Source organism: Nicotiana tomentosiformis, chromosome 8, assembly GCF_000390325.3.
Source record: "Nicotiana tomentosiformis chromosome 8, ASM39032v3, whole genome shotgun sequence".
Lineage (NCBI taxonomy): Eukaryota > Viridiplantae > Streptophyta > Magnoliopsida > Solanales > Solanaceae > Nicotiana > Nicotiana tomentosiformis.
In genome coordinates, this window is record NC_090819.1 from 115,846,061 (window position 1) to 115,918,149 (window position 72,089).

The following is a 72,089-nucleotide window of genomic DNA, read 5'->3' on the forward strand; positions in this document are numbered from 1 at the left end:
AACACAAATAAGTTCAACATCAACCGGATGACACATCCCTCAATAATAGCAGTATGGAGCCAACCATTCCGGCTCAGTATAGAATACACATCTTAATTGGGCCTACCTATGGACCCCCAAATCAACTCGGGTTACCCACAAATAGATAAAAATTCCCTCCAAAAATCCATAATGACTAAATCATAATACATACTATCATCTGGCTAGCTTCGGCCACGACCTCACAGTCCACCGCCATGAAACAGTCTGCTCCTGACAACTCTTAGTCTCCAAATTCATAGAACACACGCACCACCATTTCTGGTCCCATCTCTACCACTCGAATGTCTAACATACCTCTCATACACGATTATCCCATGAGGAATATTTCTAAAATTCTTCTGTGCCACAAGGCAAAAATTTGGACATCAGCAGTCGATCAACCAGGAAAATGTCGCAATACCTATGAAATATCCATAATTCAAGACATAGTGCGCCTTCTGAAATGTACACTCTACTCACGCAATACCAAATAGTTATAGCATTCATCTAAACATCGAAAACCGTTCATGCCCTCTCAGAATTTATGACCTCCCCTTCAAAGCCAAACCATGACCTTGCACACGCCAACCTTAATCCCACACAACACACCGCATCTATCATGCCATCATTTGAAAAATACGAGAACTGCATAATCATTCTAAGTCACAAGTAAAATACATACCTGGTTAGTTAGAAACCTTCCCATTGCTTCCTTCCAGGAGGAAATCACAATACACAATATGTTTCCCACACCAGTAGATAATATATGGTTCAATCCATGGTAGAAACCATCAAGAACACTTTGAAATCTATTTTCACGAACTAAATTCTTCTAACTCGACCAAACCACGTAGGTCACCAAACCCAAGAATATTGCCACCAAAACATCTATAGAGTATCACCACATCATAATTACCTCTATAAATACCACAACCGAAACACCCACTCTGAAAATACCTTATTTGCGTCTAAGGCCGTTTCATTCACTTTCCTGATACCGAATATAAAATCCATAATGATATACAAAAATGCCACAAGTCTCGACACCATCCAACTTAAATCTTAGATTTTAGCCATAAATAAATCCGTCAAAAATTCTCAATTGTTACATATTAATCTCGAATCCATTAGAACTTTCTCGAGAGTTACCCATTTTGTTTAAATCTACATTACACCGCCCAAATGAATCAAAAGACACGTGCCCCATTAGCACAACAACACTCAAAGAAGTAACTCCACTTTAATACCACCTATCAAATTCATACTCCATGCGCACTATATCATTCACAAATAACGACTCACTCATCCCACGATTTTCATATACCCATAAGTGCAATATAACCCGTATCCAGGAATTTCCTTATTCGAGTCATCCTTGATCTTAACTTCTGCAAGTAATAACTAACCCACCAGTAAGCTTTAGCCCAAAACTAAACCATTACATATAACCATGAAATTGAATTATCAATATCAGGCTCCCCCACTTGGCTCAAAGCCATAGATTAAAACATTTCATAACTCACAATACCAATACTTTATTACTGTCATAATACCACAGTCAGTTCAACAAAATTTCTTCTCAAACTCATGCAATGCCAAACATAAAAATACCCCAAATAATCTGCTAAGCTCACAATTATTTTCTTGACACTCAAGTCAACTTTCTCAGCCAGATTCAAATTCAAATCTCCACACATACGCCCCGTCGGCAGAAAAGAAACTCTCTACTCATATCATAAGGAATACACCTACGTAGATTACTCCGTAGGGGATAATCCACCTGCTTAGTCTCAAATTGGTATCTTGTTATACCCTTTCGCAGTCACAATTACTATGCAATCACTTAGTCTATCTGAGTCCAAACTCATTTACCAGACATGATCGTTTAATTTACCCCAATATTTAACAATGTGAAAAATCCTTCAAAACATTCATACTCGAGACTGTAAGTCACATCAAATCAAAAATCAAGCACCCAATGGCCTTCCCTTTTACATTTTAAGGAAACACTTATCGTTATGTTCAAATCGTCTTAACACATCCTGCGATCACATCATACCCATCATACCGCTATTCCACCCCTCATCGAGCCACAAATTCTACTGTAGGGTCATCACCGAACATATGAGTCCAATTGTACAAGTTACAACTGAAGCTACCGAGCTTAAGCTGCGGTCTAAACCTGGCCTCAAGTCCTCCAGACTGGTCCATCACCAAAATACATAGTACACATCTCGAACCTCGTTCATAGAATTACAAGCCGGCGATGCACAACTGATACTGAGCGCTCATGTGTGCATACAAATACGTGGAAGGGATTCAAAGAGTTATGTCTCAAGCTAAATCAATTCCGTATGATAAAGAAAGAAAGATGGGAAGTATATATCCTAAATGCCCTGTAGCCTCTCGAAGATAAGTATGGACATCATCATACCGATCCGCAAGACTCTACTAGACACTTGCTCATGACTTGTAGAACCTATGAACCTAGAGCTCTGATACCACCTTGTCACGACCCAAAATCCAACTAGGTAAGCCAACTTTCAATTATCCAATTACAATAACAATTATTTAAAAGAGCATATCTAAAACCAATACATTTCCCTAAGAACTGGTAGTACAAATCATGAGCTTCTAAGAATAGAGTATACAAAGCGAAAATGAAATAAATACATAGTCTATTTAAATAGTACATAAACAGAGCTTTTATAAATCTAAGGCTACCATGAACAAGAGGCAGCTACAACAGGAACGCATGTACATCTTCAAATCCCGCAACCATCGAGCACATCATCAACAACAACCAACATCTGCATGCAATATGCAGAAGTATAATATCAGTACAACTGACCCCATGTACTGAGCAAGTAACAAACCTAGCCGTAGGTTGAAAGTAGTGACGAGCTTCTACCAAGGTCGGAGTCTAACTTCCATAACCAATAATAGTTCATAACAATATTAAACAAGTAATACCATAAGTAACTCAAATAATAATGCTCAGCTAAATCATGATTTCTAAAAATAGTTCTGCCTTTCAAGTACATCAATGAAAACCCAAATCGTTTACCGAAGTTACCAAAAATAGGAATAAGTTTGAAAACAATAATTTTTCCAAAATACTTTCAATAATAAATAAAATATCTCATTTCCTTCCCAGATAACCAGTGTAAAACAAATGCATCGCTATGCCCATCTATCAACATGTGTGAGAAATCATGAATAATGTGATACCGTACAGCATGAGGAAAACATATCTCTATGCATATATGTCATGTGTGCATGTCAATGCAATGTATCTCAAAGATTGCACTCATGTACTCACACTCTCTCAGAGTACTCAATCTCATTGTCTCGTATTATCTCTCACTGTGCTCAGCACACTCAATCACTCAGCGCTATACAATACCTGTTGCGGCGTGCAGCCCGATCTCTGTTTATAGTCGACTGTGCTCACTGGGGGTGTGTACAGACTCAGGAGGGGCTCCTACAGCCCAAGCGCTATAAGCAGGAACAACTCACGTGTTGCACGGACAACTCACGTGCCATAATATAAATATCTGGATCCGCACGGCCAACTCACATGCTGCACGGACAATTCATGTGCCATAATATAAATATCTGGATCCGCACAGCTAACTCGCGTGCTGCACGGCCAACTCACGTGCAATATTAATATAAGGATACGCACGGCCAACTCACGTGCAATAATAAGCCAATAAGGCCTGCTGCAGGCGGCAGCCCCGATCCATATAATAGTAATAATATATATAAAGCCAATATGGCCTGCTGCGGCGTGCAGCCCGATCACAAAAATATCCTCACAATCAGGCCCTCGGCCTCCCTCAGTCATCAATCTCTCCAGTCTCTCTCTCATGGGCTCACAATGTCATGAGAATAGCCCAAAAATGCTGATATGATGTATCAATAAATAACAACGCAAACTGAGATATGATATGCAATGAAATGAATATGACTAAGTATACATTTTTAACATAACCAATAATTCACAGCAATATGACCTCTGTGGGTCCCAATAATATTGGCACATAGCCTCAACATGATTTTTAATATGCTTTTGAGCTCAATTTCTTTAACTCATAAAACCGCATGGAAAATGCCAAGATTATTTAACTACAAAATTCCACAGAAACAATTATGTCACAATTTATAGTGCACGCCCACATGCCTGTCACCTAGCATCTGCGTCACCTCCCAACAATTCACGAAATACATATATTCAGGGTTCATACCCTCAACTCAGAGATTAGAAGCGTTACTTACCTCGAACAAGCCAAATCTAATGTCGAGCAAGCTAAGCAATGCTCCAGAAATTCCATTCTACGCGTATCAACTTCCAAACAGCTTGAATCTAGTCACAATTAATTTGATTCAGTCTACACAATTTATAGGAATTAATTCCATATCAAAATGCTAATATTTTCCATAAAATCCGAAATTACGCCCCAAAATTCACCCGTGGGCCCCACATCTCTAAATCTGACGAAACTCACAAAATACGACAACCCATCCAATTACAAGGTCAACCATACTAATTTCACTCAAATCCGACTCCAAATCGGTATTCAAACTTGAAAAATTCATTTTGTGACATTATAGAAATTTCCTTCTATTTCTCTTGAAGATTCAATAATCTTATACAAAAAATAAAGATTAATTCATGGAATATAATCACAAGGGAGTTAAGAACACTTACCCCAATTTGTGTGAAACATTTCCTCTCCAAAATCGCCCAAGCCGAGCTCCAAAATGTCCAAAATGAGAAAAAAATGTGTGAACCCTCGTTTTAAACACTGCCCAGGCATTTCCGCACCTGCGGTGCCTGGGCTCGCACTTGCGCATCCGCATTTATGGAACAAATTGTGCGCCTGCGGACAATGCCAACCTTTCAAAACCTCGCATCTGCGGCGCCCTTCTCGTATCTGCGGGCTCGCAGATGCGCAAACCCTTCGTACCTGCGTTCTCCCCAGGCCAACCCCAGTCCGCATCTGCGCCAATACCTTCGCACCTGCGGCCTCGCAGATACGGAAAATTTCTCGCACTTGTGAACACTGCCGAGTCCCACTCTTTGCCACTTCTGCGGCTTATTTTACGCACATGCGGCTTCGCACCTGCGATCAAAATCTTCGCAGTGCGATCACACCAATAGGCAGTAGTTCCAGCATTTTCTTTAGTCCAAAAATCAATCTGTTAACCATCCGAAACTCACCCGAGGCCCCCGGGACCTCAACCAATTATATCAACAAGTCCAATAATATAACACGGACCTACTCGAGGCCTCAAAGCATACCTAACAACCTCAAAAATACGAACTACACACGGATTCAAGCCTAATAAATTTTCAAATTCTACAAACGACGCCGAAACCTATCAAATCACGTGCGATTGACCTCAAATTTTGCACACAAGTCACATTTCATATTATGGACATATTCAAATTTCCAGAATCAGATTTCGACCTTGATATCAAAAGTCAACCCCCCGGTCAAACTTCCTAAAAATTTATCTTTCGGTATTTCAAGCCTAATTCCACTGCGGACCTTCAAATAATTTTCCGGACACGCTCTTAAGTCCAAAATCACCATACGAAGCTATTGGAATCATCAGAATTAAATTCTGAGGTTGTTTACACATAAGTCAATATCCGATCACTATTTTAACTTAAGCTTTAAACCTTGGAACTAAGTGTTCCAATTCATTCCAAAACCTCAGCGCACCCGAACCAATTTCCCCGGTAATTCACACAACAATTGTAAAGTATAAGTTGAGCAGTAAATGGAAAAACAGGGTTGTAATACTCAAAACGATCGGCCGGGTCGTTACAGTCTCCTGGAGGGCTGGTGTAGAAACAGGTACATCGGGTATCTGACCTCCAACCGGAGCTACTGGGGCTCCTCTGTAGCAGCTCGTGCGGGTGTTCTGGCTTCACCACATGTCCTCGGCCTCTACCCCGGGCCAGACCTCTCGCGGATCTAGTAGGGGGCACGAGTGCATGGTCATCAGATCCGCTTGTACGTGTCCTCACCATCTGTGAGAGAATAAAATACATAACTTTAGAATTTTTGAAGTCAACAATTTTCGCACGACAAGGAATCAAAGTAGTGAAAATTTTCTAATAGTTCCATAGACGCCCGAAGATAAGTATAAACGTCTCTGTACCGATCCGCGAGACTCTAATAAACCGGTTTATGACTCACGACACCTACGAACCTAGAGCTCTGATACCAACTTGTCACGACCCAAATTTCCCCTCCGTATGACGTCGCGACGACACCTAATCTCTATGACTAGGTAAGCCTAACATTTGCGGAATAATAAAATAAAAACATAAATTTAACAACTAACTATTCAAAAATACACAACAATCCCAAAATCCGAAACATTGTAAATCACAATCTACAGAAGAAAAACCTAGTGTCTCTATATATTAGAGTCTAACAAAAGAAAATACAGAAGATAATGGACATGTGGCATAGTAGAAGGGGACTTCGAGGTATGTGGACGCGACATATATACCTTGAAGTCTCCAAAGCTGTTCCGGCTCACTGATAGTGCGGCTGATAAGGAGTACATGGATCTGCACACGAAAAACATGTGCAGAAGAGTAGCATCAATACACCACAATCGGTACCTAGTAAGTACCAAGCCTAACCTCGGTCGAGTAGTGACGAGGTTAGGTCAGGGCTCTACTGGTGTGTGTGTGTGTATATATATATATATATATATATATATATATAATAAAACAAGATAGAGTGTAATGCCGCCGTAAAATAAAGACTAAAATTTAACAAGAATGAAATCATAGAAGGTAACAACTTAGTACACAGAAACACAACAGAGGATCTCCCGGAATACCGTTCCGTAGTCCCAAAGTAAATATGCAGTACAAGAGGATCTCACGGAATACCATTCTATAGTCCCAAAGTAAATATGCAGTATAAGGGGATCTCCAGCAATACCGTTCCGTAGTCCCAAAGTAAATATGCAGTACAAGGGGATCTCCCAGAATACCGTTCCGTAGTCCCAAAGTAAATATGCAGTATATGGGGATCTCCCGGAATACCGTTCCGTATATGCAACTAAACAATAGAATTCAACAGTTACGGCACGAAATTCTACAGTTCAACCTAAGTACCAGTTAAGGAAAGACAGGTAAATTCACTAAACATACTGCATGTAGTTCAAGTAAACCGTTATGGCAAGTAGGCATGCTATTCTAATCTAGCAGGATACTACACACGCTAATGAAACTCAAATAAGAAAGAAATCAGGTCATTACTTAGTAGAAAAATTGGGTTTTTACACAATTAGCCCGTGTACGTACTCGTCACCTCAAGTACACGGCGCTCATATATCAAAATAGTTCCAAATTCTAAGAGGATTTTTCCCACACAAAGTTAGGCAACCCACTTACCTCGAACCAAGCTCAATCAATCGGTAATAATGCCTTTTCCACGAATATCCGACTCCGAATGGCCCAAATCTAGCCCAAAATAATTACATATCATAAATACAACTATAATAAAATAATCTAATTAATGAAATTAAAATTTTAATAAAAAATCCGAAATCCGTCCTAAAAAGTCGACCTGGGCCTACGTTTTGGAATCAGGTAAAAGTCATAAAATATGAACACTCATTCACTCACGAGTCTAACCATATCAAATTTACTAAAATCTGACACCAAATGGTCCTTCAAATCCATAAATCAAACTTTCCAAATCCCTAGTCTCAAATTCCCAAATTTTACCTTAAATACACACTAACTAGCTGAAAAAATAAATGGGGAAACAATATTATTGATCAAAAATAAGTACAAGGGACTTACCTCAAGAAATATCTCGAAAATGCTCTCAAAAATCGCTCTAAACCGAGTTTGCAAAGTCGAAAATGACAAAACTCACTTGCCCCCCTGCCTCCGCACCTGCAATGAAAGGACCGCACCTGCGGAAATCCCGTCTGCTTTTGCGGTCTAACTTCACACCTGCGGACAGCCCTGCGCATTTGCGGGCATCGCAGATGCGGCCTTTTCCACGCACCTGCGACCCTTGACCAATCCACCAAACTACGTTTCTGCGCCAATTTGCTCGCACTTGCGGGCAGCCTTGCGCATGTGCAATTATAGCAGAACCAGCCCAGTACCAGAAAATATTTCAAGTCCAAAAATGTTGTGATAACCATCTGAAACTCACCCGAGGCCCCCCAGGACCTCGACCAAACATACCAACCAATCCTAAAACACCATACGAACTTAGTCGAGCTCTCAAACCGCATCAAACAATGCTAAAATCACGAATTACACTTTAATTCAAACTTAATGAACTTGAAACTTTAAATTTCCACAACCGATGCCGAAACCTATCAAATCACGTCCGACTGACCCCAAATTTTGCACAAAAGTTATATTCAACATTTCAAACCTACTCCAACTTTCAGAATCAGATTCCGACCCCGATATAAAAAATTCCACTACCGGTCCAAAACTCTAAAAATTCGACTTTCGCCAATTCAAGCCTAAATAAGCTACGAACTTCCAAAACACAATCCGGATACGTTCCTAAGTCCAAAATCACTTAACGGAGCTAACACAACCAACGTAACTCCATTCCAGAGTCGTCTTCACACAGTTCTGACTACGGTCAAAATCCTAAGACTTATGCTCCCGCTTTAGAGATTAAGTGTCACAAAATACTCTGAAACCCAAAACAAAACCTCCCGGCAAGTCACATAAGCAGAAAAAGGTATGGGGGAAACGAAAAATAGGGAATCGGGGCTATTACTCTCAAAATCACCGATCGGGTCGTTACTTGATCATAGTTGGAAAGGTAAGATTGGAGGGAATCGTACCTTGTCACCACTTGCTAGTGATGGTGTACGTGGTCAGAGTGTAGAATTAGTAAATTCTAAAACCACCTTAAATTTAGTACATAAGGAGTGTGAGGAGAATCAGTGGAACCTCTACATGGTCTACCACATCCCTATATGTTCTAAGAGTCCCAGAAAAAGTAAACATTCTAAAGAAAAAACAATTCTTATCAATAATTATAACTGCAGAATAATCTTTCTAACGCAAGTGAGAGGTACCTTTGTAAATTTTACCTTTTTTATAAAATAAAAATTCACTCATATATAAGTAGTATATAAAATGTAGCGAACCTAGTAATTTTTTTTAGTTTAGTAGTTAAGATTATGCATGCAAAGACACAAATGACCATTGATTTAGTGAGTTTTTAAGGGCTTATAGCTTCTAAAGACAAAGAAAAGTTAACAGTTTCTTCGTCCAGTTTTCTCATTCAAGGGACGCAACTGATGTTTAGTAAAGCTGGTCTAAGGTTAATATAGGTGCAAATTACCACTTATTCACTCTTGCAACCCTAAGTCATGTATTCATTCTAACGTCTTGCAAGTTGCAACCCTAAATTTGAAACACTTCCTAGTGTCGAAAGTGTTATGAACTTCTCAAACAACACAATTACAAATAGGAATTATGAATTGATCTTTCATTAATGGACATAGAATTAGAGAATCAAAAGATAGACATTAACATAATAAGGATAGAAGTTTGTTGTAGAGGTTTGTTATATGCTGTATATATTTATGGCATTACTCATGTATGAGCAAAGAATATTTGATTCTTCAAGATCCCCAAATGCATTTTGGACCTGTGAGAGTAATTTCAATACTCAGACGCATTGAAACAAAACGTACAATATATGAATTTAATCATAAGATGTGGAACATACAAATCAACTGCAAAGCCTAGCTAGTTGCAAATTTATTTTATGGAATGCCAAAACGACATTGATAAAAGAAAGACTAACTACAACTTGCTCTAGTGTAAAAGAATGTGAAAACTTAAAAAGGTACAAAAACAACAAACTTAAGTAAGGAGCTTAAGCAGTTTGGGCGTAGTTAAACTTAGATTTGTCACAGTAATCATATTGTCCGAAAGAAGGAAAGGATGTGGAGTACTTCAATTCCAGATCACGTGAGCCGTATCCATCCAATATATCTAACTTCCTCCTCCTATATAGACTTTCACGAATAAACCCAAACCAACTGCGTCTTAAGCCAAAAAGTGCTGGAAATGTTATGCTGTTGGGATTTTAAGCTTGTGTAGCTTAAAGAGGGTGAATGAGAAATGAAGGAAAAATAAAATATTTGAGTTTTTCTCCTTGGTAAAGGGACATTGTCCCATATTGGAGGAAGAAAAGGCTTTTGATGGGTATATATATTATTGCTCTTCTTCTAGCTCTTAAAGAGTTAAGAAGAAGGCAAGCCTTGCGCCGTCGTCGTCGTCGCTCGTTCAGTTTCGGTCAAAGATTGATTGATTAATCTTTTTGGACAAAATTTCTTTCAATTATTTAATTAATTAATTAAATAATTAACGAAAAATTCAACCGAAATATTCCATGACCCGCGACCCGGTCCGATCAGGCCCGTTTTCTTTTCCGGATTTGCAAACCTTTTCAGATACAATGTCAGCCACTCCATAAATAGAGTTTGAATCCCAGAATCTTTCCTTACGAAATTTTCTGAGCTTCTTCTTCTTCTTCTTCTTCTGCACAAAAATTCCAGTGTGTTTTATAGCCCTCGAGTGGCTCGCTGTTCATCGGCGTTTTTTGGTACCAACACTCCGGTGAGTTAAATCGTTCTATCCTGGGAGGATATATTCCAGCACCTCGGATACTTGAGGGGAATAATTTCCTTAAGGACACACTGTGTATTCAGTGGGCTCGATTTATTCCTATACTGTTTTTTCCAGAATTTATTTTGTTAAACAAGTATTACTAACTTTCTGTTTTGTTTATATATTTCAGGAAGTTTAATGATTTAATTGTTTATTACAACAATACAGATTTATAACAACTCAACCAAACATGGGTGAAAAGTATACATAGAGAGTTTTTCACCGGGGATACGTTTTCATTATAAAGGCCTTCCAAATGCTATTTTTTAGAAAATTCGAAGTAATTACATAATAGTGAGCTCAATAAAACCCCTTCCCAATAAAACATTACGTAACAGTAACCTCAATAAAGTAAAACCCCTTCCCAGCAAAACAATTATTTAGTAGCAATAAGCTATTGCCACTAATTTATTCGCTAAGCAGAAACATTATCGGCAAACATATATACTTTGGCCAGGAAAGGTTCATTTTTGTCGGCACAATTAATGGACATGGTAAGTGAATGAGCCAATTTTCATTTTTAACTTCCCTCCAAAAGTTAACCCTATATGTTCTCATTCCCCTCACTCATTTTTAGCTAATCTTGCCCTATAGTTTTCGTAATATGGTCGAAACTAATTTCGGCATTCGCACGATTGATCGAGATGGGAACATAATGGACCAGAGAAAGTCTTCGTAATATCGAAATGGGATCCGAAGAAGGCACAAACGAGCTTCAAATTTCGAGGACAAGTCAAATACCGAGCTCGAATACAGGTCATTATCAAGCTCGGGTTCAAACCAAATGATGATGAGATGGAATTGAGCTTAAGGGCTAGAGGCCAACCGATACCGAGCCCTAGTCATTACAGGACCCCGACTAGGCATCGGCCTCAAACCAGCATCGAGCTCCAAAACTTAAAACCAACTGATACCGACCAATACCGAGTCCGATCAAGATCAAGCTCACAGACAAGAGTCGTTGCAGCCGCACTAAGGGAAAGAATCTCGACGGGAATTAGGAAAAAACTGATTTATCATGGGTTCCCCACTATGTATTTTTTATTATATCTAAAGTAGGATCCCCTACTATAAAAAGGATGGCTATATTCCTGTAAGAAGCAAGTTTCGCACATTGTAACTAAGATATCATTCATTCCTATATCGAAGAGTTATCTCTTTTTAGCTTCATATATTGATCCATCTCGCTTATTCCATAAATCATCTTCTTTCCGACTTGGCTTATTTTTCATTCTCTACAGTCAACACTCGATATTTCTATTTATTCTTATGATTTGTGTCAAGTTATACCATATTCCCTTAGAAATACGTACAAATTCAACTATATCCATTTTTTGGATAAACAGTTTAGCGCCCACCGCGGGGCTAAGGATAATAGTGATTATTTGATACGAATCTTCAAAAATACACCATTTTACATTTATTTTTAGAAGTGCCTTTGATTTCGGATTAGCAATGACGAACTCTCAAATTAAATGGCATTACCTATCGACAACAAAGCTGGCCTTTAAGGTGAGAACAATAACTTAATGCCCAGGGTCGGAATGCCGCTTGTCGACGCCGTTGGAGCTCGAGTTGAAGTGCCATTAGACGTTAATTCGCATGTGGCCATTGAGACAAACCTACATTCTGAACCTGAAAACAACATTCATGGTGGCACTCGATCTGCAGCTCGAGATACCCATAACATCGAGGAAAACGGCGTCAACTTGCGTATGATTTTCGAAATGGTGCAAGCTCAGCTGGCAGCAATAGCTCAGTTGCAGAGTCAAACCCAGATACCGAGCAGGCCGGAACCCAGTCTATCCCGAGAAATCACCCACATAATAGAACCAGCTATAGTAAGGTCAAATGAGCAGGAGTCGGGGACTAATCCCGAAATTGCTAAGATGTTCGAAGAACTGACCAAACGAATAGAATCAGAAAAAAGGAGGATCGAAGCAAACCACAAAAAGATGGAAACATATAACTCCAGGGTTGATCAGATCCCGGGGGAACTACCGATATTGAAGGGCTTAGATTCCAAAGAATTCATACAAAAGCCTTTTCCCCCAAGCGCGGCTCCTAAACCGATCCCAAAGAAATTCCGTATGCCTGAGATTCCTAAATATAACAGAACTACCGACCCCAACGAACATGTCATCTCTTACACATGTTCCATTAAAGGGAACGACCTAGAAGACGATTAAATCGAATCCGTATTACTGAAGAAATTCAGTGAAACCCTGTCAAAGGGAGCAATGATATGGTATCATAACTTACCATCTAATTCTATCGATTCTTTTGCTATGCTCGCAGATTCCTTCGTAAAAGCGAACGTTGGGGCCATAAAGGTCGAGACCAGAAAGTCGGACCTGTTCAAGGTAAGACAAAAGGATAACGAGATGCTAAGGGAGTTCGTATTTCGTTTTCAAATGGAACGAATGGATCTGCCACCAGTCACAGACGATTGGACTGTTTAGGATTTCACTCAAGATTTGAACGAACGAAGTTCGATGGCTTCACAACGATTGAAGCATAACCTGATCGAGTATCCAGCTATTACTTTGGCCGACATACATAATCAGTACCAGTCAAAAATTAGAGTCGAAGACGATCAGTTGGGTTCTGAACCCGCTGCTAGAAGGGACATCAATTGAGAAAAAGGTCTGAAGGGACCGATACCGACCATATAGTGGAAACCACATGATCAATGAATCAAGACGTAACCCCGGACAAGGCAATAAAAGGAGTGATCGAGGTCAAGGGTCTCGGGGGATGATGAGCACAAATGGGTTCGATAGGTCTACCGCACCTAAGGAAGCACTACTGTTATCAGAGTATAACATCAGCATCGATGCATCCGCCATCGTATCGGCTATGGGAAACATCAAAGACACTAAATGGCTTCGACCCATGCAGAACAATCATGGCACCCATGACCACAGAATGGGCGATTGCAGGCAACTAAGAGAGGAGGTAGCCCGATTATTCAACAAAGGGCACCTTCGAGAATTTTTAAGCGACATGGCCAAAAACCATTTCAAAAATAGGGATTTCGGTAAACAAAACGAACAGGAAGAACCGCAGCACATCATCCACATGATCATCGGTGGCGTCGATACCCCTCAATGGCCGGTGCTTAAACTCACTAAGACATCGGTTATACGAGAAAAGCGACCTCGAACTCAGGACTACGCACCTATAAGAACCTTGTCCTTTTATAATGAAGATGCAGAAGGAATTATGCAACCTCACAACGATGCACTAGTAATATCCGTACTTATGAATAACACTAAAGTTAAGTGTGTATTAATTTATCCAGGTAGCTCGGCCAACATTATTATATTGAAGGTTGTAGAACAACTCGGTCTACAGGACCAGTTCATACCCGCAACCATGGTTCTAAACGGATTCAACATGGCATGTGAAACCACCAAAGACGAGATAATTTTGCCGATAAACGTGGCCGGGACCATCCAAGAAACGAAGTTCTACGTAATCGAAGGGGACATGAGGTACAACACCCTTTTTGGAAGGCCATGGAACCACAATATGAGAGCTGTACCTTTGACCCTCCACCAGGTTCTTAAATTACCAACATCGGAGGGAGTCAAAACTGTGTATGGAGAGCAACCGACTGCAAGAGATATGTTTACCGTCGAAGAAGCAATCCCGATATCCTCACCTTCGTCAACAAAGGTAACAAACTCAAAAGGGGAACGAGATGCCAACTAGAAATCACAGACGTCAGCTTTAACCCAACTAGAAAATCAGAAGATTGATGAAGATGATGATCAAATGATCCCTCGATCCTTCGTGGTCCTCGATGATTCCGACGCTACCCAATCAACGATTGAAGAACTGGAGCAAGTCATACTAATCGAGCATTTGCCCGAACGAAAGGTATACCTAGGAACGGGATTAACCCCCGAACTTAGGAAAAGGCTTATTCAATTTCTTATCGATAATATAGATTGTTTTGCTTGGTCCTATTTAGATATAACATGGATCCCACAGGATATAACGATACATCGGCTAAGCCTGGACCCTAGGTTCAAATCGGTGAAGCAAAAGAAAAGACCCCAGTCCGAGGTAAAACACGCATTCATAAAGGATGAGGTAACTAAACTTCTCAAAATAGGGTCCATTCGGGAGGTAAAATACCTCGAATGGTTAGCCAATGTAGTTGTTGTCCCTAAAAAAGGGAACAAACTTAGAATGTGTGTAGATTATAAGGATTTAAACAAGGCGTGCCCCAAATATTCTTTTTCGCTCCCCAACATCGATCGCATGATCGATGACACGGCCGTCCATGAGATCCTTACTTTTCTCGATGCCTATTCCGGGTATAATCAAATCCAAATGAATCCGGAAGACCAGGAAAAAACTTCATTTATCACAAAATATGGAACATATTGTTATAATGTGATGCCCTTCGGGCTAAAAAATACAGGAGCTACTTACCAAAGCCTAGTAAATAAAATGTTCGAAGAACAAATAGGTAAATCAATGAAAGTTTATATTGATGACATGCTAGTTAAGTCCCTGCGCGCAGAGGACTATTTGGCTCATTTGCAGGAAATATTCGATATTTTAAGAAAATACAACATGAAGCTCAACCTCGAGAAATGTGCTTTCGGGGTCGGTTCGGGCAGGTTCCTTGGCTTCATGGTATCGAATCGGGGGATCGAGATCAACCCCGATAAAATCAAGGCTGTCGAAGACATCGCCGTTGTGGACAGTGTAAAAGCCGTGCAAAGGCTAACAAGATGAATTGCTACCTTAGGCTGATTCATTTCAAGGTCATCAGATCGAAGTTACATATTTTTCTCTCTACTAAAAAAAAGAACGATTTCGCCTGGACCCCGAAATGACAACATATATTAGAGGAATTGAAGTAATACCTATCGAGCCCACCGCTGCTTCACACTCCGAAGGCAGATGAGAAACTTTACTTGTACTTGGCGGTATCGAAAATAGCGGTAAGTGGTGTTCTAGTTCGAGAAAAGCAAGGTACGCAATTTCCCGTTTATTATGTAAGTCGAACCTTAGGGGAAGCAGAAACTAAATATACACACTTAGAGAAATTGGCACTAGCACAGATAAGCGCCTCTAGAAAGTTAAGACCATACTTTCAATGTCACCCTATATGCGTATTAACCACTTGCCCACTTCGTAATATTTTGCACAAGCCCGAACTATCAGGCCGATTAGCCAAATGGTCCGTCGAACTCAGTGGGTACGATATCGAATATCAACTCCGGACGGCCATCATGTCTCAAATTTTAGCGGACTTCGTGGCCGATTGCACGCCAACTCTCGTACCCGAAGTCGAAAAAGAACTCTTGTTGAAATCGGGTACATCATCGGGGGGTATGGACCCTTTTCACAGACGGGGCTTCGAACGTAAAGGGATCCGGGCTAGACATCGTTTTAAAGCCGCCTATGGGTAGCACTATTAGGCAATCTATCAAAAATACTAGGTTGATTAACAACGAGGCCGAGTGTGAGGCCATGATTGCAGGTCTCGAGCTAGCTAAAAGCTTGGGAGCAGAAGTCATTGTAACTAAGATATCATTCATTCCTATATTGAAGAGTTATCCCTTTTTAGCTTCATATATTGATTCATCTCGCTTATTCCATAAATCATCTTCTTTCCGACTTGGCTTATTTTTTATTCTCTACAGTCAACACTCGATATTTCTATTTATTCTTACGATTTGTGTCAAGTTATACCACATTCCCTTAGAACTACGTACAAATTCAACTCTATCCGTTTTTTTTTTGGTAAATACAGCGAATGAGCCAATTTTCATTTTTAACTTCCCTCCAAAAGTTAACCCTATATGTTTTCATTCCCCTCACTCTTTTTTAGCTAATCTTGCCCTATAGTTTTTTTTTAATTTTCTATTCATCTTTCTTTTGTTTTCTAATCACCCTATCAAACTTCCATGATTAAGAAGATTAAGGTACCTGCAGAAATTGCAGTAAAGGTAATGGTAGACTGGCCATCAATTTACGGTAAATGTTCGCGTACATATTTTAAATTTTTCTTATGGGTGAATAGGTTTCTGATTTCGTCATGCTTTTTCTTGTCGATGGTTGCTTCGACCTGCATCCATCTCTATGTCAATCGTCACATTGGAGTAAGTAGGCTCTCTATTTTCTTTCTTTTTCAATTTTACGATAATATATGTTAGTAGTTTAGTTTTTTTTAGGTTGGCACTTCTTTGTACTCATTTTGTAATCATAGGAGACCAAGATAATTCATTTATTTTCTCTATATTACTTATGATTTGATCTAGTTCTAATTCATCTGTTAATATTGTATTAGTACTTGAAGTATTTTGTTCTAGAGGACAAAGCCATGTAGAATTTCTTTCAACGCTCCCTGCTCCTTCAGGAACATCTCCACATGAAATTTTGGCCCTTGACTGCGAGATGGTAACTTAACAGCAATTTAACTTTATCTGTTCATCATAATCTTATGGTTTAGTATTTCGAACTTACTTATATTGCATAAGGATGCTGTCTGCTTCTCTTCATTTCCTTACTCGATGAAGATAAATATTTGAGAAGATGGTAGGGATTTTAATTATGACTAGTAGTCATGTTTTTGGATGAGATATGATTTACAGTAGCAGCTTAACTATTACTGCATCTAGATATCTTTGACAAGTTTGGTGATGGGAGGAGACTTCGATTTATCAGTTTATGTGATTCAAAAGTGATGTATATAATATAAAACATCAGTTCTGAGGTGATGGTGATAAAAGTTGTGTTCAGATTAGTTGGACCTAATAGTTCTGAAGATGGTACAAGAAGTATAACCTACTTTCCTATCAGTGTATTCCGCTGCAAATAGCCTTTGCTTTGAACCTCATATGTAGTTTGTCTCATCAACGTTATTCAATGATAGAAAGGCTCTTCCACTGCTTGCGACCGCATATACATTTTATCAAGAAGCTTCTTTGTGTTGCACGTGAAGCTAAAACAATAACTTTTGATGTATCTTCTGTAGGCAGACTGACAGATATGTTATGCTTGCTGTTCTTAATTTTTTCTTTTCTTAACTAGTTACCTTTTTGGGCTGGAGCAGGGGAAATGCTTGTTTATCATTGATTCATTGTTCTTTAAATTGGATGCCTTCCAAACAAAGCTCATTTCGTTTTACTAAGAATATATGTCTTTGTAGTGTATTGCAAGGGAAAGCTTTGAGCTTACCAGAGTGACACTAGTGTATGTTAAAGGACAGGTACTTCATCTTATTTCTTTTCTTGCTCAACTTTTCGTCCCTCGCTTGCATGACAATTAGGTGATCTATTTATTACTTTAATCGTTCCATTCTATTTAAAGTTGTTTCCTCATCATGTAGTTTGGTCCATAATGAGTTGTTTTCTATGTAGAAATGCCATTTATCCTGATCTTTTGACGTTTTATTGGTCTTTTTGCCTGTCTGAGAGGTGGTCCGTAATTAGTTTATGTGAACCAGCGTTGTCAGGAAGCTTTTATTTTAATATGTACCAGATGACATATATGTCCGGATTATTTATTTTTGTAGTTGACCACTGTCGTGATCCAGGCACCTTTTTTCATTAAAAATATAACAACTCAGCAGGTATATATTTCCCCTTATCAATCAATCAACAATCAACTACACCCAAAAAAAAATATGAATAGTCTAGTTGGGATCACCTATATGAATCGTCTATATCCTTTCAGCACTATTTGGGCCTTTCTACATTACTTTAATATGAATCAGACTCGGGGCGGATTTAGAGCATTGGCTACGTATTTTCGGGAATCTAGTAATTTTTATGTAGACCCTGTATTTATATTAAGAAATTCGTTAAATATTTATAAATATCTAATTGTAAACCCAAATATTATTATATATTAATTTGAAATTACGGTAGGAACTCATAAGTTTCAAATCCTTGATCCGCCCCTGATTCAGACTGCATATATGTTGGGATTGTTGATTTGTATAACTGAAACCTGTAGAGTGTAGTGATCCAGGCTTCTTTTTGAACGGATGTAACAAGTTAACACATTTATATTGCCCAATGGTCCATGCATCATGTGTTAATGGATATTATTCCGTTGGATGTGTTTTACGCGAATTGGATGTCTAAGAATGTACGAAAAAAAAATCGGTTTATTAACAATGATACAATGGGCCCTATATACATTACATATTCTACTCTTACTATATATGGGACCAGTGTTGCGAAGAGCGTGAAACGAAGAAAAGCGACAAGCCCCTTTTCGCTTAAGGCGAGAAGCGAGAAGCGAAACACTCGTTTTTTTGAAGTGAAGCGGAATTTAAAAAATAAAAATAAAATAAATACTGCATAGACAACACATGTAACTGTAACCAAATGTTCAATATTTCAATGTAAAAACTAAAGAGTAGCATCAATTAAAACACAAAGTGATCATCCTATTCTTCTACAATATTAAATGAAATGAAAAAAATGGCAGTAAGTATACGAAAAAAATGGCAGTAACTGAAACGAAAAAAATTGGGCAGCATTTTGCTGCAATTTATCACTGAAACGGTGAAAAAAAAAAAGAGAATGAGAAAAAGAACTGAAGGAAAAAAAAAATTGCCAGCATTTCGCTACTATTTTGGGACTGAAACAGTGAAAGAAAAAGAAGAAGAAGAAGGAGGAGGAAGAAATCACATACTTAGGCTTGAACTTGATAAACTTTTTAAATTTTTAACATTGGCAGCCCTTATATGTAGAAGCGCTCACTTCTGTCGCTTTTACGCTTCTCGCTTTTTTTTTTTGCAGAAGCGCGCAGAAGCGCTCGCTTTATTCAACATGCTACGCTTCACATCACAGAAGTGCCCGAGGTCTCGCTTCGCACTTTAAGCGCTGAAGCGAGCACTTTGCACAACACCGTATGAGACTAGGATATATTCTACTCCTACTACATATGAGACTAGGAGTATTTACACATAACTATCTAACACTCCCCTCAAACTGGTGCATACAAATCATATGTATCGAGCTTGTTACATATGTAACTAATACGAGGATAGGTGAGGGACTTGGTGAAAATATCTGCAAGTTGATCGTTCGACATATAAAGCCACTAGACTCCCCCTGAGCAACAAAACCAGGTGCTGATAAATAGAAGTTGGCCTAAAGGTCGTCGAAAAAATTTAAAAAAGTGAGACTAAGTCGAATTCTACACGACAAAATAGGTTTTAAAACACCAGCAGAAAACATAAACTTTTCTGAAAATTACTGTTCACGCCGGAAAAAATAAAAGTTGTCAGAATTTGATGTAATTTATATGGGTAAGATCGGAATCACTGGACAAGTAAGTTGTCTTGAAGAAGTTTTGTGAAAAAGTGGCCAGAATGGCTTACACGCGCCAGAAAAGTTGTTGTAGAGTTCCGACGGTGTGTGGAGGTGTGTGAGGGACTTTCTTCTGGAGCGATTGACTGGGATATTATCGTCTGACTTTTTCGAACAAAATAGTAGTGTTAGTTTTCGCACAACACTTACCAATGCGGAGATAACACAAATCAATCTTGAGTTGTCAACCGAAAAGACGCATGGTGACTAGTTTTTTTGTTCCGATGGGACTGAAATTTCTGGGGTTTAGTCGCACAAAAGTTTCGAATCTAATGTTGGTACTGGTATATGCACAATACCACTGTAGTAGTAATAAACCATGGGAACAAGACGAAATTGCCGGAAAATTATACGGCGATGAGATCTTTCTTCCCAGATGTCGCTGGAATAACGCACAACGATAATTTTCTCACTAAAGATCTGATACCATGTGAGAATGCACTGAAGAAAAATCTATTTATTAACAATGATACAATGAGCCCTACATATAATATATATTCTACTCTTACTACATATGGGACTAGGACTATTTACACATTACTATGTAACACGATAGTCTGCCAAGTTCTTTTTGCATATTTTATCCTCCTGTATGGTCATCAAAAGTCTCAACTTGATGTCAAGTATACCTCCCTGGCCTGTTTCGAGAGATTTTGATCTGTGATTGTCTGATGGTCTTTCAGATGATATCAATAGGACTACTGCTTTTTCTGTTGCTAATATCATTAACCATTTGCAGGTTCTGCTGGGTAAATTGGTCAAACCATCAAATGACATTGTTGACTACAATACTAGGTGCTTATGTCTGCTAACTTCTAAATTTTCAGTTGATCACACATACTATAATATATACTTAGTAGATTCGAGAATTAGCCACCATATTATTGTTGAAGTCTGTGTTTTGTATCAACTTCCAAATGATTTTTATTGTGTTTCTTTTCTTTTTTTTTTTATGGAATTTTCTTTTCAGTGGTATTCAAATTATACTTGTTAATCGGGCCGGGCTGACCCGCTTACAGCCCGCTTCAGCCCGGTACTGTAGCGTGGGGGGCGGGCTGGGACGGGTTGAACGGGGAGCGGGTTTCAAATGAACAGTTTTTTGTTAACGGGCTACAACCCGGTTCAGTCCGATTTTTAATGTTTTTTTTTTAAATTTTTTTTTTTAATGGACCAACTGAAACTCCTGATATTGACACTTGTATTTATGATCTACACAAACATTTAGAAACATTATATAATTATTATGCTAATATTGTTGATGCTTCTTCTGCTGTAGATGCAAATATTCATTCAAATTCAATTTCTACATCTGGGACCAGTGCTTTGGGCGATAATGATGGTGTTGAAGATTATTTGATTTGGTCTACACTAGGTGAGCATCAACAAACCAGTAGCAGGAATATTGATGAACTTCAATTCTACTTGCAAAAGTCAGCAGAGCCCCGCACAAAGGAATTTCTACCACTGGGTTGGTGGAGGAGCAACTCAAATAAATTTTCTGTTCTTTCGTCCATGGCTCGAGACGTGCTAAATGTGCCGATTTCAACAGTCACATCAGAGAGCGCATTTAGCCAAGCAAGGCAGCAACTAGGAGATATTCGTTATTCATTGGGTAGCAACGCTTTGGAAATTCTAGTGTGCTTCAGAGATTGGATAAGATCATAACGACGAAATCAAGGGCGTGACGAGGTAGATGAAGCGGAGGACCAAGAAATTGGAGATATAATGGTTTATGGTGCTGATTCAACCAATGCCGGAAACCAAGAACCTCATGTTGATATGGATGAACTTACAAAAATGATGCAAAGCATCTGATGTACTATTTGTTTTTTATTTTTTTTATAATTGTTGTAAACTTTTAATTTGCAAGTTCAAAAATAACAAAATCAAAAAAGAACTTGCAACTTAATTTGAAGTATTATACATTATTCAATAAAAATATCAAATGAAAGTCTTCGGAGCTTGATCCTTACATATTGCCTATTGGCCTTATTAAATAATTTTTTGTAGCCACTTACTTTCAAATTTTAATTTTAAAATTATAAAATTCAAATTTAAAACTTTAAACTTCAAAGTTTAATTCTAAGCCTTAAAAGTTTTCAAACACTTAAGTATCAATAACATTGAATAAGAAAAATAAAATTTACTTTTAAAAAAAATAAAATTCCACGGCCCACTAACAGCCCGCTAAGCCCGAACCCGGACGGACAAAAAAAAACCCGAAAAAATACAGCCCGCTAACAGCCCGCAACGTTAAACGGACTGACTGTTTTTTTTTGTGTCCAGCCAGCCCATTAAACACCCATAATTCAAATGGTATATCCATGTTAATAGGCCTCCATTAGGGCTGCTTATCGGGCAGATTAGACGGTTATTTACTCTTAGTGGTTTGGCTTATCGGTTATCGGCTTTTAAATATATTAATCCGCTAGCCACCCGATAAGATATCGGGCGGATTGGTATCGGTTTAGCTCTTATCGGGCGGTTATCGGGCGGTTTATCGGATTGTTTGCTGACCGCTGTGACTCAAAAATAAAATTCCTATGCTCAGCAAACTACATTCCAGTCTATAGAATATGGAACCTAAGAAAAGAGCTAAATAGAAGAAATATAGAGGTACATTCCAGCGTATTTCCCAGTAGAATCATCTCTGGGGATGAGCCTATTAACAACTTATAACTATCAGAAGAAATAGAAGAAAATACTGGGTATAACACATAACATCAAAATTATCTAATAGTAACTAACTGGAATAGTAAATTATAACTAAATGTCTAATAGTAAATTAGTAATAGATAGAGTACTGGAAGTGGAAGAAGGGTTTTTGATTATCTAATATATATATGGATAAAAATAAATTTTATACACACACACACACACACACACACACACACACATATATATATATATATATATATATATATATATATATATATATATATATATATATATACACACTTAACGGGTTAACGGATTATCCGTTAAGAAAATTGAATAATCCGCCCCCAAACCGACAAGCCGTTAATAAAAAAAATTCAATCCGTTCCTCGTCCGTTAAACCGTTAAACCGATTCCAATAAGTTATTAAGCTTCGGTTTCCATTCGATTTTCGGTTTCGGTTCGGTTTTGAACACCCCTAGCCTCCATGTATTACTGTCGGAGCTTGATTTTGTTTTTCTTTGACTTTTTTTTTTTTAATCTTAATCAATCAAAAGATTGTCTCACATGTCAAAGTTTTCATGCCTGGTTTAGTAAGAGTTGACTACTGTTACCATTTTGATCTTTGGGCTGCCTTGATTAAATCGATGAACTTATTGTGTATTTAGTATTTTTTTGAGCGCAAAAATTTGGAGTTTCGGGTAATAATAAAAACTACCTAGTATAGTTCATGGAAAAGAGGACTGGGACGTTATATCTTTTTTATTCTAAAGGAACCAAGCCAAGATAAATCTGAGAATAAATTAATGTTTTGCTTCTTTCTCTCTTTTTAAAATTATTACGATGATGTCCGGCCAATTTGTGTTCACCTCGACTATTCCACCGAGTAACTGTTACATCCCACTAGTACATGTGTCGATAGCTCTGCTTATCAAGATTTATGCATATGGAAAAGATTACCAAGTGTCAGTTGTCTCCGTCGGAATTTGTACCCTGTCTACGATTTGCACCCATTTTAATGATCACTGCACCATGCCCTTGTCTCTTATTTCTCTGTCTATTATCTTTTAAGTCTTCCTCATTTTCCAGTCTCTCATTGCCATAAGTAAAAGAAAAGTGCTCTCTAAGACGAAAGGAAACTTGGAGGGGGAAAAGACACAGAAGGAAAAAGAATAAGAAAATGGAACCAAGAAAAAGTTATTACTGAAGGCTCGAGCTTCACAGCCAGGACCTAATCTCCCTCCGCAGCTTCCCCTTTTCAGTTTCGTTTGTTCTTTTAATCTTAAGGATAAAACCTTTTCCTGTTAACCATAAACAAAAAGTTTCTTAGTATTTCCTATAAAATCATTCTATTTCTCTCTCTCTTTCTCTTTCTATTGTCTCTCACCTTTTTATCTTAATATTTCCACCAACCTTATCTCCTATGGTAAATATTCTCGAAATTCTAGACCTCCATTAAAACCAACTCATCCCGCCTCAAACCACACTTTCCCATCAAGGCATCGCAAAAATGGCAGAAGGGCTATGTGGGTGGTAATTCAGGGTGCATTTTTTTTTTGGTTTTTTTAGAAGGTAACAAAATTGGTGTGAAGTTTGTAGGGCTATAATTTATTTATTATGTTTTTTTAGAAAACTATTCTCTGTAGCCTCTCAAAATTTTAATAGCCCATGTTTTTTTTTACTTACACGAAATGGCCCATCGGTCCAAACATATTACATCTAATAGCCCGAAATATCTATTTTATATATTTTTTTGTATAGTGACAGTCTATTTTGTATATTTTTTGTATAGTGACAGTCTATTTTGTATATTTTTTGTATAGTGACAGTCTATTTTGTATATATGTTGTATATTAAAGTCTATTTAGTATATATTTTGTATAGTGATAGTCTATTTTGTATTTTTTTGTACAGTGACAGTCTATTATATATAAATTGTACAGTGACAGTCTATTTTATATATTTTTTGTATAGTGACAGTTTATTTTGTATATATGTTGTATAGTGACAGTCTATTTATTATATTTTTTGTATAGTAAGAGTCTATTTTCCATACTTCTATGCTAAGTATTGACTTTAAACACTGTTCAAACTTAAACGTGTCTCTTTCTTTTTTTACTCTTCAAAAATCTAACTCAATCACAGAAATACCCAAATAATCTCCATAACAGTGGACCTTCAAGAACCGATCAACAACCAAACATGCGTATTCTTAAACGCAAAACACAAGAAGCCACAAGAAGTCACAATCAAACTCAACGCAAAACACAAGAGGCCACATCGTCTATTCCACTATGCACTATAAATCCTCTTTTTTCTTTTGGGTAAAGTGAGATTGGAGAATGCTCTTCGACTAATAATGAAGAATCACAGTACACCTCCGGCAAAATTCCAATGTTAACTAAAGGGAACAACAACATGGTCTTTTCCCTTTGTTGATCCAGTAGTGTTGGGTCTAATTGCAGCGGGATCAAATGGTCTGACCCGTGACCAGTTGCTCGTTTTCCTCAAATCCAAATCTACCGATGAACTCAACTCTCTTTCTTCTCAGCTTGTTGATGTTGTGGCTAGCCACTATAATTACTTTTGGGGTATAAAATGTATATTGTAATTTTGGGCTACTGGGCGATATATGTTTGGGCCGATGGGCTATAAATAAATTTTGCTCTAATTTTTATCCTTCTTTTTTTGGTTCTCTGGGTTTTTCCATTTTATATTGTTATGGGGTAGAGCGAGTGTATGATAAATTAATATACTTTTGTGTTGAGCTATACTAGCCCAAAGACAATCTTAACATGGTGTGATATTGTTCGCTTTGGCTAAGCCTGCACGATGTTCCCTAAAAGACCTCACACAATTAAGAGATCCATACACCTTTAAATGCCAATCATTAGGAAATCATACGATGTTAAACTTGGAATGGTTCAAGGCCTCGTAGTATGCTTGATTTCATTTGCATAGAAGAACGAAGTTGTACATAAGTGCGTCAGGAATGACGAGATTAATAAAAGCTTGTGATTATAGTGGTCCGAGATTCTATAGTCCATTTTACAAGCGCAACTAATACAACTGCTCTGAAGCATTAAGACTTTCATCTAATTAATTACTGGTGCTTTCTCACCATGATATTCTTGTTTATAATTACTTAGTCGATCACCTATAGATCAACATCTCAATATTTCAAAGCCACAATTATATCAAATACTATTATGTTTCGACTCACTCCAACCAGGATTACGTAGGAGTTAGGACTAACGTGAGAATAATAGTCTCCCACAATCAAAGTCAGCAACTCTTGGGATTACATATGAATCTGGTTGTTGTAAGTGCACATATAGCAATTGAATTTTTTTATGATACAGCTAATTTTATAGTTCAACAAACAACTTTTTTTGCTGATAATTTCCTAGAAACCTGGCATGACTCTAAGGTGGCCTTCTCGCGGGTTCACCGCTCATGTTGACTGGCTCAAATGCAATATAGATGCTGCATTGTTTCAAGAGGAAGAGCTGACGATGTTTTCTGCAATTTTGAGGGATGATCGAGGTCGAGGCTGCTTTATTAAAGGTCTTTCAGGTCATCTTTCTTGTTGTTTGGATGCCTATAATACTGAAGCTTTCTCTCTTCCTGAAGCACTTTCATGGCTTAAAGGCTTAAGTATTTGATAAGGTGATGATTGAATTCCATTGTCAAGAGGTGCTTACTGCTCTTGATTCAATGACGCCTAATAGGGGATTTTGTTTGTTTTTGAAAAATCAATTCCATGAATTATCCTTCTATTAGACTAGGCAGGATGCTAATAAACCGGCTCACTCTCTTGCTCGGGTAGCACTATTCATCATGTTTAGCTTCTGTTCTTTATTCTGATGCTTCTCATTTGATGTAACTCTGATTTGGCTTTAAAACTAAATTTAGGAAAGAAGCGTTTGCTTTTCTCGCCTACCTTTTTTGCCCAGCCCTCCCCCGTCTAAATATCCTCTGACACACACAAAACGATTTGGATTTTGGATTTTGGACTTTGTGATTGTCTCTGCCTTGACTGCGGTCAAGTTTCAACATTGTTTGGATTTGATCAACATTGTTGAACACTAAAGATTGAAGATGAAGACACAACCAAAATTTGTTATTGAGAGAAAATTGAAGATGTGGAATTTTGCCAAGGTGGAGATTTGTTGAAATTGGCAAAAGTACCACATCGGTGGATGACAATTTTGAATGAGAATTTCACCCTATAAAAGGAGGCCTAATGTTTAGGATTTAAATACACCTCTCATTTGCCTTTTATCTTCTTAAGGCATTTGTATCTTCTCTCTTTAGTATTATTTCACTTGTAATTTTGGAGTGGAATAAAATATTGATTGTGTCCGAGGAAGTAGGCAAAATTGGCCGAACCTCGTAAATTCTGGTGTTCTTTTATTGTTGTCTTATTGTCTTGTTTATTATTTAGTGGTTGTCATAATTTTTGGTATAGTAGTTGTGACTCATTCACACTATATACATTTGGCTTCCGCAACAATTGGTATCAGAGCCAAGGTACTGTCTAAGTATGCTCTGTGGTTGCAGCATAGTCTGATCTTCCACATCAGAAAAGATCTATCTTGGTAACTGAGTCAAGGTTCTGTCTGAGTATGCTCTGTGGTTGCAGCTTAGTCTGATCTTCCACACCAGAAAGGAAATAATCTTGATTTGTGTCGTCAGCTACTAAATAATATTTGTGTCAAAATGGGAGACAGTAAACAAGAAGAATCTACATCAAGTGTCAATAATACGTCATCGTTGGCATCTTCGCTTATGACAAGAATTGTGTCAAATGCGAAATTTGCGGTAGAAATTTTTGACGGGTCAGGACATTTTGGGATGTGGCAAGGCGAGGTTCTAGATGTTCTTTTTCAACAAGGGCTAGATCTTGCCATTGAAGAAAAGAAGCCAGATGTTATTGGAGAAGAAGATTGGAAAATTATCAATCGTGTTGCTTGCGGTACCATTCGATCCTACCTTGCTAGAGAGCAGAAATATCCATACACAAAGGAAACTTCTGCAAGTAAATTATGGAAAGCACTGGAGGATAAATTTTTGAAGAAAAACAGTCAAAATAAATTGTACATGAAGAAGAGACTGTTTCGCTTCACCTATGTTCCTGGTACCACAATGAATGAACATATCACCAGTTTCAATAAGTTGGTCACAAATTTATAAAATATGGATGCAACTTTTGATGATGGTGACTTGGCCTTGATGTTGTTGGGGTCACTTCCTGATGAGTACGAGCACCTTGAAACTACTCTACTCCATGGAAATGATGAAATTTCTCTTAGAGAAGTTTGTTCGGCTTTGTACAGCTATGAACAAAGAAAAGGAGAAAAACAGAAGGTCGGAGAAGGAGAAGCACTAATTGTGAGGGGTCGTCCTCAAAATCAAACGAGGACTAAGAAGGGAAGATCCAAGTCGAGATCTAGACCCAGTTGGGCAAAATCATTCTCTGACCGAGAGACACTAAGTGGGTAACGTAGAGTTGAGCTATAACACACCGCAATCAACAAAATAAGCATTAACGTCTTTATCCCATTAGGCAAACACCTAGATTATTGTCACAGCCCTAGGACTTTTACCCATTTGGAAAATCCTTAAAAATATTTATCTCTAGTCTATTTTCATTATCTTGCAATCATTAGATTAACAATAGAAATAGAAAACCAAAACCTTGTTGTAGAAGTGCAATCTAGATAATGTAATTGCTCATTTTAAATATATACCCCTAACTCCCATCCTAACTCCTAGTGGATTCGACCCCGACTCCTAGTTGGGTATTTATTATTGCATACGACCGTTTCATATCTCTATTGAGGTATGTTGTGGACGTGATCACATAACAAAATATGACGGGACTTCGGATCCGCTGGAGCACATAACAACCTACACCACGGTTGGTAAAGGCAACGATTTGTCTTAACATAAGATCGAATCGGTTTTACCGAAGAAAGTTTGGTGAAACCCTCACAAAGGGGGCCTTGACATGGTATTCACTCTTACCCGAGCATTCAGATGACTCTTTTGAGATGTCATTCATTAAGGCCCATGCCGGGGCAAGGAAGTTCTAAGCCAGGAAGGCGAACATATTAAGGATTACACAAGGCGAGTCCAAATTGCTGCGAGAATTTGTGACCCGGTTCCAGAAAGAGGATATGCTGCTACCGGCTGTACCAATTGAGTGTGCAGTGGAGGCGTTCATAAAGGGTTTGAATATACGGAGCTCTAGCGCCTCCCGAAAGTTGAAGGAAAGATTGCTCGAATTCCAAGAAACTTCATGGGCGAAACTATCTGCTGCTATTGATGGCAAGACACCATTTGAAAAATGGTATGGAAAATCTGCTGTAGATTATGACTCTTTGCACGTGTTTGGCTCAATTGCATACTATCATGTGAAAGAGTCAAAATTGGATCCGAGAGCAAAGAAGGCTATATTTATGGGGATTACTTCTGGAGTCAAAGGATACCGCTTATGGTTTCTAGAGACAAGGAATATTATATTCAGCAGAGATGTTACCTTTGATGAATCTACCATAACAGATAATGTGACAGTTGAAGATGTTAAACAAACTGGTGGTGCATCAAAGCAGGTGGAGTTTGAGGGAAAATTTATTTTTCCTACATAAGAAGCAGAGGAGGAAACTCATGAAGATTACCCTCTGGAAGAAGAGCCAGTAGAGAGGGAGATTCCAACTCAGGAACCTCGACAACAACTTGAATCAATAGCAATCAGCAGGCCAAAAAGGACAATAACGAAACCTGTTCGTCTCATAGAGACGGTTGCTTGTGCAACCTCAATTGTAGCTGATGGTGTTCCTACCACTTATAAAGACGCAATCCAAAGTTCAGAAGAAGATAAGTGGAGGATTGCCATGAATGAAGAAATGCAGTCCCTTCATCAGAATCATACATGGAAATTGGCCAATCTCCCGAAGGGAAAGAAAGCAATTGGGTGCAAATGGGTATTTGCAAAGAAAGAAGGATTTCCTAACCAAGAAGATGTTCGCTACAAAGCAAGATTGGTGGCCAAAGGATATGCTCAAAAGGAGGGAATTGATTACAATGAAGTATTTTCTCCAGTTGTAAAACATTCCTCCATTAGAATTATGTTGGCTTTGGTAGCACAGTTGGATTTGGAACTAGTTCAGATGGATGTAAAAATTGCGTTTTTACATGGAAACTTGGAGGAGGAAATCTACATGACTCAGCCAGAAGGATTCAAAGTTGCTGGAAAATAAAATATGGTATGCAAACTTGAAAAATCATTGTACGGATTGAAACAATCTTCTAGACAATGGTACAAGCGATTTGACAAGTTTATATTACGGCAAGGGTACAAGAGAAGCAAATACGATCATTGTGTGTATTTGCGCAAACTTAATGATGGTTCCTTTGTATATTTTCTCCTATATGTTGATGATATGTTGATAACTTCCAAGAATTCGGAAGAAATTGATAAGTTGAAGATTCAACTGAAGGAGGAGTTCGAGATGAAGGATCTGGGTGAGGCAAAGAAAATTCTTGGCATGGAGATAATAAGAGATAGACGTTCAAAGAAACTCTGTTTATCTCAGAAAGAATATTTGAAGAGAGTACTACAGCGTTTTGGCATAGATAAGAAGACTAAGCCAATTAGTACGCCACTTGCTCCCCATTTTAAGCTAAGTACTACTATGTCGCCAAAGGATGAAACTGAACAGGAGTATATGTCAAGGGTACCATACGCAAATGCTGTTGGTAGCTTGATGTATGCAATGGTTTGTACGAGACCTGACATTTCACAAGCCGTTGGAGTTATTAGCAGATATATGCATAATCCAGGAAAGGAGCATTGGCAAGCTGTGAAATGGATTCTACGGTATATTCACAAAACTGTAGATGTTGGGTTAGTTTTTGAGCAGGAAGGCAATCGGTTTGTAGTTGGATATTGTGACTCAGATTTTGCAGGTGATCTGGACAAACAAAGGTCAACTACTGGTTATGTGTTTACTTTTGCAAAGGCACAAGTTAGTTGGAAGTCTACTTTGTAGTCAACAGTTGCTTTGTCTACAACAGAGGCAGAGTACATGGCTATTACAGAGGCTGTGAATGAGGCAATTTGGCTTCAGGGGTTGCTAAAGGAGCTTGGTATTGAACAAAAAAATGTTATAATTTTTTGTGATAGTCAAAGTGCTATTCAATTAGCGAAGAACCAAGTTTATCATGCAAGGACGAAGCACATTGATGTTCGGTATCATTTCGTACGAGAAATCATAGAAGAAGGTAGAGTCACGGTGAAGAAAATTCATACTACGGAGAACCCTGCTGATATACTGACAAAAGTGGTGACTGCGGTCAAGTTTCAACATTGTTTGGATTTGATCAACATTGTTGAACACTAAAGATTGAAGATGAAGACACAACCAAAATTTGTTATTGAGAGAAAATTGAAGATGTTGAATTTTGCCAAGGTGGAGATTTGTTGAAATTGTCAAAAGTCCCACATCGGTAGATGACAATTTTGAATGAGAATTTCACCCTATAAAAGGAGGCCTAATGTTTAGGATTGAAATACACCTCTTATTTGCCTTTTTTTTTTTAATATCTTTTTAAGGCATTTGTATCTTCTCTCTTTAGTATTATTTCACTTGTAATTTTGGAGTGGAATAAAATATTGATTGTGTCCGAGGAAGTAGGCATAATTGGCCGAACCTCGTAAATTCTGGTGTTCTTTTATTGTTGTCTTATTGTCTTATTTATTATTTAGTGGTTGTTATAATTTTTGGTATAGTAGTTGTGACTGATTCACACTATATACATTTGGCTTCCGCAACAGAAACAGCCTCTCTACCCCAGGGTAGAGGTAAGGTCTGCATACACACTAACCTCCCCAGACCCCACTAGTGGAATTATACTGGGTTGTTGTTGTTGTTCTGCTTAAAGTATGTTTCTGGCTTCCCCGCTTGCCTTCTTCTGCTTTTTCTATACTTAAATATGTGTAATGTCGCTGAGTGAATTTTGATTGCGTCTTGCTGCGGATTTTGTTGATGTTTTGGTTTTTCAGTATTTTAATTGAATTTATGAGGTTAGAATTGCAAATTGGCTATTGAGACCATAGAGTTGAACGGGTGAAGCTTCAATTATGATTTCTTTGTGTGCTTTGACTTGAAATTAGGTCCGTGTTTGCAGTTCTGGCCAAAACCCTAACTTCAAGTCACAAATGTTTAAGCTTCTTATATATGCTTTTAGGATTTAAGAATTGTGGGGACCTTCTTTTATTTTAATAGATTTGAGACTGTGAGTCTTTCCAATTGGTAATATATATGTGGTTGAGTAGGAACGGTTAAATTGATAAAATGTCTAAGCACACCACTGCCTATGAACACAAGAACTCTAAAATTGTTTTTGCTTGATGAGAACTGTCTGCCCATATCGCCAATTGGCTGGAACGATGTTTAGGACAGAGATTGCCCATTGAGATAAGCAGTGGATTGAAAATTGGCTCCCCAGTTGTTAGACATTGTCATCCAGTTTGTTCTTGAGCCTTTGATTTCGACAGATCGAACAGATCCAGCCCCTCCTACATTGCTCTCAAAATAGTCCCTTCCATTGATTGTAAATCTGACTCCACCATGCTTCTTCGAAGGAACCCTGCTCCAAAAAAACTGTCTACTTCCTTAATCACTTTATATTAACTGCCAAGAATCTTTTCCATAGTCGACCTAATAAGTTACTTATTTATTAGGTCATTGAATGATACATAATTTAACTTGTATACGTAGAAAAAGAATTTTAATTGTAGCTGCCTGATTTTCTCAGTTACTATTCTACTTTTATGGATAGTTACATGAATCAGGGGTGGCTCAAACATACGTGTGACCTAATTTTTTTATAATCGGTTTCCTCTAATAATTTATTTTCAATTGATAATATAGCCAACAAATATAATCTATCTCGAGACATTGTTAATCTTAGGTAAGATTTTATCAACTATAATCTTGAAATTTTCTTTTCTTCGAGGCAACTGCTATAGAAAAACTTTATTTTTATACGAAAAGTGCTTAATATTTTTTTTTAAATACCTATAAATCTATTATTTTTAAAAAATGGAGCCCCCAAATTTTGGGAGCGCAAAAGCCTTACTTGGATGTACACATGAATATGTGATTTGATAGTGTAAAAATTCTTTTAGCTGTCCGTGTATAGATGTTAGACTCATTTTAGTACTGTTATTGTTCAAGCAAGAACCTTAAACCAAGCAAAACTATTCATTTAATGAAAACTTCACTCTACCTTTTGTAGATTACAGGAACAATGCCACCTCTGTAAATGGCAATCTTTTCCCAAGCAGGTTGAGCCATATCAAAATGTTGACGACCAGCCTCCATTGTTGCTAGGAAGGGCATAATTTGGTGGGCAAAAGTTTGTAGCAGTGATGGTAACAGATACTCCCTTCTTGCACCATCGCAATTCTGCGTAGAAATCACAGATGATCTTGTAGCATTGCCCACAAGATCTTCCACTGTTGAACAGTGCAGTGCTCAATGCTGCACTTCTAGTTCCATACCCTGTCGAATACAAGTCAAACTACATTCATATAGTCGACCTGAACTAGTTTGGTTCAATGCACGTAGTTGATATAACATGATAAAAGTTCAGTAGTTTGTTTGGAAAATATTGGTACTTACCCATTGTGCCAGAAGCATCAGCCCAACCATAAAAGGTGGCATGAGCTTTCATCCATCCAGAAGCCGTGAAAGCATTTGCATTGAAGAAGAGGCTAAAGAAGCCAATTATGAAATGCAGTGCAAGAATGCCACATTTGGCCATTTATTTTGTAGATGCAAAGTAGCAAAAGAAAACAAGATTGAGGAAATGGAATTGGGATGAGTTCTATTAATTTGATGGGTGAGATGCAATTACATCTATGCAATCACTGCACGTGGGGGTGAGATAGATTAGAGAAAAACAATTTGTTTTTTATATTGAAAATGAATTCTCTCTGCAGAATTAAATCAATTATTCCCATGTTCGTCACCATTCCCTCAAAGTCCACATTATGTACCCAACAGATAAGCCGTGAATGGTTCAATATGTCATCTCAATTCTATTATGAAACATAAGACTAACATCTCACTTGCCACATAAACTATACTTTTTCCCTTGTATTTGTAATTTTGTATGCAAATTCACATGCCTTTGCTTTGACCTTACATTCTTTAGTCCCACCATTCTTATATTAACGCACATGCATGTTGGTGAAGTCCTTTTTATTTGTCTTACAACTCTAATAATACTATGTGGCTATGTGCCCATTCTTTTCTCTATCAGATATGACTTATACTTTAGCAACGAACATTACCAAAGACGTGACTCGTTTTTTCAGAGTTTCCGGAGAAAGCTAAGTGTACGGTATTGATCTCACACGTTGTTACTATTCATGTGTGCACTTTGGCTTGAATGGGCGAAAAAGTAAATTTATTCGCATTTAATGCCTTTCTTGTTCCGGCCTTTGTTTTATTGGGGTCCGTTTTTGTGCCTTATCTTTGTATTGCTTTAGTTTCTTAGTTTTCCTTAATCCACTGTACTGTGAGCCCGTTTTGGTTAAATCCTCCCACAACACGTACTACAGTGCCACATGCACCGCCAACTCATGCTTGTCCTGTTTTGATTAGTTAATCTACTACCCACTCTGTTTTACTTTATGTGACGGTTTGAATTGGGATGGAGTTTAAGAAAAATATGAAATTATCGAAATCATAGATTTAAAATTTGAGATTTATGGCCCTAAACATGTGATTATTATAGCTTTTCATTAAGAGAGACAAGAAATGCTAAGTTACTTGTTTCTAAATGTAGAACTGTGTTATTCTTTTTGAATATTTCCATCGGGATCTCTGCTCTAAGGCTGGACATATATCGGATAAAATCGATAGTCCGAAATTGATAAAAGTTTATTGGATTATTAATATCGGGTTATTGAGCTAATGATTAGGTAACAATTTTGTGTTATTTGACAATTAGATTATCAGTTCGGGTCTCGGTTTGCCTAATTTTATTAACGATTTAGCCGATAATTTAATAACTTTATCAAAATTATAATTGTACCCTTAGGTATATCAATCCACCTTAGGGCTTCATTTTCCATTAGTACTATGTTTGGACTTCTTAATATTTTTATGGTGTAATTGCTAGTTGTTCCAACTGTGTTTTGACAATTGTTGATTTAGTGCATTTTACGGTATCAATATGTTTAATGTTTCTTTTAAACAATTGAACATTGTTAGATTTGATGAAAAAACAAATAATGAGTTCTTGAGTCATTGTCTTGGTAGGATACAAATAAATACGGGAAAGTCATCATTTTTCATTTCATAATCTCATTGATGTTGAGGACTCAAGTTCAATGTTAGTGGAGGCAAAAATACTAGATAATTTCCTCACATTTGTCCGAGCTTTGGTGGAGAATTACTCTGTACTTGTGCTAAAAAAAAGTTTTTAGTGGCAATACATTTCCTCTTTAGCGGCACTAAATATTGCCGCTAAAACCTTTACCGACAATTGTTAATTTGCCGTTGAGTGCAGGATCGCTAAAGGCTTTAGCAGCAATTCTACAGAGTGCTGGTAAAGATATCAATTATGGCCGCTAAAAGTCCTTACCTTTTTAGTGGCAATTAAAATGGCCATTAAAACTCCGTAAGAAACGTGCTACCTTGTACATTCAACAGCCTTTATTATTGTCAGTAAAGACCAATTATATGCTGGTAAATGGGACTTGTTTTAGCGGCAAATGTAATGGCTAATAAAACCACTCTTATATTAGCCTTTATTTATGTCTTCTCTGGCTTTTGTTATAGCCGAAAAATTTAATAAATATACAATAAATTGTAATAAAACATGCTAGTATTCTTCCTTAAAATCATAATGTACTTCATTAAATCCACAATAAACATATACAAATTCTAATCCATCGTTACAAAGTGTCAACAACCTAAGAAGAAATTAAACCATTTGAATCAAATGTCATTTCAAGTCTAACAAAAATCTCTCTTCAAACTCTTATATCATATAGAATTCTTCCACATGAAATTTCAGTTTTATGATTCAATTGCGCGCCAAAAAGATAGTCTAAGTTGCACCAAATCAAGTTGCATTCAAGAACTCATCCAACTTACAGCTCAAATCTTCATTGATATATTGTAGCTTTCAACTAATCTTTGAAGTGTCTCACGAGACTATAATTATACTTCAGAAGCAGTCAAAAAGAGCTTCAGATAATGAACACAGCCACTCTCAGCGTAAATTACCAGTTATTCGCATTGGACAACCATGTTTGAAGCTAAAATAATCCAGAAGCAGCCATAGCCCAAAAGAAAGCAACGTCCATGATTCTTGTTAAAGGAATAGATGCACCGGATTCTTCTATAGAAACGAAGGTAGGCATATATGCATCTTGTATAGTTTAAGTATTTCCTTCACATAATGAAAAATAAACTTCTCTAAGTAACTCAAATAACATTAAACAAGCAGAGTTATAGAACACGACAATGACTGGCTACTATACATATGTAAAGTACATTCGAAGAAACTTTTTATAATGACGAAAAGCCAAGAGATAGTCTTGGTGTTTTTGTGTGACTTAATATATACTTGAAAACTAGCACAGCGAGGAAGAAATAGTAACCATAATGTTTGTGTACAAACTTAGAGAAATCGAAATAAACTATCAGATCAAGTCATTTAGTTAATGTAGCATGTTGAGCCTATGGTGATCAAGCTGACCTTTAGTGCTATTACATAGCCAAATTCTGTATGATAGATATCATGATTTGCACTTAAAAAATTAATTTGAAGGATGTATATAATAGATATTGTAGTAGAATGTAAGAATTACTTGACTCTATTCAGCATCTGCACGTTTCAAATCCAGTTTAATTTTTTATCCAAAAGCCGCATTCAACACTGTGAGAAGGCACGGGAGAAAATATGTTATTGATATTGGATGATAAATACAATACAAGAGGTCCCTATTTATAGCTGTACACTGCAAGGAGATATTACTCATCTTCCAATGTGGGACAAGACTACACTATACATATCTGTAAACTAGCACTCCCCCTCAAGCCGGTGCATACACATCATATGTACCGAACTTGTTACACATGTAACTAATACGAGAACCAATAAGAGACTTAGTGAAAATATCTGCTAGTTGATCATTCGACTTTACAAACTTTGTAACAATATCTCCTGAAAGTACTTTTTCTCTGACAAAGTGACAGTCGATCTCAATGTGTTTAGTCCTCTCATGGAACACCGGATTTGTCGCAATATGAAGAGCAACTTAGTTATCACACACTAGTTCCATCTTGCTGATTTCTCCGAACTTTAACTCCTTGAGCAACTGCTTGACCCAAACTAACTCACACGTCACCATAGCCATAGCCCGATATTCGGCTTCGGCGCTAGATCGAGCAACTACATTCTGTTTCTTGCTCTTCCACGAGACCAAGTTACCTCCTACTAGAACACAATATCCAGACGTAGAACGTCTATCAAAAGGTGATCCTGCCCAATCAGCATCTGTGTACCCCAACAATCTGCTCGTTGCCTCGATTCTCGAATAGTAATCCTTTGCCTGGAGCTGACTTTATATACCGAAGAATGCGAACAATTTCATCCCAGTGATTATCATAGGGAGAATCCATAAACTGACTTACAACACTCACCGGAAAAGAAATGTCAGGTCTAGTCACTGTGAGGTAATTCAATTTGCCAACCAACCTCCTATATCTCGTAGGGTCTCTAAGAGGATCCCCCTGTCCAGGTAGAAGCTTAGCATTCGGATCCATAGGAGAGTCAATAGGTCTGCAACCCATCATTCCAGTCTCCTCAAGAATGTCTAAGGCATACTTTCGCTGTGAAATAACAATACCCGAACTAGACTGAGCGACCTCAATACCTAAAAAATACTTCAATCTGCCCAGATCCTTAGTCTGGAAGTGCAGAAAGATATGTTGCTTCAGATTAGTAATACCATCCTGATCATTACCAGTAGTAATAATAATATCATCAACATAAACCACTAGATAAATACACAGATTAGGAGCAGAATGCCGATAAAACACAGAGTGATCAGCCTCACTACGTGTCATGCCGAACTCCTGAATAATTGTGCTGAACTTACCAAACCAAGCTCGAGGGGACTGTTTCAAACCATATAGTGACCTGCGCAATCTGCAGACACAACCATTAAACTTCCCCTGAGCAACAAAACCAGGTGGTTGCTCCATATAAACTTCTTCCTCAAGATCACCGTGGAGAAAAGCATTCTTAATGTCTAACTGATAAAGAGGCCAATGACGTACAACAACCATGGACAAAAGAGACGAATAGATGCTACTTTAGCCACGGGAGAGAAAGTATCACTATAATCAAGCCCAAAAATCTGAGTATATCCTTTTGCAATAAGACGAGCCTTAAGCCGATCAATCTGGCCATCCGGGCCGACTTTGACTGCATAAACCCAACGACAACCAACAGTAGACTTACCAGCAGGAAGAGGAACAAGCTCCCAAGTGCCACTCGCATGTAAAGCAGACATCTCATCAATCATAGCATGTCGCCATCCTGGATGAGATAGTGCCTCACCTGTAGACTTAGGGATATAAACAGTGGACAAAGAAGATATAAAAGCATAATGAGGTGACGACAGACGATGATAACTTAAACCGACATAGTGGGGATTAGGATTAAGTGAGAATCATACACCTTTGTGGAGTGCAATTGGTTGACTAAGAGGAGACAAGTCCGCAGTAGGTGCAGAATCTGATGCAGGGCGTGAATCACCTGGGCCTGATGCTGAATGTGGATGACGGTGATAAGTCAAGAGTGGTGGAGCTGCAGAAGGTTGAACTGGATTATATGGAGGAACTGGAGCTATAGGTGGTGGAGCTACAACCGGAGCTGTAGGTGGTGGAGCTACAACCGGAGCTGTAGGTGGTGGAACTACAACTGGAGTTGTAGGTGGTGGAGTTGGAGTGACTGAATCTCCAAAAAATAAAATTGGTAGTACCTCAGAAATATCTAAGTTATGACCTGAACCTGTGAAGTATGATTGGGTTTCAAAGAAGGTAACATCAGCGGACATAAGGTACCGCTGGAGGTCAGGAGAGTAGCATCGATACCCCTTTTGTGTTCTCGAAAAACCCAGAAATACGCACTTAAGAGCACGAGGAGCTAACTTATCTGTTCCTGGAGTAAGGTTATGGACAATACAAGCGCTTCCAAAGATACGGGGTGGAAGAGAGAACAAAGGTAAGTGGGAAAACATGAGAGAGAATGGAACTAGGTTCTGGATAGCTGAAGATGGCATACGATTAATAAGATAACAAGATGTAATAACTGCATCCCCCCAAAAACGCAACGGAGCATGAGATTGTATGAGTATGGTACGAGCAATTTCAATAAGATGTCTATTCTTTCTTTCAGCTACCCTATTTTGTTGAGATGTGTACGGACAAGATGTTTGATGAATAATCCCATGAGATTTCATAAACTACTGAAATGGGGAAGACAAATACTCTCGGGCATTATCACTACGAAATGTGCAAATAGAAACCCCAAATTGATTTTGAATTTCAGCGTGGAAGGTCTGGAAAATAGAAAACAACTTAGATCGATTTTTTATCAAAAATATCCAAGTACACCTGGAATAATCATCAATGAAACTGACAAAGTAGCGGAATCCCAAGATGGAACTGACCCGACTAGGACCCCAAACATCTGAATGGACTAAAGTAAAATGTGACTCTGCTCGATTATCAAGACGCCGAGGAAAATGGGAGTGGGTATGCTTACCGAGCTGACATGACTCACACTCTAGAGCTGACAAGTGAGATAAACCAGATACCATTTTCTAAAGTTTTGACAAACTGGGATGTCCCAACCGTTTATGTAATAAATCTGGTAAATCAGTAACAAGACAAGTTGTAGAAGGAAGACAAGATGTGAGTCCATGTGATTTAGCAAGGATAAGGTAATAAAGTCCGTTTGATTCACGCCCAGTACCAATGATCCACCCCGTACTGCGTTCCTGTATAAAAAAATGGTCATCAAGAAATAAAACAACGCATTTAAGTAATTTGGCTAAGAGACTAACAGCTATGAGATTAAAAGGACTATTGGGAACATAAAGGACTGAATCTAAAGGTAAGGAAGGAAGTGGGGATGCTTGACCTATTGCAGTTGCCATAGTTTGAGACCCATTGGCCATTGTGACTTTTGGAAGAGATTGAGAATACGAAATAGTAGTAAAAAGAGATTTGTTACCAGAAATATGATCTGATACACCTGAATCAATGACCCAAGACTCAAAGGATGAAGATTGGGAGAAACAAGTCACGCTATTACCTGTTTGAACAACAGAAGCTATCTCAGAAGATGTTTGTTTACATGCTTTATACTGAACGACCTCAATATACTCTGCTAAAGAAACCATCCAACTATTCAAAGCATTGATTCCCATGTCGCTACAATTTGTAGTAGTAGGGTTAACTTGAAATAGTGGAAATAAGTAACTCCTGTGAGAAAACTGGAGAAATAACTTGAAAAACACTGTTTACAGCAGGAAAACAGAACACTGTTCTATGCCGGAAACACTGTTCACTGATAATAGGCTATAATTACATATTTTAGTCGCTTATTACACTCCAATTTACTGTACTTTAATTGAGTTTGATCTTTAATCGCTAGTGTTTTGTACTAATTGTGTGTTTTATGCCTTGTAGGAGTGATTCCGAGCTATGTAGATGTTATGGAATGAATTCAAGTGATTTGGAGCTTTGAAATTTGAGTAAAAGCCCAAGAAATTAAGTCGGGATCGTGTTCGGGGATCAACGGATGACAGTTAAGAACGAACGAAGAATCGAGTAGGCATATTGCGCACTATCTAGTAACATGCTCATAACTTTTCGCTAAGAACTCTATTTGAGCTCCACAATATATGGTTGGAAAGCTAATTCAAAGGGCTACAACTTTCATGTAAATTCCAAACAGAACAGGGTGAAAGATGTACGACAAGTGCGCGACCGCGGATGTGAGGCAGAAACTAGCCAAAATCCGCGGTTGAATCCGCGGCCGCGAATGTCCTGACCTGGAAGGAGAGGGTATAATTGTTTGGGCCTGACCCTACTTAGCATATATACATGGAAAAATGGTATTTTGAGGACTTTTGACATATTTTTGACACAATTTAGACCCAAGGAGGCTAAGGAGACTGGGAATTCGACCTAAGGAGGCAAGAACACACTAGGAGCAAGGCGGAGAGTTCTTCTACGAGTTTCTCACTTCCTTCTTCCTATTTCTATTATTGGTTATGAATTCTAATATTGTAGTTATGCATACTACTATGAATAGCTAATTTGTTATCTAGGGTTTTAATGGAACCTTTTGTAGGATAAATTCTTGTTATGTTTTAATATAATTTAGCCTTTGAATTTATCTATTTGTTCAACTACGTGTTTATTTCAGTTGATTGAATGACCATCGATTGACTGTGCCTATTTATTATGTGTTGCTTGAGAAAGGATACATATTTAGGTGGTTGTTGAACAACGTCACTCCTAACGTATGTGAGAAATCAATACAGTGGGTTTAAAGGTAGGTTTAGAAATAACAAAGCCTTGACATGGTCATAGTGAGCGGTTCGATGAAGCCAACTAGCGTAGTTCGAGAGAATATGCCTAGTAAATTATTGTAATTGCTCGAGAGAGAATTACGACACCTAAAGTGCTCATGATCGGTAGAGAATACATAGGCGAAATTGCAGGGAACATAGAGGGAAGGATTCCGACAATTGGGAAAATCATAACTCTAGACCTCCTTAATTTAGTCTCCAACCCTTTGTCTCGTTAGTTGATAATTTTACCACTTTCTAGTATTTTCTTGTTAATTAGTTAGAAATATAAATCTCAATCTTTATAATTTAGAAAATTGTTCAAACTTGTCTTCTTAGTGATATTAAACAGCTATAGCTAAGCCTTAGTTCTCTGTAGGATTCGACTCCGGACTTTTAGACTGGATTATATTTGCAGCGACAACTGATCCTTTTTAGGACTAGAGTTGGGCGTGATCAAATTTTGGCACCATTGACGGGGAACTAACTGTGTAGCTGTAGGTGTACATATCTCTAGGTTGCAAGTTTGAACTTTTATTTTTGTTTTCTTGTATTTGATTATCTTATTTTTTTAATTTTTTGTTTTTGACTTGAGAGACATGGTATATTGGAATTATGAGAGTTTTGATGTTGGTAATTCTACTTTTGATCCTCCTTATGCATATTGTAGAGGAAACCGCCCATTGCAAAATTATCAAAATATTTTCGAGAGTGAGTTATGTGTACCAACTCAATCTTATGTGTGGAATGTGTGTGATATGTGTGGTGGTCAAGATGGTCACTTTTATGGTTGTGCTTATTCTTCTTATCTTCGCCCAACCCCTTACTATGATGGTTCTTCTTTTTCTTGTGAAGTTAATAGGAACAAAGAACCCAGTGATGATGACCTGAAAGAGATCAAGGATATGCTAAAGTGCTTTGTGGAACAAAATAATGAGAAACAACTTCACATACAAAGGCAAGATGCTGCTATTCGCAACCTGGAGGCACAAGTGCGTCAATTAGTTGAAGCATTTAATGCTCAACCAGCTGATATTGTGGATAGTAGCCAAAATGAGCTTGTATTAGATGCAAAAATTGAGGTGCTAAGGGAGGAGGATAGAGTAGAACACCAACAATCAATTGAACTAGATTTTGAGGATGTCGATGTTGTAGAAGAGATACTAGAGTCATCCAAGGAAGTTGAGGATATAAATTTAGTTGACTCAAGCGTGATTGGTATTGAGGATGTCGAAAATCTTGAAGTACATGTATTTGAGCGTGTTGGACCTCATTCCAAACACTTCTCTACATTATGTTCAGACGGTGAAATGGTAATGGATTTTTACGAGCATAAAAAGTAGTCCAGGGAAGAGGTAGATGAGCCTTATATTTTAAAATTTTCAAGGCCGTCTAGGCAAGGTGAGACTCCTCGGTGGAGAGCCAAAAAGTGGATGAGAATTCATTTAATTTTTGGCTTGCAACAATTTGTATCGCCTCAAGAGCATGATCATAGAGCAGAATCAAAACTTGGAGTCCAATTCATAAGTTCAAGGTGGAGACAAAAAGTAGTTTTCATCGTGCCGTGACGTTAAATCAAGCGCTTGTTGGGAGGAAACCCAGCTTTATTTTTTAAATTTTTTTTTTATTTTTTTATTATTATAGTATTATTTTTGTAGTGTCGATTTTTGATTTTTTAAGAGCATGGAACGCAAAGCCATTGAAAGAATGCAACAGCAAACCAGATAATTGGAACTAAGTGTGAGGTACCCGCACAAAGGACTATGCCTGGGAGAAGTCTGAGTACCCCATGAGATGCTAGTGCGTTGGCCTTCCAGGGAGTTTCTTTTACCTTCTTGTATGTATGGGTGTGCATTGGGGACAATGCACAATTTTAAGTGTGGGGTGAGGAGATTGTTTGGGTGACTTTCCATGCTATTTTAGTTGTGTTAGTTTAATTGAATAATTTTTTTTATTTTTACAAAAATAGAAAAGATTGGGCTTTTTCCGACGATGGATCTATTAGATATTTTTCTTGAGGGATTTAAGTCGAAAGGAAAAAGATAAAAAGATTTTTTTTGTAGGTAGTGTAGTAATTTCCCCTTGGTTTTTCTTTGTGCCGCGGTTCTTTTCTAAGGGTTTTGTTTGAACCGGATGTAGCTAGTTTTATTTTTTTAGAAATATGAGCTATTGTGTTGTGTTTTGAATTGAAGCAATATCTCTTGACTTTATTATGCCTTGATAATAGTGAGTACTTTGGTTGTGACACTTAGGCTCAGTTGTTTACTTTTGTATAATTACCTTAAATTGTATGATTTTAAATTTGCTTAACTGCTTTGACTAGAGTGTCTTGATGAATCCAAGCCTGAGTGAGTTATGTGCCATGTGTGTGAGGTTTGGGTGTTATTCTGTGCATTACATTTGATGCTTAGAACTTGTCCCGTATGTTTACAAAGCGAAATAGTGGTTTTGTTCAGTCTTGGAAGTGATATAGGCATTTCTTTGTAGCCATATATATATTTTACCCGCCTAATTGTTATGTATCATAGTTAACCCATTTGAGCCTGTAATCCTGTTTCTTTGGCAACAACATTACAAGCCTTACCCATTTGTTTGAATTAATCATCTATTTGAACCTTCTAACCTCTTATGAGCACTTGAATTATTATGAACTATGTAAAAGTTAAAGTGTGGTGCGGATAGTTTGGCTTTTGAATGAAACTAATGAAATAAGGAGAAAGGTGCACTGTTTTGAAAAAGTAAGAGCCACTTGAATTGAAAAAGAAAGAAAAGAAAAAAAAATAGTTGTATTGCTGTGGAAAAAAAAAATTCTTGATAAGTGGTAATTCTTGATGTAATTGTGCTTGAAGAAGTATGGGGTAATATACATTGATGTGAAGGTGGAGTTTGGTTTGACATAAGTATGGGGTTTGAATGTTAAAGTATATGTATTAGAGTGCTTAGGGAGGTGTAGTCACTCTCATATCTAAATATATCCTACCCGTCCCGCAGCCTACATTACAACCAAATAAAGTCCTACTTGATCCTAGACTGAATGAGTTCGATTAGTAGAGTAGTACACTACGGACAAGCCTATGGTGCATCTTTTGTGGCATATGAATGTTATTTCTGAGAGTGAGCGAATTCTTTCTATCTTGAGTTCCTAAGTGTTCTTAAATTTTATTGTGTGGAACTACTCTCTTTTGTTGTGTGAGGGCACTTGATTCATGAAGGAAAGGTAATGTCAATGACCTCTATGTTAGAGTAAGTGGGTGAGTTGTGAATAATGCGTGGTACTTGTAAGTCAAATCTTGAGGTGAAGATGTTACGCTTTTGTGCTTAGTCTATTTTAAGTATTCTTGGTGTGATGAGTTAGGAGAATTGTTTCAAAAGGTCGTGTCTATATAAAATATAGTTTGATTACTCGAAGACGAGCAATGGTTTAAGTGTGGGGTATTGATAATAGGCTATAATTACGTATTTTAGTCGCTTATTACACTCCAATTTACTGCACTTTAATTGAGTTTGAGCTTTAATCACTTGTGTTTTGCACTAATTGTGTATTTTATGCTTTGTAGGAGTGATTCCGAGCTATGTAGATGTTATGGAATGAATTCAAGTGATTTGGAGCTTTGAACTCTGAGTAAAAGCCCAAGGAATTAAGTCGGGATCGTGTTCAGGGATAAACGGATGACAGTTAAGAACGAACGAAGAATCGAGTAGGCATATTGCGCACTATCTAGTAACATGCACATAACTTTTCGCTCAGAACTCTATTTGAGCTCCACAATATATGGTTGGAAAGCTAATTCAAAGGGCTACAACTTTCATGTAAATTCCAAATAGAACAGGGTGAAAAATGCATGACAAGTGTGCGGCCGCGGATGTGAGGCAGAAACTGGCCAAAATCCGCGGCCAAATCCGCGGTTGAATCCGCGGCCGCGGACGTCCTGACCTGGAAAAGTGTCCTTTTTCGCGTAGGAGATGGTATAATTGTTTGGGCCCGACCCTACTTGGTATATATATATATATATATATATATATATATATATATATGGAAAAATAGTATTTTGAGGACGTTTGACATATTTTTGACACAATTTAGACCTAAGGAGGCTAAGGAGACTGGGATTCGACCTAAGGAGGCAAGAACACACTAGGAGCAAGGCGGAGAGTTCTTCTACGAGTTTCTCACTTCCTTCTTCCTATTTCTATTATTGGTTATGAATTCTAATATTGTAGTTATGCATACTACTATGAATAGCTAATTTGTTATCTAGGGTTTTGATGGAACCTTTTGTAGGATAAATTCTTGTTATGTTTTAATATAATTTAGCCTTTGAATTTATCTATTTGTTCAACTACGTATTTATTTCAGTTGACTGAATGGCCATCGATTGATTGTGCCTATTTATTATGTGTTGCTTGAGAAAGGATACATATTTAGGTGGTTGTTGAACAACGTCACTCCTAACGTATGTGAGAAATCAATACAGTGGGTTTAAAGGTAGGTTTAGTAATAACAAAGCCTTGACGTGGTCATAGTGAGCGGTTCGATGAAGCCAACTAGTGTAGTTCGAGAGAATATGCCTAGTAAATTGTTGTAGTTGCTCGAGAAAGAATTACGGCACCTAAAGTGCTCATAATCAATAGAGAATACATAGGCGAAGTTGCAGGGAACATAGCGAAAAAGATTCCGACAATTGGGGAAATCATAACTCTAGACCTCCTTAATTTAGTCTCCAACCCTTTGTCTCGTTAGTTGATAATTTTACCACTTTCTAATATTTTCTAGTTAATTAGTTAGAAATATAAATCTAAATCTTTATAATTTAGAAAATTGTTCAAACTTGTCTTCTTAGTGATATTAAACAGCTATAGCTAAGCCTTAGTTCTCTGTGGGATTCGACTCCGGACTTTTAGACCGAATTATATTTGCAGCGACCGCTTATCCTTTTTAGGACTAGAGTTAGGCGTGATCATTCACGCCGAAAATACTGTAGCTCGCTGGAAAATTCCAAAGTTATCGAAATTTGTTGTAACCAGGATGGATAGACTCGGAATTCCTTTGCGAGCAAGCTGTCCTGAAGAAATGTTTTCAAAAAAATGGCCGGGAAGGTCACTATTCACGTCAGAAAAATATAAAAGTGGTCAAAATTTGATTTGAATTAGATGGGTAGGCTCAGAATTTTGAGGAGAGCACAATGTCCTGAAGAAGTTTCGCGAAAAAATGGCCGAAAAGTGGACGGAACCCTCGCCGGAAAAGTTGTTGTTGCCGGCGCGTGGAGGAGCGTGGCGACTTTTCTGCAAGATAAAATTTCAGGGGTTGGTCGTCGGAGGGTGATCTACCTCGTGGTGGTATTGGTTATAGTACAACACCGACAGAAAGTGACTTTCACTTAGACAAGCCTTAGGTCACCGGAAAAATTGCACGATGACTAAGTTCTTTCTTCTCGGTTAACGCTAAAATGACGGACATCGATCTTTTCTTACTAATGCTATGATACCATGTGAGAAGGCACGAGAGAAAATATGTTATTGATATTAGATGATAAATACAATACAAGAGGTCCCTATTTATAGCTATACACTACAAGGAGATATTACTCCTCTTCCAATGTGAGACAAGACTACACTATTCATATCTATAAACTAACAAACACATAAGAACGTATAAGCTGCAAAACACCAACAAGAAGCAATTTTTTCACCACAAGAACATAACATAACCAAGTAATTGAAAACAACAAATCAGGTTCAACGTCAAGTAAAGAGTGCTTCTCATAAATGACTCAAAGAAAGAAACTTACTACAAGAGATTTGGAAGGCAACAACGGAGAGCAAGGCTTTGTTAGCTTTTCTTTCGAATAGAATTTGACTAAAGTGCTTAAATAATATGAAAGACTCAAGCACAATAATAAAATAAGAATAGAAGTAGAATGTATTGGTATAAATTAAAAGTCAGTATAAAACGAGAAGATGTAAACATCATTGGAATGTCATGTTACTAGCTGCTGAATTAGTAACATATAGTAGCTTATAGCACTTGTATGCAGCTAATTCTACCAATTAATGCACCAACAAGGAAATCAAATACACGGGTCAGAAATATTAGGTCGATAAAAGGAGAACGAGAAGGCACCGGGACAGAACTAAATCTTGATATGGCAAATGTCTTCCTTCAAACATCCATCGCAAATATCCCAATAGAAAATCTTGACCTCATAGATTCATGGCTAAGGAACAAAGAGATAACAGGTGCTGCAGGAACAAAAATAATCATTTACCATGTGAATGTAATCACTACAAATTATACGCATTCTTAGTGTTTGCATGAATACAAGGCATAATAGATAAAAATCTAAATAAAAGTATACTTTGAATTAGTCATCCCAGCCACACGATAATAGCACGGTACATCCCAGACATTGAGTTCTTTATTTAGGCAATAAAATCTTCATGTTTAATAGAGGTGAAAATAAAAAATAAAAGCTTATTAATTGTGAAAAAATATCTAGAACTGTAAGGTAGCACGAAACTTAATAGGAACAAACAGTTGTATGTCGATCTAACTTGACTCTAGTGATTCCAAAACTGTATCCACCTCACTCTAAAAGCTCTTAAGTTATCACCTTTGTCAAACACCTAAATACAAAAAAAGAAAAATCACAACAACATAGAAGTCAGAACCTAAGACAAGAAAATATAAGCAAAAGTACTATTTAATAAGCTAAAATATAAAGAAAATGTTTGTACCTTTATTGTACCAATTAATTTCCTATCTTTGTCTCATTTTCTCCAATTTTCACCTCTAAACGAAGAAGTTCATCCTATCTCCGCTTATGCTATAGACGTTACAGCTCCTTTGTCTCATTATACATATATTCTTAGAAACCGCATGATTTGCTGATATAATTTCTCATTACAGATTTCATTCGACCTTTATTTCTCTGTTTGGGATAATAGATTCATGTTCAAATGAAAATATTGATGAAGAATAACAACATAACTTAACAGCCTAATTAAACTCAGAGGTAATTCTATTGTTCTTCAAAATTTAACATGTAAAGCGAGTCTAACCTAACTCATAAACAAAGGAATTAAAACTAATACGAATGTGTCAAAATGATATCTCATCTTTTAAAGATTTAAAGACTACTTATAAATAATCACTACAAGAAAGTAATGATACGACGACATTTATTAGTGACATTTAAAATAAATGTCGGAAAAAATTGAAGTTCTTGACATTTACGACAAAATATCATAAAAATAACAACATTTTTGACAAAATGTAGTAAAAATAACGACATTTGAATCAAAGTGTTGTAAAAATAATGACATTTGATACAAAATATCGTAAAAACAATGACATTTTGTATCAAATGTCATAAAAACAATAACATTTGATACAAAATATAAAAAAGATTGTGACTTTTATTTTAAATGTCATATTATTAGTCGTTAATTGCCAACGTTTACATTAATGTTGGAAATTTCCCTATATTTTCTATTTGTAAATCATTCTTTGTCTAGAAGCAAAAAAATTATTATTTTTATTTAATACTATAATTTTTTAGTATTGTGATAAGTACACACAGAATAGATGAGTTCTCTTATTGTTAATCAATATTTTAAAAGGCTTTTCGGGACTCGCCGGCCTTTGGGTGTGGCACTTGTAAAATGGCATGAGGTTCATGTGTAGAATTTAGTTTTGTGAGGCTTACACTCCACGTGCCTAATTCAAATTGTGCCCTATTGTTCAATGCTTGGATGACCAAATAGTTCCTATGCAAATTATGCGTTAAATTTCGTAATTATTAGCATTATTGACCCTCAAGAATACTTTAACAAATGAATGATAAAGTTCTATTGATATTTTTTAACAAGATGAAGATTGGGATTAACTCAAATAACAAAGTCATGAGTATTCCATATTTTCTAAGTGGGAACATCATAGTGAATATTATTTGAACATTTCTTCTGAAAATATACATATATACAAAATATATATCTTCACTTACAATTGGTCTCTATTTCTTAGTTTTGTGTCTCTAAAAATATTAGAATTTTATTATTTTATAATTTGAAAGTAATTATGTATTTATTTATGAAGGAGTAAAATTTTAAATTACTATAATATAATTTATTGATTATTATTTACTTTTATAAAGGTAATTGTGTATAGTTGATAATATTCTTAAAAAAATTATTATTTATTTAAAAGTTAAGATATTATATTTGATTTGTATTTCACAATAATTTTAACACCATTGCATTATTTATACTTGCAAAAACATGTTAGATATTTTATTTTCTATGAGTTTTTTTTAATCTTTTTAAACTTTTAATGTACTTTCTATTGTTCTCATTATTATACTATTTTGTAAATTTAAAAAATTAAAATATTACATTTAGTCAATAATATTACTAGTACTTGTTAAAAGTTGAATTTAAAAATAAAGTAAATAAAATAAAAACAATCTATAAACGGAGACCAAAAGTCAGCGAATTGGTAAAGCCCCGCAAACGGCCAAAGACCTAAGATGTTGGGGATTCTTAAATTGGCTCAATATTTTAGCAAACCCATTCTAATTTTAGTCAAATTTGATTTCTATCTATTGGAAGAACATTGATATAGGGTTCAGACTCTTGGTGAGGCTTTTGCAGGTTCTTATCTATCTTCTGTTTAACTTAATACTATGTAAATCTAATTCTTTGTACTGTGTTAGTTAAAAGAAAGTATTTTTGTGTTTTGAAGTGCTTACTAGATTTTCTACTTTTCTAGTTATTTAGGCTCTTTTAAGTTTGTTTGCAGAGTATATTTGAACTTTCTGTAAAAACTCTTTACACTGTCGTAAATCTTATCTGAAGTTCTAAGTGTATCTATTGATGGTGTAAAACATATTCACACTAGATTAAGTTCAAGGAGAATTACTGAAGTTGATTCTTTGATGCTATATGTATAGGTTATATTCTTAATGGATAAGAGTTGGATAAACGTATTGAATAGGAACAATCCTTTTTATGAGATCGGAGCCAAAGAGTTTATTCATTTTGCGTCATTGGATAGGCCTAATGTATCTGAAATCTTGTGTCCATGTCGAAAGTGTCGTAATATGAAATTTGTGTCAAAAGATTTGATTGTCGAACACATAGGGGTTGATGGGTTTCTAATTAGTTACACTACTTGAATTTTTCATGGTGAGATGTCATATTCATCAATGTCTACTAATCAGTCAGATAAAGGTGATGAAATACAAGCCTTGGTACATGATGCTTTTGGAGTTCCTCCTACTAGTGACTTTGTTGATATGGACATTAGTGGTAATGGATTTGGTGGGTCAAATCAACATGGGAAGGGGTTTGATAAGAAGACTGAAACATTTTTTAACTTATTAAAAGAAGCTTGAGTGTGAATTATACCCTGGAAGCAAATATTCACTGCTTTCTTTTCTTGTTTGTTTATTGCATCTAAAGTTTCTCAATGGGTGGAGTAACAATTTATTTTCCATGTTGCTAGAGTTGCTAAAAGATGTGTTTCCTGACCCAAGTCCTTTAATGATGCCAAGAAAATTATTAAAGATTTAGGACTTGAATATAAAAAAATACATGCATGTCCAAATGGTCGTATGATCTACTGGAATGGGATAAAAGATAGAACGGATTGTAAGTTTTGCAAAACTCCAAGGTACAACCTCAAAAATTCCAGCAAAGGTGTTTAGATACTTTCCATTGATACCAAGGCTTCAAAGGTTATTCATGTCATCTAAAACATCTACTCAAATGAGATGGCACGTTGAAGGTCGCACTAGAGATGGGGTAATGCGACACCCTGCTGATAGTATTGCTTGGAAATTTTTTGATGAATTGCATCCAAGTTTTTCTCAAGATCCTAGGAATGCTAGACTTGGGCTGGCTTCAGATGGCTTTAATCCTTTCAAGTTTATGGCTATCTCACATAGCACATGGCCAGTTATCTTGGTTCCATATAACTTGCCACCATATTATAGCCATTATATATAATTTTCTCAAGTGATATTATCTCTATCGTGGCATTTTATCAAACACCAAATAGGGTAATGAAATACCATGGTAAACTGTCAATAATCTTAATGAAATAATTCAATAAATTTCAAGTTCTTGGAATGCACGTCACCTGGTTGGTCCTAACAGTATCCATTTTCTTCTAGTTCCTTATCTGTAAGTGTGTAATAATTGAAGGGAAATGGTATATCCTTTTTGAGGTCAACAAAAGATAGACGCTCTGTAGTGAGAGTCTCAGCACCTGCATGAATAAGGGGATGATTAAGGTGTGCTTGGATACTTGGGTATTATCAAAACACAACATAAGAGAGTAGAAGGGGGAAAAGAAGTTCCATTTTGATTTATGACTGCTCCTGCGTGCATATCATTTGTGGCAGTGCCACCACTCAACCTCCCCTTAAAACGATCCACTTTTCAAACAAAGACCTATTTTTGAAAATCTCCATGATTTATAATTCTAAATATCTGCAATAGAACTCAATGAAATATAATAGTTCTAAATGTTATCTTCTTGTTACTTGTCAGATCTTTGGAGATAGTCTATCTTCAGTATATAAAAACCAGGCACACCATTATTAAGTTCATATATTGCAAAAAGGGTTGCATTTTTTATTTTTCATGGAAGAGACAAGGATTCAACAACATTTTACTGATATTTACAACTGCTACTAAAGTAATTCTATCCTTCATGCTTTGACCTTTAAACATAGCTGAAGATGGGGAAAGGAAAAGTCATTATTTTCAACTCCTGCTCTTGAGTTTGCATATCTGGAAAAGGTTTGCTGCGGCTCCAAACAGGATGTTTGCTCAAATCAGTCACTATGAGCATTTTTTTCAATCACTAGACACTAGGGTTGCTAATAAGAATCAATGTGGTAACAAGTGAATGGTGTATTAGACAATATGCTTTACGACAAACCCACTATGTCACAAGAGACGAGAAACTATAGGCAAGTATCAGACAATAACCACTAACCAGAGCACAAAGAGCTCAATTGAGAACTGTTCAGAAGAATCTTTAACTGTTAAATTCAGCTTTTGGGTTTGTCAGCAGTGCTCGATGTCTGAATTAAAACAGGCGAAAGAGGCAGAGAGCAGTTAAGCAAATCCAAATAAAATAAAATCAAGCAACTTGTCTATTTCTGAAAAGTCTTGGTAGAATATTCACCCAGTTCTCTAATTTAACAGCCAGCAGAAAATCTAACCATTCTAGCAGGAACCATCCATGAAGCTTCTCTAAAACTTACAGGGGGCAAAAAGTGTTACATAAACAGATCCTAGAAAGGTGCAGACAAGGTTATAAATTACAACATAGAACAGAGCAGTCCCGTTGATATAAAGTTGGAAGAGACTGTGCCTGCTTTACCAGGCATGTCGTTTCTAGACCTCCTTCCCACAAGCAAATGAACCTCTACCATCTTAAAACTAACCAGAAGTATAACCACAATAGTGAAATGTGCTCAGCTTCTTTCCTTTTCCTCTTTGATTTGTACGTAAGGAGTGCATCTATTGTCTGATTTCCATCTGATACACAGCTACCATAACAACAGCCAATAATAATAAGAAAACCATAATTTCCATTGACAGAAGAGTAGCAAAAAGTTTAAAGACAAGTACACAATAGTTATAAGATATTGATTATTCGAACATTAATGTATAAGCAACCTGAGAGCTAAAACTGGCCTCGGAATACCACAGCATTTTTTGAAACCTTTGAGCATTTTAGACTGATAAACATAGAGCGGCATCAAGGCCAGGAACATACAGCATAACCGCTTTAGGGATCAAAGGCTTGTTCTGCATGCAAAAAGAAAGAGGGAAAGAATTATCTAAATATATAGTAGTATATTATTTATATAATTATTTCTTATTATTGATAAATTTATTTTTTTATTGTCATTTAATTTTTAATAACTCGATTTCTTCCTCTAATTAATATAACTAAAATAGTTTTCTCTCAATCTTATTTTACTTTATTACTTAATTATATTTCTCTATTCATTAGTTAGTCACGTAACTATATCTAATAATCTAACTTATTGTTTATTTTCCTTACATAAATTATACTCTCTCCGTCCCAATTTATATGAAAGTGTTTGACTGGACATGGAGTTTATGAAATAAAGGAAGACTTTTGAAACTTTTAATCTTAAATAAATCATAGAAAATTGTGGTCTAGAAATCATCTCATTAATGATAAAAAGAAAAATCTAAAGTTGAATTGTTACCAAATATATAAAGTGACTTACTTAAAAAAAAGAAGTCACTTAAGTTGGGACGGAGGAAGTATGTTTTCTGGGTTCTCCCATTTCAGTTGTGATGCAATCAACGTTAAATTCATTTAATTTTCTGTACTTTATAAAACTAAGTTCTCATTTTTTTTAATTCCACATCCTCACTTGTCTAATTTTTAAAAAAACATGTTCATTATATATATATATATATATATATTAAGGCGATGTTGGGCCGCCCCTGAATATAAGCCAAATGTATTCACATTCATAATATATGACAGTAGAACCTTTGTAATTATATACGCATATATATATATATATATATATATATATATATATATATATATATATATATATATATATATATATATATATATAACATGAAAAGTTCCAAACCTGAGGGCCGTAAACGTCAAAGAAGGGTTTGTGTTTAGGGTCTTTGCTGGTCTTGTGTTGTTCGTCGGGCGTTTCTTCTGTTTTACTGTTCTGGCAACTCATTCTTCACTTTCACTTGTCAAACATTTCTGCTTTGCTAGAGAGTAACCTGGAGAGATTTGATTGACTAGTTGGAGGAAATGACTCTTAGCTTTTAGAACACATACTGTTACTTGGAGAATATCAGGAAACTCGTGGGTGAAATAATACAATCCCGGATTAATTATCCGGGATTAGTACGATCGTGCAATAACTAATTATGAGATTAATTATAGTATAATTTTCTCCCAACAAAACGTAAAATAAAATCTTCTTAAATTTAATCACTAATTATTCCTTATCCCTAGTAATAAACAAGCCCCAAGTGAGGTGATAGTGTACTCGAAGCAGGGGTGAACTTCAACAAAAGGTCTCGAGTTGTTTTTAGAGATACTTGTACCGGAACCAAAATGTGTGAAAAAAAACTTGGTGACCATTTTATATATAACACCCTTTTAAAGGGTGCTATATCTTAACGATCGTTTGCCCAGTTAAGTATAGCGCCCTTTTAAAAGACGTTATATATATATATAAAGCCCTTCTTTACCGCGCTATACATATTATGTGAGCCCACCAATAATTCTTCCGGGCTTAACTGGCATAACAATAATTCAAATGGGTATAACGCTCTTATTTAAGGGTGCTATACCTCAAAAAATTCGACCCCCCGGATTGGTTTTTGCCTTATTTAAAGACGTTAAGGATTTTGTAAAAATCCATTCAGAAATATTCTCAAGTTTTGTAAAATATTTCTTCGTTAAGTTGTTTTGTATTTTGTCATAATGTCTGAAGAGCGAAGAATTAGGGCTTCATTATATTTTGGGGGGAGGGGGGGGGGGGGAGGTTGTGATGGCGAATAACTCAGTAAGCTATAGTCTATCTCCACAACGTCATGTTAAGTTGCCACTTAAAATGAAGTACGATACATTGATATCGTTGTTATGTAAAAAAATAAGTGTGAGCAAATGTTCGGTGAATATTAAAGTAACCGGAGGATATCCGTATTCTGTGACTCCGCAAGGGGTTGCTTGTTATGCTGAGTTTAACATCGAAGACGATGAAACTCTGAGAGATTTTTTGAGGACTCCGGATGAATACCGGGAATTTATTGTGATAAAATTGTTAGAAATGTACGTCAAGGTTGAAGACGTTCGCAATAATGAGGTTGCGCATTGTAGGGATATCCCTCAATTATCGGGTGGTTATTTTGGAGTAGTTTTAGCCGAACAGGTTCCAGCTGAAAGAGTTTGTCCTGATCTAAACTTATCTCCACGGGCGAATAAGGAGCGAGGAAATAATTTCTCCCCTAGTTTACATAATCCACAAGCCGAGTGGTAAACTTCAATTTTTCTTTGTGTTACGATGTATATTTTTATGTATTGAATTTGTATTAACACTCATATATTTCACAGGGGGTACCGACCAGATATAAATTTTACAAGTTATGAACCAACGACCAGCTGGAATATGCCTAGTTTTGGTGTGTTGGATCATGATGGTCCATCCGGGAGTCATCATCAACAGGATAATGTGCATCATGGGATATCAACACATTATGATTTGTAAGTGAAAAAAGTTATATGTAAAGTTTGGACCAATTTGAGTAACTCATTATTTTATTAGTTGTGCAGTGAAAACGAGCAACATGATGGTCCTGTCCTTACCCAATTGCCTGAAGACGATATATTTAATCGGGATATGGCAGATGCGCAGAGTCAGGAAGAGAATCGTGATTATGACAACAATGCTGATGAGTCTGAAGATGACACACCCTTCCATGACGAGTGTGATGATGAGGAGGAAGAGAATGCTGAACCTGATTTGACTAGGGAGCATGCTCTACCTCCAGTTAGACCAAGATTGTACGAGTCCCACGTGTCATTTCATTCAAGGGAGATTCCCTACCTTGATCATTTGCCAAGTATGCCGGATGCGGATGCCCTCACAAGGGATATTGACGAAATTCGGACAGCAATGTGGGATGAATCTAGAACAATGGTGCTGTCAAAGGGCATGCTTTTTCCTGATAAAATGCACCTAAGCAGGGCGGTGAAAATGTACAGTGTAAAAGAGTGTCGTGAGATGATGGTGTGGGAGTCATCTCCGGATACAAGGTTATTTTCCGTAGATGGTTTACGGGTTGTAATTGGATTCTACGTGCGAGGAAGAAGAAAACAAATATGTGGGTTGTGGGTAAATACATTGGCACCCACAATTGTGAAATGGACACATTCGGTGGGAATCACTTTAATTTGGATGTTGACTTGATTTTTCTTGTCTTGATTCCACACATTGAAGTGTCCATAAGGTACAAGATCAAAAAGTGTATTACATCTGTCCACCAGGAATATGGGTGTACCATTACCAAAAGAAGAAAATTTCTCGGGCGCAAACGTGCATTTGAAATTGTTTATGGTAACTGGGATAAGTCATTTGCATCTCTACCTAGGTACATGGCCGCATTGCAACACTTTAACCCCGGTACTGTTGTTGAATGAAAGCTTGAGAGGATTTCGGGAATACCAGAACATATATTCAGATATGTGTTCTGGGCATTTAAGCCAACAATTGATGGTTTTGTGCATTGCCGGCCGGTAATATCCATCTACGGCACTCATGTCTATGAAAAGTATGATATTAAGTTGTTGATCGCCGTTGTAGTAGATGATAATGGAAGTATATTTCCCCTAACTTTTGCTATTTGTGCAAAAATGAAAGCCAAGAGACGTGGATGCTATTTTTGAACCACTTGAAGGAGCACGTTGTCAGACAACGTTTAGGTATTTGTCTAATATCTGATCGGCATGGCGGTATTTTAAGTTATGTACAACATTTGTTTGCATGGCAGGAACCGTATGCATACCACCGTTTATGTGTGAGGCACCTGAAGGCCAATTTCCAGAAGGCATATCCCAACAAGGACTTTCATGATTTAATGTGGATGGCTGCAACAGATCAACAAGAGTGTAAATTCAGGAGGCGCATGGAATAGATTAGGCAAGAAAATGAAGGAGCCTATCGTTGGTTGATGCGACATGAGCTTGACAAGTTGACATTACATGCGGATGGAGGCAGACGGTGGGGAATTCTGACTACTAATGTGTCAGAGTCTTTCAACGGGTTATTGAAGTCTACATGTGGATTTCCTGTCACTGTCATGGTGCGGATGTCATTCAAGCAGATGGCGGAGAGGTTTGTTGAAAGGGCTAGAGGTGCATCGTCATTGATGGAGAGGGGTGTTGAATTTATGCCAATACCAATGAAAAGATTTGTGAAATACAGGAGGCGAGCACATTGGCATTCATATTTACAGTATTGTAACGAGCAAAATATTTTTGAAGTTCGCACCGCTATCCATCAAAACCGGGGGAATAATACACACACCGTAAATGAAGCCAGAAGGTTATGCTCTTATGGGAAATGGTCCATCTACCACATGCCGTGCTCACATGCCATGAAGTGCTTTCAATATATAGGTTTCGCGGCAACCAGCTATGTTGACAAGGAATATAATGTTGCTGCATACTTAAACACCTATAGTGGATAGTTGCAGCCAATGGATGCTGAGCATTATTGACCGCCAGAACTATTTAAAATGGTGTGTAACAAGGAGTATTTGTGTCAGCGACAAGTGCAAAAAAGAACGCGTATACGGAACTAAATGGATGTTGGTGATACTGTTTTTGCGCTAAATATGACATATGCTCGCAAACAGGACACGACTGTCGTAAATGTCCTTCAGCTGGATTGGATAGCGGTGGTAATTCAGCTCCCAGTGGAAGTTCATCCAATGTGCCCAATTATCAAGGATACCCGTAGTGTTTTTTCCCAGTAATTTGTTGTAATGAGTGTATGTACATGTTGATCTTGCAGAATGTATGAAATAAAATTATGTTTTCATTGGTGTTAAGTCTTATTGATATTTAGCATTAATACTTTAGTACTACAATTTAACATACACCCCAAATTCTTGTGTCATTGTTTGGAAGGCCGCAGACAGTGCTTGTGGCACAACAAGCCCATGCCAGCGACACAGTACTTCGTAATCACACCGTTTTGAGTAAAAGGGAACCCATTGTAGTTTTTCTCCCCAAATTCGCATACCTTCAGGCTTTGTAGAATGCGCTTCGCCCTCAATAATATGCCCTGCAACTTTGATATCTGTGTGTATATTGATAGGCTGATTTTCCAATGTACGCAGAACACTATACCACTTGTCATCACTCAAGTCAGTGTATCAACCTAGCATATTGTTTTCAAGGTAGGGATCTATAGTGTTAAAACGTGATCCATGGGGATCTGTTGAACTGCCTTCACCTTTTTGCCTCTTTTTGAACTACTTGTTAAATATTAGTGACATTTTTTTAATGGATGTTGTAATGTTTATTCAAAAAGTCTTTGAAATACATATGACTTGGTTCAGTTTAAGAAGATTTCTTATACCCGAAAGAATCATTATCACGCGAAGCATAGCGCAGTGAAATACCACGTTATGTGTATTGTCTTGTCGACCTGAAAAAGCTGTCGTTCTGGAAAAGCTGTATTGTACCCTAAATGATCATTGTCACGCGAAGCATAGCACGGTGAAATACCACGTTATGTGTTTTTTTTCTTGCCTATAAAAGCCTAGCGAATTTAGTTATTATTTGCATCAAGTAGAAAAAACTTTCCACTAATTTTGCATTTGTCTTGCATTAAGAAATGTCTGGACGCAATGACGTACTTATTTGTTATTGTGGCAGACTTGCGATTTTTAAGCCATGTTGGTCAAATGGTAATGTGGGGCGCAGACGCTGGATATGTCAACAACCTGTAAGTTATTGTTTTGCAAAACATATTTGTTAATATTTTTTATATAACATGTTAATTAATAATGTTGTGTTATAGTCCCTATTTGTAGGACGGAAATCAATGTAGGTTTGAAGAATGGTATAATGAACCCATTTATCAGGAATACTACAAACATTGTTTGCAATATGTTTGGAATATAACCGGTGAATACGAACTCCAGATCTTTAAGATGCAACGACAACTTGCGGTAGTGGAAGAGAAACTAAAAGAGGCGAAAGAGGAACAAAATAGGTTGGAAGAAAAATTTAAGTAGTTGAAGCAGAGAATAATGGGCGATAGTGACTAAACAAACACATGTATGTGTTGAGTGTAGTATTTTTTCTTTATGTTTTCCGTGTCATGTATTTTCATTAGTTGTACCGAATTTAAATTATGTTAAGTTGCTATATTTGTTTTTGTGTTGTAGTATTAAAATAACAAAGAGCCTGAGAAATAAAAACATAAAATGCATATAATGTAAACCATAAATAATGTTGCTATTATTTACCGAATGTCATATGTACATAAAATAAAATAAAAACAATGTGTCCCACAACCTTTATGCTTTAAAGCAGCTGCTGGCCTGAGGCACATCCCATCCCGCCCGGCTACACTATTAGGATCATCCTCATCACGCCGCCTCTTTATCGGAGGATACGCTGCAACATGATCGTCAGTAAGGCTGGCAGGCTCGGTAGAAGGGGCCGTCGGTCCAATAGTAACCTATAGAATAATAAGATATTTTAGTATATGAAATATATATTAGTAATGTACGTGTTAGCTAAAAAAAATTAAAATGTCTTACCATGGTCTCAGCGGGCTCCTAAATATAATCATCCGCCTTAGGCATGTCAGTGTCCCACAAAGTGGCCTCCGTGACGGGCGAGGATGATGACTTCAAAAAAAATAGGCTTTAGATATTTATGACTAATCAATGAGATAAACACAAATATAAATAATAGTAATACAAACTAACCAAATCCTGTGAAAGATCCTCAACATTCTTCGGTGATGAGCCATAACGCAGTCGGCACCCACTATCCACATCTCGTACCGGACGATCATCAACAACCATCGATGCCTCTGGAGGGTCAGGAAAATACTCATTCCAGTCATGTGAGGTAATGGCCATGCCCGCGATCAACAATGGAGCTGACGGGGTCACGTGCGAAGTCCCTGGAGTAAGCCCCAGGCTAAATGAGGGCATATCACTAGGACCATGGTCTGGCTCAGGGTGGTCACCCGACTGATCAACTTCAACATCCTCAACATGTGCCTCAACGCTCCCTTGATGGGGACCACCTCCTCGCCGACCCCCACGACCTCGTGGGACACCCCTACCTCTCTGGGAACGCCTGCCACGTCGACCATGTTCAGGCTGCACTGCTGGCCCACGATGGTACTGCTCTGGCGCCACATAATCAGCCTTGTATCCTAAGCGCTCATCATCTTGGGCTCGATGCAAAGTTCGTGCATCCAGATCTGTAACCTACCGGCCATACTCGTGCATAGCGGCCGCTCCCTCGCCGGTATGCTGTTGCGTCTGCAGTCCCAACTGGTAGAATAGATGTAGGCCAATAGCCTGCACAACATGTAAAATATTAATTACAGAACTCTAGGTTAACGTTATAACTAAATATACCAAATAACATACCGGCGCCTTATGCCTCCCGGCGTATGGAACAAACTGACCGCTAGCGTGATGAACAAGATTCCCAACAAAAAGTCGGGTAATGCTGCTGTACCAGCCCATATACTCATGCTTACCATCCATATGCTCGGGTGGGGGGGTGGCAGAATCAGGTCATGCCGCTGGTCCCAATTCTCGATCTGCAACTCTAGCCATGCCTCATATGTTTGGTCAACCCTCGACTTAGTGACACCCCGCTGGTAATGTGTCCTAATCTAAGCGGGCGGTAGTGGTACAAGCTGCGGTCGACCAAACTGGAGAAGGACTCGCTCGGTGGCATGATGCTCGACAATATCGAGACACATCAACGGGACGGAAGAGCTCTACATAAGTCGGTCGGTCGAGCAATAATCGAGAAAACCGGCTATTAGCTCATCGCTGTATGGCCTCCAAATGAACTATTACGTAAAAACAGGAACCGTGACTATATGCAACACATATAAATCCAGGCCAAGTAAACTTAAGTATACAATTACCTGTGTGGCCTCCAGCAAATCCAACAAATCCCTGAAATAGGGGAGATTATGTCAAGCCTCATACTCGCGTACGTATCCTCTCCTATGGACCCACCTCCTAGCTAAAGGGAGAAACGGTGGAGATGGTGCATCCTGAGCTATGGGTGGTAGAGGTGGATGCAACTGCATGAACCACTCCCAGGCCCAAACCTAATATACAATTTGGACGTAAAATTTAAGGTATATTTTTATGATGTATGCTATAATAAAGAGAATATTTGACTATGTTTTCACCTGCAGCAGCGGCAAAAATCCTGCAATGTGTCGCTGGGTGCCCATGCTCGCCCGACACATCTGCTTGTACAAGTAACCAAGAACAACAACACTCCAGCTGTAATAATGTAAATCATCTAGCCGCTCAAAATGATGAAGAAATCTCAAGCTGACTAGGTTTCCCGAAGCGTTCAGGAACAATACCCCTCCAAACATAAGCAACAATAGTAACCTCGTGTACCGGTTAATATGAGGATCTGGTGTATCATCCGTAATGTCAGCATGCATCTCCTCCAGATGCAGCCGGACGAGCCTCAACTGCAGACGACTAGCCCTAACCAATGCACCCTCATCCACTGGCTGGAAACCGGTGAGCTGCTATAATATCTCTAGGTACTGATCTCCCGTATACTCTCTCATGGCAGGCGGTAAAGAAATGGGATGTCCATCAACCGGCAGCCCATACAAAACCTCCATGTCCTGAAGAGTGATAGTGGCCTCACCAATGGGTAAATGGAATGTGTGCGTCTCGGCTTGCCACCGCTCTATCAAAGCCGTGATCAATGACCAATCCAGCTGCAGCCGACCAATCTCAATAATCCTATAGAAACCCGTATCCTGAAGCCATCTGACTATATGGGGATAGAGATAGCGGGCCTTAAGAAATTCCTACATATCGTCTACTCTTCTATCACAGAAAGTATGGGCCAATAACTTCCCCTCCCATATGTAGGAAGACCTATGCTCGGCCTATAGCAACAGTAGCTCTTGTGAGGCAGGTCCAGGATGCAAAGGCGGAACCTCCATGACGACTACTGTAAATTGAACAATATTAGTTAATGTATTTTTCTTTTTCATTGCTTAAATATATTGCAATACCTTTAATATTACATTTTATTCCATATTTTTACTATATTGTTAATTAGGTTGATATATTTTTAATATTATAATTTTATATTTTATATGTTACTTGTAACGACCTGGCCGGTCGTTTTGAGTGTATTAGCCCGATCCCTTATTTACTGTTTCCCCGTATCTGTTTATGCTTAAGTAACTTGTCAGGAGGTCTTGTTTTTAGTTTCGGAGTGTTGCGGGACACTGTCCCTAAAACAGAAGCTTAAGTCTCAGGATTTTGACCGTTGTCAAAATTGTGTGAAGACGACTCCAGAATGGAGTTCCGTCAGTTCCGTTAGCTCCGTTGGGTGATTTTGGACTTAGGAGCGTGTCCATACTGTGGATTTGAGGTTTGTAGCTAATTTAGGCTTGGAATAGCGAAAGTCGAACTTTTGGGAAGTTTGACCGGGGGGTTGACTTTTTGATATCGGGGTTGGATTCCGATTCGGGAAGTTGGAGTAGGTCCGTAATGTTGAATATGACTTGTGTGCAAAATTTGAGGTCAATCGGACGTGGTTTGGTAGGTTTCGGCATCGTTTGAGAAATTTGAAAGTTTAAAAGTTCTTTAGGCTTGAATCCGGGTGTAATTAGAGTTTTGATGTTGTTATGAGTGATTCGAAGGTTCGACTAAGTTAGCATGGGGTTATATGACTTGTTGGTATGTTTGGTTAAGGTCTTGGGGATCTTGGGTGAGTTTCGGGTGGTTAATGGATCATTTTTGTACTTTGGTTGATGGCCGATATCTGCTGGTGTATATTTTCTGGTTTCCCCTTATGCGTTCACGAGAGGAGCTTCGTGTTTGCGAAAGGTTAATGTGAGCTGGAAAATTTTTTGTTATTCGCGTTTCCGAAGAAGAGGACACGAATGTGAAGGTGTGGTTTGCATGTGCACAGCGAACGCGTGAGTGGTGTCGCGTTCGCGAAGAGAATTGAGGCAGCTAGGGACCCCCGGTCTTTGGTCTACGCGTTCACGAGGTATGGGCCGCTTTCGTGATGAGTTAAGCTAGTAAAGCTTCGAGTTCGTAGAGCGTTTATCATGTTCATGAAGAGTAAACTGGGAGGCAGTCTGGGTTGGCATACTCGAACATGAGAGGACGGTCGCATTCGCGAAGAAGGAAATCTAGGCAGACAATATTAATTTCAAAAACGAGTGTTTGAACCCATTTTTCATATTTTGAGCTAGAGAACACGGAATAAGGCGATTCTTGAAGGGAGTTTTGTTGAGTTGATTGGGGTAAGTGATTCCTACTTGGTTTTGGTTAAATCTCATGATTTCATCTTTAATTTTATCATCTAATTGTGATTTGGGGTGAGACATTGGGGAAAAAATAGGAAGAACTCTTGAGTTTGAATTTTGAGATTTTGTTATTTTGTGACTTTTGTCCGATTTCTTGTATGGTTGGACTCGTGAGTGGATGGGTGTTCATATTTTGTGACTTTTGTCCGATTTCAAAAGGTGGGCTCAGGGGCCGGTTTGAGCCTATTTCGGATTTTGGCTTATAATTTTGTGTTTTCATTGTGGGATTGATTCTTTTGGCTTATATTAATTATACCGTACTTTTTGTGGCTAGATTCGGAGCGTTTGGAGATTGATTCGAGGGGCAAAGGCATTGCGGAGTAGGATTTTACGCGTTTGAGGTAAGTAACAGTCTTAAATATGATTTGAGGGTATGAAACCCTGAGAATTGGTATGATGTGAGTGTTTGGAGGTGACGCACATGCTATGTGATGGGCGTGTGAGCGTGTACCGTGAAGGATTGTGACTTGGTCCATCCCGTGAGACTGTATAGTCGAATAGCCATTGTTATTACTTGTTCTTCCTTGTCTTTGAGCAATTGACTGCCTTTCATGTGAGAAACCATGCTTAGGCCATATGATATCACTGTTGGGACCCGCATCGGTCGTATACTTGTTGAAAATTAACTGCTAGTTCCTGTCTTGTACTAAGTCACAGTCTTACTTGTGTGTTATATCTCTATTCCCTCTCATTTCTGTTGATACTTGTTGTATTCTCTGTTTGGGCTGATTATTATTATATTCTGTGAGCCCGAGGGGCTGGAGAGGTTAGTGACTGAGATAGGGCCTGAGTGCCAAGCTGTGAGCTGTGAGGTATATGGATCGGGTTGCACGCCGCAACAAGGCTTTAGGCTCTATATATATATATATATATATATATATATATATATATATATATATATATATATATATATATATATATATATATATATATATATATATATATATATATATGGTTGCACGCCGCAACAATATTGGATCGGGTTGCACGCCGCAACAATATTGGACCGGCTGCACGCCGCAACAATATAGCGTTTGGGCTGAAGGAGCCCCTCCGGAGTCTGTACTCCCTCAGTGAGCGCATGTACCTATTGAGAGTGTGTATTGAGGGCTGAGAGCCGAGAGTATGAGCTGTTGAGATGAGTTGAGTGACTGCTGCCTTGAGAGGCTATACTTGCTGAAGGAGCCCCTCCGGAATATGTTTTACTTGAGCTCGAACTGATTTGACTTATACCATCGGATTTGAAAGTATGTTCACTCTTTACTGAAAACTTTTGAAATGATCTGTATTTTTGTAGCTCGTCACTTCTTCTCAGTTCCTTATTTAATTCTGTTACTTACTGATGTCACAACCCAAAATCCCACCACAGGCGTCGTGATGGCACCTAGTCTCTAAGACTAGGTAAGCCTATTTCAATTATATTTTTGAAGCCATTTTTTTAAATAAGTGATCAAAACTAACAACGGAACAAATAAACATATACAACCTCCCAAGACTGGTAGTACAGAGTTACAAACTCTAACTGAATATATAGAATGTTCTTGAGGACCGAATATACAATACTGTTTGATTACAAGTTAACAGTACAATGAAATGAAAAGACTCTAAGGGATTGCGACGACCAAGCAGCTCTACCTTGAATCCTTACGATCCTGCTTTAATTCTGCTCAAGTCCGTTATCTTCAATACATGGCTCTGCACAAAAATGTGCAGAAGTGTAGTATGAGTACACCACGGTCGGTACCCAGTAAACATCAAGACTAACCTCAATGGAGTAGAGACGAGGTACAGTCAAGACACTCACTAGTCTAATAACATGTGCAATATAATATACAATATAATAGGAAGTAAATAACAATAAGGGCAACATGAAACAACTAGTGATATGCACACCAGACAACAAGAATACCATTAATATCACTCAACAAATAATAAATATAATTACACCCAATTAAATCAAGTCCTTCAAATAAAGTCTTTCTGTCATATAATTCTTCCAAATAACTCTCTTTCAAATACAATTTTCTCAAATAATTATTTTTCAAATATAATTCTTTCAATAAATCTTTTTAAATATAATTCTTTCATATAATATTTTCTATGTAAAAATCCTTCCAAATAAATATTTTGAATATATAATATTTTCAATTAAGAAGTCACCATGTAACACCTAAGGTCATAATCTTAAAAATACGGGTCACAACCCATTTTCATATATTTCCATGGCACTTCGTACCCTTAATTAAATCATCATATTTCTCCGGCACCTCGTGCCCACTTTTCATATTACAGCTGCACGGACAATTCACGTGCCAATATTATTATCATAAATCACAGCACCTCGTGCCCATATTTCATATCACAACTGCACGTACAATTCACGTGCCAATATCTCCATTTCATATCACAATTCACGGCACCTCGTGCCAACATTTCATTTTATAAACCATCTGGCAATAACCACATGCTCTTAATTTCAATATAAATCAGATTGTTATGAATTTATCATAAACAAGACAAATTACACAAGGTATAAAACCAAACACAAGAAAATCACAACATCACATAAAAATCAGCAACACCACAACTCCACATCATCACATCTCATCCCTGACAATAGCCTCCCTTATCGCTCCTATTGCCGCCCTTATCACTCCTATAGCTGCCCTTATCACTCCGCCCAGACAATATCAATAGCCACCCTTATCGCTCCTATTTCCACCCTTATTGCTCCTATAGCCACCCTTATCGCTCCGCCCAGGCAATATTCCAACGAACACAACCACAGTGAAATGCCACCCTTATACTCATATAATATCAACGGTGAAATGCCGTCCTTATATCTTCAAAATAATAATTAACACAACACAACAATTTACACGGAAAATTATCACGGCAACATAACAAAATTAATTAATATCATAATTTGCCCAATGACTACAACCAAAATTCCAAAGACACAACCAAGTCAATTAAGTTTACAACAAATAGCCGAAGGCTCCACACAATGTGTACAATACCCAAAAATAATCAATAGAGATAGAAATTACTCAACATAAAGCAAAGTCTTCATTAAATCCAAATTTTCAATTATTATATAAAAACCTCTTCTTAAGGTTATTTAATTAATTATTTACAGAGGGAAAAATCCAAAATGAAATTAAATTCCAATAATTATCAAACCAGCAAATTCACGGAATTTCATAAAGAATCAAGTAACAATCACATCAAATTGTCATATAACAACTGATTCAACAACAAGGATTTAGGCACGACAAATAGATGATTAAATATATTCCAACAATTATCCAATTTACTACACAATATGCTCAAGATTTTAACTCAATAAAATTTGCACGTATAAGCCGAGTACGTACTCGTCACCTCGTGTACACGGCTTTTCACATTTCACAATTGGCACATAAGACTCGATGCCTAAGGGGTAATTCTCCCACTCGAGGTTAAGTAAGACACTTACCTTTTTGAAGTTACACCGATATTTCAAAATAGCCTCCTTGACAGCTCAACAAAAGTCAACATAGGGCCCGCCCCTCGGAACCCGATATAATTTTCATGAAATCAGATCACCCATTACGATACGAGTTCAACCATACCAATTTTATCGAATTCCAATTACAACTCGAGCTCCAAATCTAAAATTTCGTTTTTGGAAGATTTAGCAAAAACCTTGATTTTCTTCCATTCAAATCCGAATTAAACGATGAATATAATCATAGATTCATGAAATATAATCAATTTAGGATATAGAACACATACCCCAACCAATATTGTGAAAAATCTCTCCAGAATCGCCCAAATTCGAGCTCCAAAATTCCAAAAACGAAAATGGCAAAATGACCATTTTTGGTCCTTATGATTCTGCCCAGTTTCACACCTGCAGACTAATTTTCCGCATCAGCGGCCTCGCTTTTGCGAGCCAAGATGCGCATCTGCGATGATCACTGCCAACAAACACCTCGCACCTGCGGACTCTTTTCTGCTTCTGCACATGCGCAGGTGCGATGCAACATGTGTATCTGTGCAAACAGCCGCTTATGCGCCTTCCTTTCCCGCTTCTGCGGTTCCGCAGGTGCGGAACTTTCTTCGCACCTGCGACTACTGCCATGCCCTTCCTTCGTCGCTTCTGTGATGGCTCCATCGCTTCTGCATGGTCGCACATGCGCTCAAAATTCTGCAGGTGCGATGCCAACAGCTTCTGCCCAAAAATAGCAGAAAATCCCAGCATTTTCAACAAATCCAAATTTGATCCGAACCTCGTCCGAAACTCATCCGAGCTACCCGGGACTTCGTACGAATTTACCAATAAGTCTCATAACACATCCAAACCTACTCAGCATTTCAAATTATATCAAACAACACCGAAATTATGAATCGCGCACCGAATCGAATTATAAGTTTTCAAATCTTCCAACTTCTATATTTTGCGCCGAAACGTATCAAATCAATCTAGAATGACTTCAAATTTTGCATACAATTCATAATTGACGTAGTGGAGCTATTCCCATTTCCGGAATCGAAATACGACCTCGTTATCAAAAATTCACCCTTCAGTCGGATTTTTCCAAAATGTTCTATTTTTTAACTTTCGCCAAAATGTGTCAAATTGTCCTACAGACTTCCAAATCCAAATCCGAATATACGCCTAAGTCCGAAATCATCATACAATGCTATTGTCATCCTCGAAATTCTATTCCGGGGTCGTTTTCTCAAAAGTCAACTTTCCGGTCAACTCTTTCCATTTAAGCTTCTAAATAAGAATTGCTCTTATAATTTAATTCCGAATCTTTGGTAAATCAAACTCGACCACACCCGCGGGTCATAATACATATTGCAAAGCTGTTCGAGACCTTAAGCCACCGAACGGGGTGTTAGTTCTTAAAACGACAAGTCGGGTCGTTACATTCTCTACCTCTTAAACAAACGTTCGTCCCCGAACGTTCTAAGAATTATTCTGATTACCAAATTGATGATTTGTATTTTACACATATACTCACGGTTGATCCCACGTTACCGCATTTGAGATAAGCCCGACAACATCATCTCATTTGAGGTTATTTCTTTTATCCATATTTGTAAACTTTAAGATCAATTTTTTACACTCCAGACATTTTCAAAGGCCTGATTTTTACAACAACGCACGATATTAGTCTCAACTGGCTATAGCAACTCGTGCCTACTCACACATCAACTTTCTTGATAGTGTTGAAGTATTTCAAAAGTTTACTGGGGTATTTCATTTTTCCCCGCTTAGGATCATTCGCCCTCAAACACATAACATAATTTGTTTCTTCTTTTGCATGTCTCAATCCCCCAAATTTTTACTAACTCCCAAATTTTTCAGAATTTTCGGCAGAGTCTCTCCTGTAATTGGGCCTATCCACCTGCCAGAGTAACACCAAAACAACTTCTAACAATACATCCACAATCCAACAAGGCACCACAATGTATACATATCAATAACACTGATTTCAGCATTACAAGCATTTCATTATCATAATGATATCAGGACATGAAGCACATCATATGTATGCTCATCACCACATCTCTGGTCTTAAAACCTGTTCATAATTAATTCCAGCATCATCAATTAATCTCATATTAACCACCACCTCATTTCGAATTTTCACAACACTGGCAACAGAATGTGAGGCATGAAGATCTCATGATTACTTACTCGGATTAATAAGTCACATTCAACGCCACCTGTGCACTCACCTCATAGGCTAAAACTCAATGTTTACAGCACGAAAATAGCTGAATATGAACAGAAAATATACAAGAATTATCAAATAAGCCTAACAGGCATGACTCCCTATTAATACTATTGTACAAATTAAATTTCACAAAGGGAGAATTTAAACTCATAAATATTTTACCACCAGGACCTCGTCCTTATATAACTTCCACCGTGGCTTGTAGCCCGGTTTAAATATTTCACTTCATATATAAAATGCAAGGATTTCGTCCTCAACTTCGAATCACAAGTTTTTTGCACATTGTCCCAACTGAAATTTTCAATTTTCTTTCTTTCTTCTTTTCAATAAATTTCGTAAACATTTTTCATAACACATAACTAAGCCTTATACCGGTAGGGCATATAATTCATAAAAATTGGAATCAATTATTCCGAAACACATTAAACCCACTATAATGAATAATAAAAATTACTTTTGGACTTATAGCCCTCAATGGTATACAAAAATAAAATAACAGACACGGGCTCACATCTTTAAATCTCCCAACAGGGATAAACATATAAGTGGGTCACAATTTGCGAAGCTCACCCATAAGCGGAGCATAATAGGAGGACTCACCTCAATATTCAGATCCGAATCAAATTAAGGGAAAATATCCTTTTTATAACAAATCAGGATCATACCTGTAACGACACCATTTGGTATATCGGCCTCAGCCAAATCATAGTGATTATATTAACGGGCCGGGCCTGCACTTCTTAGGCGTCCTCTACCCGTCTGTCCTCCACCCCTAACTGGTTGTGTACTTGGATTAGTGACTACATTGAGGTCCATAGCCTGAGTGTTTTGATAAAATTCACCCCTCCCAAGTCTGGGACAATCTCTCATAATGTGCCTAGTGTCACTACACTCATAACAACCCCTCTGAGGTTGCGGTTGATCATACCGAGTCTGTACCGGATAACTGGAATAACCATTATAGGAATACCGTGCCGGTGGTGCATTGTAAGAACTTACTGGAGCACTCCGAGTAATCTGATGTGCGGACTGAGCTGACCGACTAGTCGAGCCTCCGCTATAATGGTTCCTTGCTGAAGAGTAAAATCCACTAAACCCTCCAAATCTTCGAGACCTTTTGGCCTCCTTAGACTCCCTTTCCTCGCCTAAAACACCCTCAATCTTCCTTCCAATCTCCATTACTTGTTGAAATGGAGTATCAGTTTGCAACTCCTGAGCCATGCATATTTTAATATCATAATCGATCCCCTCAATGAATCTGCGGACCCATTCTCTAATTGTAGGAACTAAGATAGGTGCATGACAGGCTAACTCACTTAACTTGATAGCATATTCTGACACTGTCATAGTGCCCTGACGCATCCGTTAAAACTTTGTGCGCCACGCATCTCGGAGAGTATGGGGAACAAATTCTTTCAAGAACATTTCTGAAAATTGAGCCCAAGTTGGTGGTGTTGCATCGGTTGGTCTACCCTCTTCATAGATTTGCCACTACTGATACGCTGCGCTTGACAGTTGAAATGTAGTAAAGGAAACTTTGCTCACCTCCACAATACCCATGGTGCGAAGAATACGGTGAAAATTTTCCAAAAATCCTTGGGCATCCTCTGTAGCTGTGCCACTGAAAGTAGGTGGATCATATTTCTTAAACCTTTCAAGTCTCTTTTGTTCCTCTTCTGAGTCCTCTAGCCTGACCTCAGGCCGAACCGGAATAACAGATTGTACCGGTGCTACACCCGCAACCTGACCAACATGAACCTACTGCTCTCGGGTTGTGGTAGGATTCGGAGCTACTCCCCCAATCTACAGAATATTTGGTGCAACAGAAATCAATACCGCCTGGGTTAATGTACCAAACATACTCAGGAACTGTGCCAAAGTCTCCTGAAGTTCGGGGGTAACAACAGGTGCTTCAGGTACCTATCCCCCAACTGGAGCTACTGGTGGCTCCTCAACTGTTGCTCTGACATGTGCTCCAGTCGCGGCACGTGCCCTTCTTCGACCTCTACCTTAGCCTCTACCTCGGCCCCGACCTCTTGCAGCCCTAGCAGTATGCGCGAATGCCTGCTCAGCTAACTCGGTAGCACGTCTCCTCACCATCTGTGAGAGAATAGAGATACAAAGGCTCAAATTCTACAATCAAAAAATCCGCACGATAGGAATGAAAGAAGTGAAAATTTCCTAACAGTTCTGTAGCCTCTCGAAGATAAGTACAGACGTCTCCGTACAGATCCGCAAGACTCTACTAGACTCGTTTAATGACTCGTAGAACCTATGAACCTAAAGCTCTGATACAAACTTGTCACGACCCAAAATCCCACCACAGGCGTCATGATGGCACCTAGTCTCTAAGACTAGGTGAGCCGATTTACATTACATTTTTGAAGCCGTTTTTTTTAATAAGTGATCAAAACTAACAACAGAACAAATAAAAATATACAACCTCCCAAGACTGGTAGTACTGAGTCACGAACTCTAACTGAATACTTAGAATGTTCACGAGGACCGAATATACAATACTGTTTGATTACAAGTTAATAGTACAATGAAATGAAAAGATTCTAAGGGACTGTGATGACCAAGCAGCTCTACCTGGAAGCCTTACGATCCCGCTTTAACTCTACTCAAGTCCGTTATCTTCAATACCTGGCTCTGCACAAAAATATGCAGAAGTGTAGTATGAGTACACCACGGTCGGTACCCAATAAGTATCAAGACTAACCTCAATAGAGTAGAGACGAGGTACAGTCAAGACACTCA

At 37.8% G+C, this 72,089-nt stretch overlaps 2 long non-coding RNA genes and 1 pseudogene across 3 annotated transcripts; all 3 read right to left on the minus strand.

Moving 5' to 3' along the window:
- Positions 1–32,072: 32,072 nt before the first annotated feature.
- On the minus strand, positions 32,073–33,677 carry LOC104104195 (expansin-A1-like; annotated as a pseudogene).
- A 1,973-nt stretch (positions 33,678–35,650) lies between these two features.
- Positions 35,651–48,262, minus strand: LOC108946497 (uncharacterized). 2 transcript variants are annotated; one of them, XR_001970803.2, is made up of 2 exons: positions 47,975–48,262; positions 35,651–36,219 (listed from the first exon to the last, which is right to left on the minus strand). It is a non-coding gene; the product is annotated as an uncharacterized lncRNA (long non-coding RNA). The 2 variants fall into 2 exon arrangements; XR_011410113.1 differs by having other exon boundaries at positions 47,956–48,262.
- Positions 48,263–52,899: 4,637 nt separating this feature from the next.
- Positions 52,900–54,181, minus strand: LOC117278722 (uncharacterized). The gene is made up of 3 exons (XR_011410114.1): positions 54,079–54,181; positions 53,114–53,245; positions 52,900–52,983 (listed from the first exon to the last, which is right to left on the minus strand). It is a non-coding gene; the product is annotated as an uncharacterized lncRNA (long non-coding RNA).
- Positions 54,182–72,089: the final 17,908 nt, after the last annotated feature.